At 32.0% G+C, this 72,089-nt stretch overlaps 1 protein-coding gene and 1 long non-coding RNA gene across 2 annotated transcripts; both read left to right on the plus strand.

Annotated features, from left to right (window-relative positions):
* Positions 1-14,252: 14,252 nt before the first annotated feature.
* On the plus strand, positions 14,253-18,213 carry LOC134695411 (uncharacterized). Its single transcript, XR_010102757.1, has 3 exons — positions 14,253-14,334; positions 15,768-15,836; positions 18,141-18,213. It is a non-coding gene; the product is annotated as an uncharacterized LOC134695411 (long non-coding RNA).
* Positions 18,214-23,902: 5,689 nt separating this feature from the next.
* On the plus strand, positions 23,903-29,328 carry LOC134694134 (ankyrin-1-like). Its single transcript, XM_063555129.1, has 2 exons — positions 23,903-23,942; positions 26,120-29,328. The coding sequence occupies exons 1-2, from the start codon at positions 23,903-23,905 to the stop codon at positions 29,326-29,328; spliced, it is 3,249 nt and encodes a 1,082-aa protein (XP_063411199.1).
* Positions 29,329-72,089: the final 42,761 nt, after the last annotated feature.

Consider the following 72,089-nt stretch of genomic DNA (forward strand, 5'->3'; position numbering starts at 1 on the left):
TGTGTTTTCCATTTAATCGACTTATGAGTTCGATGCTTCTGACTTTTGGCTGAAAATCTCTCTAAAAAAGATCAGAAGTTATCACAGGGATCTTTAAACTCACAAGCTGAAAACAATATGACAATGCAATTTCAAATGACTAAAAAAGACCCAACCAACTGATAAACAACACTACGGAAAAAAACCCATAAAACTGAAGACTGATTAACACAAACCCCACTAGAGCACGGAAGAAATCTTCAGTGCTCCAGTAGAGAAAAGTAGGAACTACAGACCCTGCTAAATTAAATAAGTCACTTGTCTGTTTACAAAACCCCTTTGAACTCTTGGTTTAAAAGCTTCCTTGAAGGCGGCAACTCTAACAAAGGTAATATCAGTTCGAATATGCAAATTAAAATATGTTTCATCAATGTTTCTTTAAGTCTGACATCTCTCCCCTCTGCAATGTCTGGCTAATGACATCCTTATCATTAATTAAGATGATATGAATAATTTGAAAAGCAACATCATGTAACTCTAAGTCGTATTTGGCATACTATTTTAGAATTTTGGGACCTGAATGCTTATCAGCTTTATACTTGTCTGGCTTTCTAAATATAATGAGCTGAGCGTCACTGATGAGTCTTAGGTAGACGAAACGCGCGTAGTATGGCCTATAAAATATATAAGCCTGTTACTTTTGATTAATATCCACACGAATGTGACCTACCGAATTATAGTTAGACTATCGTCCCCGAGAGTAAACCAAACCCAGTAGTCAGCACTTCGGTGTTCACATGAATATCAATTATATGTCATTTTTATAAATTTACTGTTTGCAAAAGTATGATTTTTTCGAAATACGACGGACTTTCGTATCCCAGGCATATATTACCTAAGCCATATTTGGCACAACTTATTTGAATGTTTGGTTTTGAATGAACTTCAACTTTATACATGTTCGGTTTTCTTTTCTAAATAATTTGATTTGAGGGTCACAGATGGGTCTTATATAGACGAAACGCGCGACTGGCGTATCAAATAATAAGCAAGGTGCATTTGATAACTATAAGCAATGTTGGGGACCAAATTATGTGATTTTTTTTTTGGTTCTTGTTTTAACAATAATTCACATGTTGATTCTATCATTATCTGGTATATAAATACATAAGTAGCCGAGGTCGCATGTTGACGGACCCGTGTATTTTAACAACCTCATTTGATCAGGGAAAAATCAAATGAGTTGATAAAAACTCATAGTTTTACACAATTAAAATGATTAATTAATTGTGTACGTTTTCTTTTTTTTCTGTTAAAAGAAAGCCGATGTACACTTTTTTTTGTGATAAAACTCAATTTTACCAAAATTATTACATAAAACATGGTTGACTTGTTAGTTTGATTTGAAGTATAGAATGATTGTAAAGTTTAATAGATTGATTTTCCATCGGAATACTTTTTTTGGGGGTATGTTTTACCATAATCTCTTTCATCGGAATTGCTGATTTTTCAAAACCAAAGTTCAAGTTATTGATACTGAAAAAGTAAAAGGAAGTAGCCTGTATGCTAAGTATTTTATTTATTATTTTCTGGTAATATTTTCACCTTGTGCATGGTGTGTAAGAGAATCATCTACAAAAGAGACATGAATTGAAATTAAAATGAATATAATACATAAATAAAAATAATTGATATCATTCATTCGTGATATTACAAAAAGGCATTAACATTAACAAATATTTTCAAGGCGTTTAATAAATTAAAATCATTCATAAACAATAAATTAATAAAAATTAGAAAATCAGATTGTGTAGCCCTCAAATTTATTATTTTGATACTTTTATACAATGTCTACATACCGTCTTCTAAAAAAAACATTTTAATCACTTTAGGCTTTTTAAATAATTGCTAGAAATTTAAAATGAAGTATGTTATATCTTGCACTTGAACATGTTGTAATTAAGAAATTAAAGAGAAGCGACATTCATACTCATAACTTAAACTCAAATGAAAAGAACTAAATTGTACATCTTCCAATTGGTAATTAATGATGCCAACTTTTCAACACTATAAATGCATCCAGTATAATATAGTTACGTAAATACTGCACAAAAATCCAAATTTATGATGGTAAATCTTCAAACAAAGCAACACAACGGGTGGTACACTTTGATCAGGATCTGCTTACCTCTCCGGAGCACCTGTGATTACTCCCAGGTTTGGTGGGGTATGAGTCATTAGTTTTTTATTTTGTGTTTCGTGTACTATTGTTTGACTGTTGTTTTTTTGTTTGTGTTAGCCATGGCGTTATCAGTTTAATTCCGACTTATGATTTAGATTGTCCCTCTAGTGTCTTTCGCCTCTCTTTTATTATATTAACAATATGATTATCATTTTACGTTTATCCATGTGGTAAGTATAAAAGAAAAAGATACATTATTAAATGGAAGGGCCGTGTAGCTCTTGTTGAATACCTTTTAATTCAATTTTTACTTCTTAATTTTATACGATATTCGATTTGTAGGCACCATCAGGACGATTGGTCCTTCTAAAGCCAATGAATTCCCTAGCATGCCTATTTTTTTTTCTGGTTCGTTTTGCTAAGTCTGCTTCTGAGTTTCATATAACTATTGTATTTGAACTTGTACAGCATTCATTTGATAGGATAAGCTGTCACTTACTGGAATGTTTTACAACTGACACTGAACACAGTTTCGCGTATAGATCCATCGGAAAAGAAATGAATTAACATCTTATTGGAAGTGGAATTAAATTCTATTCCTTCAGTAAGTCCATCTGTCAAAGTACCTAGTAATGCTTCGGCTGTTACCCCACCATCATATACCTACTCAAAATAATTTATAACGATGTTTCAGTGTTTCATCATACCGACATGTTCATTGAACAAACTATTAATGTAAAACAGAATATTGACATTAATTTTAACTGAAATAAATATGTTGTATACAATGAGCTACATATTATCCACTGGACGATAAATTAATGTACAACAGAACATAGATAAACGTTTTTCATTACAGTATTTATGATGCATAAAAATGAAGTACATATTGTCAACTTAGCTGGTTCGTGGCTGACTACTACACTTTGTTCATAGACATCCGACACTGGCACTTGTCTCAGATTTTTCCCTTAATACCTTCATATAACACAAGGTACTTAACATCATTCAAGATCATTCGTATTAGGCTTCAGAAGCATGTCAACGTTATTTTTTTGTAAACCGACCAAGGATCTGAAACACTGAGTTAGCAGCGAATATTTAAATAAGATAAACCAGTTTTTCAATGGTCAATCATCTGGCTAAAAATTAATGTGGGAAATTTTTGTCAATGTATAACTCAACATTTGTGGCGACATGTCTTACGTTGTGTACACGTTTGTTTCATATCAAAATGAATGTCAAACAGCTTACAGCACTGAATGAGAAAAACAATGGCTTTTGCTTCTGGACAAAAGTGGAACGGAGAGATCCATTTGGTCTGTAAAATAGAACAAGAACTAAAAAAGAGTGAAAAACGGTCGTAGTTACAGAAACAACGGAAGTGCCTTTCTTGAATATAGGTAGGATTACAGTCCATTTCTAATCAGGGATAGCAGATGGTCATTTTATCTTACGACAAACTCTTACAAAAATTCAGCATAAAGCAAACATATGTCTTGATATTAGATGAAATATCAATGTTTTAAGCTAAAATGTTTAACCAGATTGAATATATATATATATGAAGAAAAAACAGAAATAGTGATCTTTATTTTGGAGGTATACAATACAATCTAAGTAATTGGGCATGGATATTTATTTCAGCCCCCCTCCCCATGTTCCTTATTTATTTAAACAAGACCCCGGAGAATTTTGTTTTAAGTCTGATGTTTTTAAAAATGTATTGAGACTAATCAAAAGGATATTCAAATGTTATTAGAAATATACACACCATGAACAAATAGAATTATTAGCTTAATTCACATTTTCTTTCAGTCCCATAATCAACTTCAAAATTTTCCGCAACTTTTTGAGTAATCCTAATTTCTAATGTAAAGTCAAGAGATAGCCTGATTGATGTCAATACAATGGGAAAATCTGAGTTCTTAAAATAAAAACTCCTTACACATAAGACAAGCCTCAAATATCACTAATTTGCGTTTGTATCACTTAATCTTTAAATAATTTGAAATAAAGATAATTCATATTCAGAGGGAAGCTGACAGTTTTTTTTAAATAGTTTTTTCATATAAAATCACTTACTGCGGACTCAGGTTTCACAATCCTTTTTCGGTATACAACACAAAATCACGTTAACCTGCTTCTGATGCCTGCTACGAATGAACCCGACAACAATTATAGTCGTGTCATACACCATTGTGTAGATAAATCAATTTAGATTTTCGGCATAATGATTTTAAGTAGTTTTGACAACCGAGAAATCGAAATATAACGGAAATTCGGGATTGGGTGACATTTTTTAAAACAATTAGGTACTTATCTTGTGTTATATTAAGGTATACAGGAATATCTTTTTTCTGAGACAAGTGCCTGTGACATCCGGTGAGATGCGATCTATCGTAGATTCTGATTTGTCGTCCAATCAAATTACGTGAATAATACCGAACTTCACATTGTAAACATGAAGTTAAAATGCTACAATCCATGATATGTTATCGCAAATCGGAAGAATTACATTTTTCTTTCTTCCAGCAATTTTATGGAACACTTATTTTCTAGATGGTAACATATATTGTCGCAACCATAGCCTTCAGTTCATCAGTTTCCTTTTTGTGTCACGTCACGTTTATGTGCAAAAAACATTCATGAAGATTAGCGGATTTGTTTTTAAGTAAGATTGATACCTTTTTCGATATTTTTTCCTTTATGTTATGCAATGAATTATTGAGATTTAATATAGGATTTTTTTACGCATTTATTAATGCCTTTCTATGCATCAGGAAACACATTGTGTTGTCTGTTTACATGTTCGGATATAGTACGTATCTAATGTAACAAAGTAACGTCAAATTTCGTTAAAATCTCCGTGTCAAAATGTTATCCTACAAAATTGGGCCGTACCATTTGTTTAAGTGTAGCGTAATACAAGCGGATTCCAGTTTAATAGTCGACTTGCTGTTGCATTGACTATCGCGACTGGTACCACTAAATGCACAAAACCTGCTTTAAATCCTTTTAACTGCAATTGAGATCAACCTATGATTTATAATGGTGCAGGCTTTTTATTTTTTGTTGTATGCGTAAGGTGTTGTAATTCTGCTTCAGATGATGATCTCGACTACAATAATTTTGATTTTTTTTTCTTTTTGATTGTTCTGCCTTTATTTGTATAAAACAAATGGAAATGAAAATACAATTAAGACATAAAGAAATAAAACATGTGTTGGCAAAACAAGTTTTCAATCAAACTTAAGAATCCCCCCAAAAACATATAAAACAATAATATTGCTAGCAAGGCATGCGCTAGATATTGAATAATTTGAATATGTTTATACCGTAACGATGTCTGCATCTTCCTCAATATTAAAGTATGTAAAGTTTAGCTTAACTTTTGAACCTTCCTCAACTGTTATATCGTAATAACAATTGTGGTAATTGCAGTATTTTGATAGGTAATATGGTGACGTAAAACTTCCAACTGTTCCACCAAATATTCCACCACATGCAGCTGGCATAGTGATTAAATAGTAGAATTCTATTATCAACGTAAATGGCTGGTTTTCCAACCATTATCGACTTTTTGTCATATAAGTAAAGCATGTGAACCAATTGGGTAATCTATCCATTTTTATGGAAAACATTTGACATATTTCTCATTCTTTTTAATTTCAATAATGAGAATAAATCAAAGGGATAGGAAGAATTTTATTTCTGTGTTTAGAAATATTGTCAATGGCGTGACAACAATTTTTTTACTGATATTCATCGAATTGTTTTAAAGAGTACAACATCTTTGTATTTTGTTTTAAAGATTCTTGTTTTTTTTTTTCATTGATTTCGAAAAAAATACTATTTTTTACTTTCCTTTTTCCTTTTTCTATAATATTTGTATGTTAATGTTGATCTTAAGTGGGGTATTCCCCTTCAAAAAACATTTTTACTTAATAGTGTTTTGCATACATACTCTATGATAAACCACCCTAAATTTTAAACAAGATAACAATTGTCAATGAACACAACCTTACCATGAGAATTACATTTTAGACAAAATCAACATATACAATAATATATTGTAAAAATTTACTTGGTGTTGATAATTTAAAATGTTACGCGTATTTACAACATCTTTGTATCTAAATAGCTATAAATTTAAACACATATGTAACAAAAAAAGCATAACATAGCATACAGGCAAAGCATATTGGCAAACATTAAAGTCAAGAATACACAAATTTACAATAATATAATAACACATTCAATGAATGTATAAGCACGTCATAAAGAAGAGATTCTCGTGTGCTAGATAATCTATGTTAATAAATCTGGACATTCACCAAACAAGACTGTATCTGCATTTATTATTGTTTTTTTTAATTATTGCATTAAATTAACACATATATTTAAATTAATTGATTCAAATAGATTGATTCTAGCCTTATTAAAATGTAGCATTAATTCTTTTGGTTTGTTTTTGTTGTTTAAGGAGGTGAAACAATTATACAGCTTTTTTCCTAGACGAAAAGTTATAATTCGAAAGAACCCTAGACTTTAGCAATGAACCTGTAAAAAAAGTCACAGCATCAGTATTCATTGCAACAAGGACCAAATTTTGTGTTTTCTAAAATTGCTCTATCAATTTTATCGTTTGTTTAAAAAAAAAAAGGTACCAATTTCGTGCATGTTAAGTTGACCTGCGGCCAATTTTGCTCCTGTTTTATATCTTTTCTTTATGACCTATAGCATTCATTTTCTATGTATGTATACGTTTGTGGCTTTCGGATGGTTAAATCTACTGTTCATAAGACAACTAAATTAATCTCAAGTAGGTACCATGTGTAAATGTTTCCCTGGTGATTCTATTTGCTGGAGTGCATGTTTCAGCTTTAAACTGTGGATATTCATGCTATCTAAATATTTATGTTTCATCCAATCAGTTTATAACCGGACAGATCAGGTTCAAGCATATCGATATAATAGAAAAAACAAAGGGAATCCATCCATGACACAAAGACAAAAAGAAAAAAATGTTAGCGCTTTTATTGCTGCTCTTCATCCCAGGGCTACTTCGATATTGTAAGGTTATTGCTAGAATATAAAGCTGACTCTTATGTCATTTGTGATTCGGACAATGTTAGTTTATTGATTTTACCATCTCGTAAGGGTTATACAAGTATAGTGAAAAGGCTTTTATTGTACAGAGGTGATCCTAATAGAACTTCCTGTGATGCGTCTAAAACTACTCCATTGTATGAAGCTTCATCGGAGGGTCATACTGACATAATAAAATTACTATTAAACCACAATGCTGATCACAAAAGGAGGTGTACTTGGAAGGAAGACACTGCCATGGATAGGGCAGTGTGCAATAATCGTATAGGTGTAGTTGAAGAACTATTAAAGCACAAGGTTGATTGTACTATATCAAACAGAGAAACAAAAATACCACTGTTTGTGGCTGTAGAAAACAATTATAAGGAAATCATAATTTGATGTTAAATTTAAGTTCAGATGTTCACATTCGAGATAAATTCATCACAATGCGCCTATATTTAGCATCAAAAAGCGGTGACTTAAGAACAGTTCAAGAACTTTTGAACCAAAACGTTGACCCTGGACATGAATACAATATATCGTCCTTGTATATCGCTTCCTATGAAGGTCATTTGGATATTGTTAGGTTAGTATTAGACAAAAACATTGATACCAATATTGTAAATAAGGAAAATGAATCCGTCCTTTATGCAGCCGTAAGTAAAGGTCATACTGATATTGTAACAATTTTGTTAGAACACGACTGTAATCCTAATATTTGCAATATTAACAATGAAACACCGCTACATATAGCGACACGTTTGGGATGTAAGAGAATTGTTAAATTATTGTTAATTCACAAAGGAGATCTAAATGTGTATAGCAACGAACACCACACACCACTTATCATTGTGACAACACTCGGTCGCGTTTGAATTGCAAATTTATTATTAGAATACAACTGTGATGTAAATATTAGTAACAATGAAAATGAAACCCCACTTTATATAGCATCTTGTAGAGGAGACATAGCCATTGCAAAAATATTATTGAATAACAATTGCGACCCATTGATCAGTAACAAGGACAATGAATCTCCTCTAGTAAAAGCAAAAAAGTTAAGGTCATCTTGAAATTGCTCAGATGTTGTCCGAAAAACTCAATGTTAATAACATCTTTTACAAAACTTAATAATTTAATTTTGGATGTAAATCGTCTTCTGATTGGCTGACGTTATTTTTTATGAGCCCATAGCCATAATTTAGTCATGTTACCGTGACGTCATCATGGTTTTCTACGGTTTAAAAAGGAGTTTAGAATTAAATTGTAAGAAATGACTGTAATATTATTTCTGTCTATTCGAAATAACAAAAACAAAAAATGTTGTGCACACTGTTAAATAACCCGCTACGCCCGTTATTCAGCGTGCACCAATTTTTTTATGTTATTTCGTCATAGACAGAAAAAACTATTACAGTCCTTCCTCAAATATCTTTTAAATAATTGTAAATATTTCTTTTAATAGATTTCAATATATGTAGAAAAGTGTATGTGATAAGGTGTACGTTTGTCGAATTAAAATATACATTTGAGATCCTTGTTTGTTCGTGAATTATGTTTTAGAGATTATTTACTGAAATAAAAACAAAACTACAATAAAACAATACCAAGCTCAAAGAAAAATTTAAATTTGAAGTCCCTTATCAAATGACAAAATCAAACAATTGAATGGAAAACAACTGTTATATTCCTGCCTTGGTACAAGCACTTCCTTATGTAGAAAATGGTGCATTCATGAAATAAGTTGCTTTAATTTATGATTTACAAGACTAGTGAATATGTAATTATAGGACCCTAACTATATTCCTCACAGGTTCGACGGAATTTTTTATGGTTGTTGTTTCACATAATATATAAACAAATAAATGTCTCAAAAAGGATCTCCGTAACCTATCAAAAGTTTTAGCTGATTTGTTCCTTTACTAATGCTCTTTTGACTTAAACTATCAGTTTTAGATTCTTGATTTTTTTCAATTTCACCTAGGTACATCCTAAAACATTTGTTAATCTTTTGTTTCTCACAGCGGAGTTTATTTTCCTTTTGACTCAGACATAAGAGTTTCCACGCTCAGACAAGAAAACCAATCTTGATATGTTAAAAAGAAGATGTGGTATGAGTGCCAATGAGACAACTCTCAATGTCAGTTTATATTATCACTATTTTTATTGTGATAAAATATTCAACTATGTTGTAATGTAAATTTATCTTCATATCTATATATATATGTGTTTGTGTAACACCGTACACCAGGCACTATTTATGTATTTAAGTCATAAGTTCTGTTATCATACAGGGTATCGAGTGATTAATCCCTCCGTATCTTTCGCCTCACTTTGATATGTAACATTTCAGTGGTAAAGAAGGAATACAAGTGAGTTGTCTTTTTAATCATATTATTCATATTATTATTTTCAATAAAAGGCATAATGAAGATAATTATATATAAATATAATAAATAAATCAATGATTTGGAAAATACGTTGAAGGTATAAAAAGTCAAGAATTTCTGAATGCAATTAGGTTCTATCTGGGCACTCTGGTTCTAAACATTGGTTCCATCTGTTTTTTTTTGGTTCTAAACCTTGGTTCTTTGGTTCGAAACCATGGTAACTGGTTCAACATCCGGGTTGTTTGGTTAAATCAACCCAACTTCTTGGTTCCTTCTGGGTTCTATTCTAGATCATTCTAATGTTCTCATTGAACTTGGAGAAGATAACCGCAAGTATCCGAATAAAAAGAAAAAGAAGGTCAAAGACGCTAAAATTGTTTTATAACATTAAACATTTCATCATCGGCGGTAAAGGAAGCTGTGAGGTATTTATCTTCTCTTTTAATAATTTTCGTTTAATTTTTTTTTAAATGTTAACTGTATCCCAACCCTACCCCTAATGTGGCATGAGTGCCAATGAGAACTCTCCACAAGAGATCAGAAGACAAAGGAATTAACAACTATTGGTCACAATACGGTCTTCAACAATGAGCAAATGTCATACCTCATAGTCACGTATTAAAGGCACCGAAATGACAATGTAAAACAATTCAAACGAGAATAGAAACGGACAAATTTATGAACAAAAATGAACGAAAAACAAATATGTAACACATAAACAAACGAAAAACACTGAATTACGCCTGTTTTAATTCTTTTGATGCTAAATAATTGTCGGAATTTTTTTTCTAATAGCAAAGAAATGGACAAGATTAGTATTTCAACCCCGGTACGACGGCAAAAATCAGGCCCATATTTTTTTGTCTCATAATTATATGCTGAGACCCCAGCCCTTGAAAATCAAAAGGGACGTATTTAGATTTTTTTTATCTATCTATAATTTGCTGACTGGTGAAAATTATTTTCAGCAATATTATTAATGGGCTGCAGCGTTTCTGTAGGTTATAAATGTAATAGCTGTGGAACGTTTTTATTATATAATTGTAAGAGAGTATTGCCTTCTGCTGAGTGGAATTGTGGAATAGAGGAGTCAAGACGTTCTTATCCATCCTTCTAGCTTTGATGGCGTCATGCCTGTCATCCTCATTCGCAATAATGTGTTACTGTAATTATAATTTTCAAATGACTGAATGACGTTGATTTCGACTTATTGGTCAACTCTACGGTATTGAATCACGTCGACTTTGACATAGTCAATAATATAAATGATACGAGCGAATAACATCTTTATAAGTAACGAATCGTCGCAAAAATATTCGAAAGTCAACGTTATCTAAGCTGATTTATCATTTGGCAGTCGTGTTTAAAAAAAAAGTGCAAGTTAAAGAGGGGAGTTCGCCATCTAAGCTCCTTCTTGATCTGCCAACAGCATACCCCGCTTTGAAATTTTTAGCAAGAAAAATGCGTGCATTTCTGTATTTCGGTTGCAGGAAATTAAGGGACTAATTTAAGACTATCAAATATTCGCTAAATATAGTCAGGGAGTTAAAGGGAATTATCAGTCAATATAGAAAATGATACTCATTTAACTTTAAGTTTAGATATGGTCCATATTACAATTTAATTACGAGGACCTCAATACCGCCCAAAAAAGAGTATAAGCAAGTTTTGTAAAAAGGGCTGAAATATCGTATTCCATCTAAATTAGATAGGAAACAGTGTCTTCAGGTCATAAAAGAAGCTTTTTCATAATTTTGTAAAAAATGGTGCAAACGGGAAAAATATTATAAAAAATCTGTTGTTTCTTATTTAAATAAATGAAGTAATGTTGTGGATATTCTAATATAAAATTTTGAAAATAATTCAGACAGTAATAAAAGAGTGCATATATACATGTGATAAAATTGAGGATGGAAATGGGGAATGTGTTAAATGTGACAACAACCCGACCACAGAGCAGACAACAGCCAACGGCCACCATTGGCTCTTCAATGCAGCGTTAAAATCCAGTACCCGAACTGGAGGAGGCGTCCTTCAGTTGGCCCTAAACAAATATGTCTACTAGTTCAGTGCTAATTAACGTCATACTAACATCCGAAATATATAAAAGAAAAGAAAAAAAAATCATACAAAAGTAACGAAGGGCAAAGACTTCTGACTTGAGACTGACGCAAAAACGCGCTGTTGTTTTGATATCTCAACCCTCCCATTTACCTCTAGTTAATGTAGAAAAAAACCACACACAACACTACGCACAGTAAAACTCAATTAAGAGTGGTCCGAGTCCGATGTCAAAATAGGTAGCAAATGGAACTAAACAAAATGACAATAATACATAGATAACATCAGACTACTATAGGAATTACTGACATGCCAGCTCCAGACCTCAATTAAACTGATCGAAAGATTATGACTTTATCATATGAATATCAAGCACAATCCCTCTCGTTAGGGGTTTAGCATTATACCATCATAACATATATGAGAAGAACATAACCCGTATCATGCATGCCAACAACTGGTTTTAGAATAAATGTGTTTAATACTATACAAAGACCCTATAAGTGAATCAATATTAAAGCCAAATATACAATCCCCAATGACCCGACACAGTATCGTAGCTATATCCCTTCTTATAAGTCAGCTGTTAAAAGGTTTTGTTAGCTTTTGAAGTAAATAGCAGGCTAAGGTTGCATTATCTACATAAAATAATAATAAAAAACAGGTTCTATAATATTTTGTTTTGTTTGAAATAGCCAAACAAAACATTAAATTAAAGTGAGCCTTTGTATATCATTCTACGGACCAGGGTAAGGGTCAATTCGACTGTGATTACTAGACTTATCGTGACATCCACGGCGTACATTCATAACACTTTGATTTGAGATATAAGTGTCATGGATAGTTTACTTTCAGCCTTTTATTTGACATCGCACTGAAGATTGTAAATTTGTAGAAAGTGAAACCCTGATATTACGGAAAACTATATACATCATACGAAGTGTCTCATGGATTTTTTGTAAATTTGAACTAAACATACGAAAACAGAATGCGAATAAATTTTCTGTCGTAATATATAACACTCTTTTGATTAAGAATTAATGAATTTTTCGTCATGGAACAAACGTTGAAATTTTTTCACATTTTTATAATTCCCATTAGAATTGTGTTACACAACGCCGATGGAAGTTTTAAACGCCCTTGAATGGCTACACAGCCCTTGCACGGTCGGCCCTAGCTCGCACTGGTTTTTGGGCATTTAAATAATTTATTATATTCATAGTCGGTTCCCCTTTTCTTAGCTTGCTGTTTCGTGTATGCCTAGGCCACGTTTGACCTTTCAGAATTGTTTACTTTTTACACATAATGAGACCTCGATGGATAGTTCAACTTGTCTCATTTATTGTCCACTAGTCTACCATGTCTACCACATCTCTTTATTTCTATTGAACCAGTATTAATGATTATAAAGGTCTACCGTATAGATTGCTTATGACTCATAAATGGGATTTTCTATATTTGTTTGTGAAGTAAATACCTTGGTTTTTCTGAAATGAATTATATATTTTAGGTACGGCATGCCCCACCAACGTAAATAATTGGTACGGCGGCTGTCGTACCTGCCGTACCGGCCTCTACGCCCCTGCAACAATGCGCAAAGCCCATGTCGCATAGTCAGCTATAAAAGGCCCCGATAAGACCATGTGAAACAATTCAAACGAGAAAACTTACGTCCTTATTTATGTAAAAAAATGAACGGGACAGTCAATGTACGCTTGCGTTAAATAATTGAAATTAACACTGTATATTTATATACACGATCAATCTTGTAATATAATAATAAAAAAACGATATTGTATCAATTAAACAGTGAAAATGATTCTGTGTAATGATAAAGTAATTCTAGTTTTGGATATCATAAAAAAAAATAATAGAAAGGAAAGAATGTTTTTAATAAGAACGGTTCAATTTGCTTTTAAAATGAACACCCTGTAATGTAAGGTCGGCAATAGCAATTTCTTTTAACAAATGTTATTGATTAACCACTTTGCAACGCACATGTTTGAAGCAAACTTTTGACCTCTGAACTTTTTTTATTTACAATGGTCCATAAAAGAAAACTATCGTTATGAAGAAATCTATATAACCGAAATAAATTCTCTATGTAATGACTATTCCTTAAATAAGGGATCAACTTCAAGTGATAAAAAAAAGTTTTGTTGTAAAAAACACTTCTTAGTACTTACTCAAGAGCAGATAAACAAAAATGAACCCCCTTTTTTTTTTAGAAAACTTGTTCCATGCAAATATGATGATTCTCCCCTTTAAAGTTAGTAAGTTTAAGAAAATAATCAAGAGTTTCTACGCTCTGACAAGAAAACCAACCTTGATATGTTAAACATATATATGGAGGATGTGGTATGAATGCCAATGAGACAACTCTCAATGTCAGTTTATGTTATCACTATTTGTATTGTGATAAAAGATTCTATTATGATGTAATGTAAATTTTATCTTCATATCTATTTATATGTGCTTGTGTAACACCGTACACCGGCACTATTTATGTATTTAAGTCATAATTATATATAAGTTATGTTATCATACAGGGTATCGAGTGATTAATACCTCTGGTATCTTTCGCCTCACTTTGATATGTAACATTTCAGTGGTAAAGAAGGAATACAAGTGAGTTGTCCTATTAATTAAATTATTGTCGGGTTATTAACAGATTCCTTACTGAAATTGAATTTCACATTACGTTTAGCTTTCAGTCATTTACAAAAAGGCATAATGAAAATAATGATCTAAAAATCAAAAATGATATTGTATCAATAAAACAGTGATAATTAATCTGTGTTATGATGAAGTCATTCTAGTTTTGATATTATAAAAAAAGTCATAGAAAAGAAAGAATGTATTTAATAAGAACGTTTATTTTTGCTTTTGAAATAAACTTTCTTTAATGTAAGGTCGGCAATGGATTTTTTTTTCAAATGTTATTGATTCACAGTTGGTGTATTTAACCTTATTAAAGAAAATTTTACTTATTTTTCTATTCATTATTAAACTGCTATTCGTTTGGGAGGCTTAAATGTGTAGTTTCTGTTTCAATTGCCCTACCGTTGTCAAATTTGAAATATCATACCACCTTGGTTCGGTTAGGGCATTTTTTTTTTTTATTTGTGGACTGCTCTCCATGCAGTTGTCGTAAAAGCTTATCTGCCACACTTTTTTAAATTTAGAGTTGTGTCAGTTCACATCGCAAATAACTACTTTTTTGGCATATCTTTGTAATCTTTGCGCCGTGTTTTGAACTTTTAAAATTGTGCCAGCGTCTGTAATGTTCGCTTAAATTGTATAAATTTCAAGATTTTGATAGGGTCTCAGTTTGAATATATTGACATGATTCATTTGACATCGTGCTATTACCTATAAGGAGGATATCTGCAATCTGAAATATCAAATATTTGTTCATTTTATAGTTATTTATGGCGATGTTGTACCCTTTTGACTTGTTAAATATTTTGAAGTGTTTTGTATCATTACATGATCCATCGCCCTGTAAGATTAATCGTTGACTATTTAATCAGTCATTTTATATACTATTTCAATCTGTCCTTAAACTCAAAAAGCTTGAATGTATGACGTTGCAAATATCGCAAACAAAACTATTCAATGTAAGAACAAGGTATGATTGTCAATGAGACTATTATATACATGTTCTAATTGGGTATTTGGCAACTACAGTGGATAACTGAGCAGCCTTCAATAGTGAACAAAGTCATTATCGAATATTCAGCTATAAAATACCTAAATAGAATATGAAACTGTTCAACGCGCAGACAAACAGTCTCATTTCCATAAAACAAGGACCGAAAGAATATACAACAGACAGTACCAATGTAATCAACCTAATCACAGGTTCATGTGTTAGAACATGCACATGTATAATCTGGTATGGTTAAACATGTTTATGAGCGCTCAACCATTCCCTCACCTTAATGATTAGTGTTACAGCACATTATTAGAAGACATTTTATAAGTCAGTCGAAGTTATGATGATCAGCGTTGGGTGTTATGTTTTATGTTTTCTATTCTGTTGTTTTATTTGTTTTAAGGCCCGACACACTAAACTCCTAAACAAACAATTGACAAATTAAGGAATTCAATCTAGGCAGCCACCTGCGGTAAGTCACATAGAAGACATATTGTGCACCACTTATAAATAATCAGATTTAGCATACATGTAAAGGTAAAGATAAAAAGAAACTTTAAACATGTTTATTTCTAGTGCTGTTTTCTGAAGTAGCGTTCATGTGATGTCCCTATGGTAAAAATAGTTGAACTTTATACCCAATTATCTCTGTTGATAGTGAACCACATTGCATCCGGGTTATTTTGTTATCAATTTTGAATCTATCATTTCGACCTTTTAGATAAGAATCACGTGTTGTTTTGATATATCTTGCTTAGCTTTTAATCTGCATGTGCTATCTATGCATTGATATATATATGTGCTGTATGTCTGCATGTTTGTGTTGTGTGTGTATCTGCTGTTATTACATGTAAGTTTTGTTTATTTTAAATATCAGTCGGTTAAAGAGCTCTTAAGAGCTCATGTTATTTGTTATTATGTATATATGCAACCCGACTTTAAATAAAGATTACTTTACTTTACTTTACTTTACTTTACATTACTTTACTTTACTTGTTATATGTGTTTTAATACCTCTTTACATATGACTTTAAACTTTAAGAGAACCCATGAAATGACTATAGTCCCCGCGTTTTATTAACTAAGTATAGAAACAAACAAAAATACAGTGTAAATACTACAAACCATAGATGTTAAAAAAAAATAATATCATGAATCTACCGAATCATAAACCATGTTTCAAATACTGTTCTCAATCAAGTTATTTTAAATGTTTCTCGGTATGATATCATTTTTGTATGATCTGAGAAAATGGTATGCTATTGGCATTGCCTTATTTGATAAAATAGTTGAAGTAACTACGCTTTTTTTATATCGGGAAGCTGACGAGATGGCTACATGTAGAGAATTGATATTCTTCATTCAAGTCGATATTGATTTTTTGTCTAGGAAAAAACGTTAATTTCTATAAATTTGTATTTCAGAAATTACGAATATAATATTAATTTTTCATTTGATTGTAAAGTTTACTACAAGCTTCCTTATTATTATTCGCCAATCAGTGTATGAAATGTGATCTGAACGTCGCTTTGAAGAAAACTTCTTATGATTTCAAAATTTGTATTCAATTGTTAAACGCAGTTTCATACTCCCTCTACAAATGCTCTACCAAAAAAACATATAAAAAGACCGAAAAAAAGTTTTTTGTGTTTGTTTTGATATTTGTTCTTATGGTCCGAAATGGTTATGTTTTATGTTTCAAAACATTTAGTCTCTAATGTACTACACGCTTTACCTATAATTCACATCTATCTAGACACAATGTTTTTGAATTTTACAAAGTAAATTTTCTCAGGAAACACTTAAAACAATGTATAATAAATCAATTATTGTTAAATATTTGCTTTACCATAACAATAACTTTAATATATTTTATATATAGATATTATATACTAGCCTCTCCTTCTAACGGTTGCATTTCTGTAAACATTGACAATGCAATTTCCCATAGGAACTCCTATTACGGCTAAAACTGTACCACTTTTACTATGAAGTTTTGAAAAAAATCTTATCCTAGAATTGAAAGTTCATATGCCCCACAATTTTTTTCAAAGATCAAAATATAGGGCTGTGCGGCATATTTTCAACGTTTATATGCCCTGAACGTCTCAGAGTTTAAACTAACACTAATTTTCTTAACTACCCCTACCTCGAATGAAAGGTTACCACATATTTCAATGTAAACAATATGCACGTGTTTATTTACTGGTAACATTCCCAAGTTCTGTCTCTGCGATATGGAACACAGAGAGCATAACTTGGAACCAGTATGTAAACAAAATGAATTTTCTATGAATATTCAATTACTCCCCAAAAGAGGCGTGTTTTGAGCAACAGCTGTATTTACAAAGTGCAACCTATACATGTGATGAATAACCTATAAATGTTTCCTGCGCTAGTATATCTTTACTAAGTGTGTAAAATCTACAATGTAACAATTTTTTAAAACTACATAATATGCAAAATATTGATCGGCAATTTAATTTAAGAAAATTAAGACTAAGAAATTGTATTTTGATTGCAAGCGATGTAGACTATAGAAGTTTTTCTGAAAGATTCAAAGCATCATCAATTATTCTCGAGGAAGCTCACAATAAACGGATATGTTTACTTACCAAAGTAATGACTACTTCTCACTTCCGTAAGATTAATTATCTCTTTAAGTTTTGTGTATGTCATCTTCTGCACCTTTGATTTTATAGGTTTTCATTTTATTGTTAACATTTTGGTTTTATGAATAAATGTGTTTTCTAAAGATCTGTATTCCTTCACGCAGAACAACAATGGCTGGTGTGTCTACTAAGTGTGGAGAACAAGCTTCAGATATTTCATCTGAAGAAGAAAATTATCTTCGTATTGCTCACCTGTTAATCAGAGTTGCGCCCCCTGCTGTCCGGGCAAGATTTAATTATGAATTTCATCCTATAAGATTAAAGACAGTGTTGAATCGAGCAAGAGCCTCAACATTAGTAGCCCTAAAAAAAAGAGGAGTTATTAACCAAGTTCAGTGGGATTTATTATTTCCATTGTCAGGTAAGCAGACCAAGTTACTTACTTTGTAAAAATGGATTTTATTTAAAAAAAAAAAAAAAGTTTTTCTTATTTAAAACTAAACAAAATAATTGGTATGAAGTCAACATAATACAGAAGCTTCTAAACAAAATCGAAATCACCTAGCAGTATTAGTTGAATTCAGGTTCGACTATAAAAATAATGTCCTCTCAATCAATTATTCTTATTTTCGTGAAAATGTTGATCAGCTGCACTGTAAATAAAGTAAACCACATATACAGTTGATATAAAGATAAATAGCTGTGACACAGTGGTTTTAGTGCCAAAATCTCGATTATTTAAATGACAAATATAGGTCACAGAACTGCCTTCACCCATGAAAACAGCTAATGATAAACTCATCGTAAAAACCAAGATTCAAATGTATAGGTTTATTCCACTATTTTCTTCGGAAAATGGATGTTACAAGTCGGGATTTTAGTGATTGTTTTTCACTTGTTTCGTTAATTGATAAGTTGGTGTTGTCTGTTGTATGGGTTTCACTACGTTTATGAATTTGTCGTTTTATTCAGTACGGTTGGTGTTCAACTGTTAAAGAAGCCAGACTTGTGTGTCCTCATTTAAACTACGTGAAGGAAGTCTAAGTACCATCGGCGACGTTCGAGTCAAAAGTTAAAAATGCCAAACAGAATATGAAGTTTTCGAGCATTGAAAAATCGAAATTCCAAACGGTTAGACCAAACGTCTTTATATACATTGTAACTTAAAGTCAGCTATGAAAGGTTTCGCCATGATATTGTGAATCAATTCAAACTAGAAAATTTAATTTGAATTTATAAGTGTTTATGTAAACTCTAGATGGCTTATTGAAATAAGAGGTATTAAAACAAGAGGCATTGTAAATTTATTTTTGATTTAGTTTTGTGTTCCTTTGGTTGTGTCTCTCCTTCACATCTACGTATATTTAAAGACTTACAGAATGGCAAATTAAATGTAGATCCACAACAGGATTTTTATATCTTGACCACGCATCTCTGTGTTTCCTTCGGTTTTAGTTTGTAACCCGGATTTACTTTCTCTCAATCGATTTAAGACCCTTTAAAAATCGGTATGCTACTCTTCACCCCCTGCAAATAAACCTAGAAGTTATTACTCAAATACCCTGAAAGGAACTAAAATAATATAATGACTAAGTAAGAGAAATAGTGTTTCGCTCTATCTCGTTTGAATCAATTTGGTCCAAAGTGAAATTGAAAAATTTAACAGAAATTGAAATCAATGGTTATGTACTAATATTGCAGACAAGCGTAACTTTAGTTATTCAAATAGAAGAAAAAGGAGTAAGTATCCGTCGGATTCTTATTGGCCTCAATATTTCATGAATTTTAACTAATGTAAAAAGAGGAATTACAGATTCATATAAAACAGGCGACATAGTTAAAAGCTAGTAACAATAAACTAATTTTCAAATTACACACTTTTTACCTCGGATTATATAGTTTTTCGACAAGTCTCATTCTATATGGTTAGACATCCTAGTACTCGGTCAAATAAGAGGAACAAAACAATGTAAACTCAAATATATAATCGATGCTTTTTGTGAAGGTTTGCTGTTTTCTAAATATTACTGTGTATAGAAAACAAAAAAACGCAGGCAATTCTCCGCTGATTGTGCCGTTTGTACGCTTGATTTCAGTTTTACTTAAGTGCATATCAGGATGTCCAACCACAGAAAAAGTAACATGTGGAAAAAGTATAAACTACGGGGTCAATTGTCGGTAACATAAAATAAGATTGTTATGAAGCTGTGTTTATAATGTTAAAACGAACAGCAAACATTAAATATCTGAGCGTCACTGATGAGTCTTTTGTAGAATTAAGGCGCGTCTGGCATATTAATTTATAATTGATATTTAACCTTTGATAACTATTCAGGACTTTGTAATCATAAACCGTTTCCAAGTCAAAGTGGCAAAGTATCATTTCACCACCAAACAGACGTCTGTAGAAACTTTGTTAAAATCAAAGCCCAAATATATGTTTCCTCTTTAATGTGGTATGGGAGTCTAAAATAAAAATGATAGAATTTGTTCATACTTTGCCAAAATGTAGTATCTATTGATACATGTTAAAACATATTATAAAAATGATAGGTCACCATGTATTTTTTCAAGCTACGGGTCGTGACAAAATGACACATTTTGTATGGATTATACAGGAAAAAACACCATTTTGTGAATAGAAACTAAACGAAATGATAGAATTGTAAAATAAATTAGGAAAATATAGCTTTCAAACAATGCTTTGATAATATCAAAAGAAAAGATAGGGTCACCGTGCGTTTTTTCCAGCTAAAATACAAAGTAGGAAAATTCCATGAACAATCCAACAGAAAATGCACTGTTTTAGAGTTACCTCCCCTTAAAATGACAATTTCAAAATATTTAAAAACAACCAAAGATAATCTACACTTGTACATATATTTATATTTATAAGTTATATTCTTATAAATTGGATCTTTTAAATGTAAAAACACATGAAATATCTGCATTCTTGCATCAAATTTTGCTAATTTGAAAGAAAATATGGACCTTAGATTCTCTGTTTTTTACAATCCAAGATGGCGAAAGACACCCATACCACCTTAACAAAACATTCTTTACCCTAAACATTTGTTATAATTAGGGGCCCTTAGTGGACGAGTGTTCTCAGTAGTTACGACTGTAATCACTAGCCAGTCTACACTGTCGTTGTGAGTGCGAACCCCGCTCATGCGGGTGCACTCGACTCCAATCATAATTGACTAGAATTGTCAGTTTTTTTATCGAAGGTTGGTGTTTTTTTCCGGACAACCCGTCTTCCTCCTTTAATTAAAATTAATTCCCACGAAATAGTCAAAATGCGGTGCTTAAAAGTAGCGTTTAAACACCGAAAAAAACAATCATAACTAGGCTATATTTGTGTAAGCGAAATATGTCACATAGGATCATCTTTTTTGGGGGGATGGGATGTGTGTTGCTTAGTTTTTGTTTAATTTGTAGAGATGTGTGTGCTGTTTCTTGTCTTTTTGTCTTTTTTTTGGCCATAGCATTGTCCGTTTAATTGCGACCTATGAGTTTGCATTGACCCTTTGGTATCCTTCGTTTTTCGTTTCAACTCATGTGCCTCTAAGCATCTATATTTTATAATTGAGTTAGACTCATAGAAATACCAATCAACATGAAAACATTCACAAGAATATCAGGTATTATCTCGTAAATCTTAGGTGAAATTTTCACATGAATTTCTAGTGAAATCCATGTGAAATTGATATGTGAAAAATATGCCTGTGGATATGAACTTATCATCGAAAATGAAATTAGACAAAAACGAAACTAAGCACAGCAATTATGTTATTTTAGGTACAGCATCTTCAGAGACATTTGATCTGACCTTAATGATATGTCTGATAAGAAATTTAACCAAAATTCAAATTGAAGACGAACTACCATTCACGGGCAAGGATGTTGTTGGAGCAGCCCTTACAACAATTAAATACTATAGAAACAAAATAATGCACAGTAGTGATGGAATTTTAAAAGATGTAATTTTCAATAAATGGTGGGACGAAACTTCTTATGTAAGTATAAATTAAATTTATATTAGGCTATCATTTATTTTCAAAAGTCAACCGAAAAGTTTGCATAACAAAACTCAAATCAAGAGTAACACAAATACATATATTTTATGTTTTTTACCAAATTATATTTTCATGTGAAACATGAGTTCGAGATATTTTTGCGCTTTACTTGTGTCGCTTCACATACACATGCAAAATTTGCTCACGTGAATTTCACATGAATCTCACATGAAATTCACGTGAAAAATTTCATGTGAAATTCACCTCAAATGAGCTTATACATGAAACTCACTTGAAACTCTTCATGTGAATTTCACGTGAATTGAGATTCACGTGATTCTCACGTAAAAAATTTCACATGAATTTCATATGAACTTTTCAAAAAAAAATATTGGTAGTTTTCATGATTTTTCTTGAATTTAAAAAGTTAGATGTTTTATGAAATACTATATTTTAAAAATTCATGTGAATTTTACGTGAACAAATTCATGTAATTTTCATGTGAATTTTACGTGAACAAATTCATGTAATTTTCATGTGAAGTTCACGTGAATTTCACATGAGATTCATGTGAAACTCACATAAACTGATTTCACGTGAGTTTCACGTATAAGCTCGTTTGAGGTGAAATTCACGTGAATTTCATGTGAGATTCACATGAATTTATATTCATGTGAAATTGATGTGAATGAAAATTGCCTGTGTACTTCAGTCGAGTTCTGGAGGTTTTTTTTGGCACCACAAACGCAATTAAAATCCCTTCAGTCATGTCCGATGTAAAATATTTGACATCACAATCACTGCAGTCGTATCAATCTGCGACCTACATAAAGCAGATTATTAAGCACAACACCTAATACGATGCCAACATTGCCTCATTTATATAGTAATTGTTATCCTGCAAGTGGGTGTCTTAACATAAATATACAACCACACAGGTATCGCTATGCTGTATCTGTATCTGTATACTATACATATATTGGTTTCAAGCTCAGCACACTGCCGGACTACGTTTGTGAATTGCTGTTGGCGAGTGTTGTATGAACCTGTGTGACCTCAGAATGTGTATTGTATTTCAATGAGAGTATTGTTGACCTTATGCGAACTATGTATGAGATAAGTTGATATGTTAGAATAGATAATTAATTTTTTTAAGCGATTTTTTATTGATGACCATTCGAGATTCTTTTCTGCGAACCCGTCTTAAACTGTATATGTGATTAGGATATTACTACGTGGACCTCAAGGGATTCTTAATCGAAAATAAATGTGATTTTTTTTCAGCCTTTCAATCAAAGCACAAACAATCTACAGAATTTACTACAGGATAAATACAATAATTGTTTAGTGTCTTTAAATATCAGCTGATATTTAAAGATACTAAACAGTTATTGTCTATTTATTTAGTAATAGTTTATCCAGAAGCTTTTTTTCGCTACATGATGTATTTTAGACAAATGTTGATAAGAACTATAAATTATGTAGAATCATATTGCCTCTTATTATGATCATTATACATCTCCCTTTAAAAACAATATCAGTTTATTTAGTCTAGTTTAGAAATATTTAACTTCTGAGCCGATAATATTCAAGAAGACTTCAAGAGACAGAATAAGTGGTAGAAATATTTTTCTTAGTAGCTATAAAAATGTCCCACTTCTTAATTAATAAAAACCTTCGCATGAGTAAAGTACCACTAGTTTTATCTTAGTTTCTAAAATATTTTGTAATAAATCACCTTCATAAAGGAATAAGAGTTTATGTTACACTAAATTGATCCCTTATTTACCTTAAATTTTAAGGCAATCATACAACTTGGTGGAATTAGTTTTATAGAGTCCTGCAGTCTCGCAAAAACTCGCAGACTTGATAGAAATGACAGGGAAATTTGCAATGAAATCAGAAACATGATTGGAACGTTCGACTCAGTTCCCAAAGGAGTACGAGGTATGTTAGATATCGATCAATGGAGTTATTTTTAAATAGATTGAATGGTTGAATTGATTCATATTGGATGTATTATACTTTTATGTCCCGAATGTTACAAACGAATCATAACACATATTCTCACTATGCATGAGTGATACTCAATAAAGACAAAAGTAGTATACTGCTGTCCGAAACTCATAAATCTATTGAGAAAAAAACAAATTCGGGTAACAAACTAAAACCGAGGGAAACACATCAAATAGTGAAATCAAGAGGAGAACAACGAAACCCTACATTAAAATGTAACACACTCAGAAACGAACTGAAATATAACAATAACCATTTCCTGACTTTGAATTGTACAGGACATTTAAAGAAAACAATGGTTTTGTGGCATGCCAAACCTCCTGCATAATTAACTCGTGCATGTGCATTACTCCCACATCGCAGTGACAGTACAATCAAAACACAAACTTTAAAAGAATCGTGATGATGTATGTACACATTTAGTTCACATATTGACATTTTAACTTGAGTTAAAATGTGTAATTGTCTTTAATTTTTACGATTGGGATTAAAATCAATCAAATGTTGCTAATAAAATAGATCGTAAAGTAAGGACAAAAAATACAATCATAAAAATATCGAAAACCCAGGAAAATTCAAACGAGAAGTCCCTTATTAGATGGCAAATACAAAAGCTCAAACACATCAAATGAATTGGTAAAAACTGTCATATTCTAACTTGGTACAGACATTTTCTTATGTTGAAAATGGTTGAATAAACCTGGTTTTAAAGCTAGCTCAACCTTTCACTTGTGTGATAGTCGCATCAAATTGCATTATATTCACAATGATGTTTAAACAAAACAAACAGACATGATATGCACACATGTCAAAATAGGGGTAAAACAGTCAGCATTGTATTATAAGTTTAATTACTATCATACAAACAAATATGTAACAAAGAAACACAAAATGGCATATGGAAAACGCACATAAAAGATACAATCCGTAAATAAAATAGTATTTAAAAAGACAAATAAAAGACTATAACACGTTATTAAAATGACCAACAACCTCAATACCAAGATCAATACATCAAAACCATCAAATATTATTTGTGCGGTGCTAAGAGACTATTTATCATCAAGGTCTAGTAATGCTGGCGAAATTTGTATATTGCTACTAAAGTGGGAGAAATTGATAATTTCAAAATTAAAATCGTCTCTTAAGGACCAAACATTATGTAATTTGATTAAATTTGCAATACATGGCCAAAAGTTTTACACTGTCGTAAGGTATAGTAAAGCCTTCGTGGACTAGCTAGAACCCATCGTATTCTTGATAAGATGTCGTGTAACCATCGTGAAGGAATCATATGGCCTGCAGCTAAATATTTGAATGACATATACTTCTTTGAGTTACTGCTGTATGTGGTAACAAAAATGCTTCGCCTGTTGATTTATTGTTAGACAAGTTCTGCACCATCTTTCCACGAAATCAAAGTCCATATTCGGAATTGTTTAAACCTCATTGGAGTTATGTATAAAACGTAATATCGCTTTTCAAAACTATGTATATATATTCCATAAATAGACGGATTTTTTATATTAAAAAATAAGATACTGAAGAGTTATGGATATTGAAAATTTGTAGGATGTTGTGATTTTATATTATTCAAGTTCAAAAGTTAAAAAAAATGTGACCCTATCAGACAATTGTTTTAAACTGTAAAAGAACTGTGTCACTATTTCTTTAAAACCTAATGGGAAATCTGTATATCCCTTGTACTTATTATAAGGAAATGGATTATGTGAATATATTTAATAGCTTTTAAGTCTTTTAAATAATATAAGGAGTCATACATGTAACACCCTAAAGTCCGTGGCAAGAAATGATGTATGTGACCTTTTATTTTTCCTAAACTGATACTGTCCCACTTTAAGAATTTATAAAATCACCGCAATAATTTCTAAATTCATTTTTATTATCTTTGATAATGCTAATGATTGTTATTAGATTCGATTCTAATAATCTTTAATTCTAATTAGTTTTGGTATTGCTTAATCGATTTATACCTTTTGAACAGCGGTATACTACTGATGCCTTCATCTATAGGACTATATTGATTTTGCAAATTGTTGAATCTTTAAAGACCAATTATGTCTGCATAATCTAATTTTGCATTGTAGATGTATGGGACAGAAGTATACTTGAATGGAAAAAAGAAAATGTGGCACAAACAAGAGCAATGCAACGATTAACAGAATTGGTTGAACTAAATAATGTTGCATTAGCTGTCGGTCCATCTGGTTGCGGAAAATCTACTGCAATACATTATATTGCCTTGCAGTTTGCTCAAACAAAAAAATACAATATAATTATTGTAGAAAATCTTGAAGAGATCAAATTCTTTTACGATCCTGACCGTAAAAATATTGTTGTAATGGAAAATGTTTTTGGCAACGCAACATTTGATAAACATAAAGCCACAAAATGGTTTGAAAAGAAGAAAGATATCAAAGCTATGCTAGACAATAATTGTTTTAAAATATTAGCGTCATGCAAAACTCACTTTTTCCAACACGAAATAGTAAAAACAATTGAATTCTTATCAGAAGCCAGTTGCGACTTTTTAGCAAGAGACTATTGCTTAACAGATGATGAAAGGCTAGAAATTGCAAATTTCTATTTAACAGAAGATGAAATTCAACTTCTTAAATCATCAAACGTTTTGTCAGAATTTGACTTTTTCCCTCTACTTTGTCAACATTATTCTCTCCAGAAGTCTAGTAGCGTAGTTGAGTTTTTTGCAGATCCAACTGATGCTGTATGCAATGATTTATCGCGTTTAAAACTTTTTGACCAAACCGCATTGGCGACATTATTTCTATTTGTTGTCTATAATAACAATATGGCAGAAAGTCTATTTACTATGAAAATCAAAATCAAGCCAATCCTTAAAAACATTGCTGATTATTTTGATTTGAAATCAATTCTTTCAATTCAAGTTGTAAAAAATGAAATCGAAAGACTAAACAACTCATATATTAGAAAATTAAACACACAATACTCAATGCACGAAAAAATATTTGAAATTTATGTTTTCTTTTTTGGTAGTCATATGATTGACCTAACGATCGATTTTGCGCACCGAGATATAATACGTGATCGTTTTGTTATCAAAGGTTTATCAGGAGATGTTGTCAAGAATGAAATTGTTGTCGAACTTCCGTTGGAAAAAGAAAAGAAATATTTTGACAGATTAAAAAAAGACATAGACCAAGGTTTTATAAAACATGTTTTTGCAAACCGAAACTTAAAAGATTCATCTTTCCGTTCTGACTTCATAACGCAGATAATTGGGAAGGATACTATTGATTCGTTATCAGATAAAATGTTATTTTCATTGGTGTTGACTATGTTGGATCAACATTTCTATGACATTGTAGCTATTCTCCTGAGAAAAGAAATACAATTAGATCGATTATATTGGGATGGTGAGACAGCTCTATTTAAAGCTGCTAAAGCAGGATGCTCTGAAGTCGTACAAGCACTGCTGAAACAAAATACAGATCCAAATTATCATGCTTGTTTTAATTCGCTTAACAGTTTTGAAAAAGCATATCCTAATCTTACAGTTAAGAGCATTTTTCGTAATATTGACACCTCTCGGGAAAATTATGTTCCTCGTGTCAATTTAATGTTTTTTCCCTATAAAACAATTTTTCCATTTAGTTCCGAACCATACAGTAAAATAAATTCAAGCTTTGATATTGTTCAATCGTTCCTTGACGATATGTACTGCAACACACAGTCTCAGATTAACCGAATCGAACCGTACAGAATATCGCCACTTCATATCGCTGCTCAGAGAGGAAATACAGATATAGTAAACTTACTATTAATCCATAATGCTTTACCTGATTATGAAAATGACTGTCCAAAAATAGCATCACCCTTGTTGACAGCTTCAAGTAAAGGCTTCACTGATATTGTACAGTTATTATTAATTAAGAATACATCTAATTCTGATGTAACTGAATTAAGAAAAACGAAACCCTACCTAATTGAAATTAGTCGGTTAAATTTAGAGAGTTGTTTGTTTGTAGCCGTTGAGAAAGGTTATCATAAAGTTGTTAAGTTATTGCTGAAATATAAAACGGATTTTTTTAAATGCCATGATCATTCATTAATACAAACGCCATATTCTCAATTTGAAAAGCATTTGGTTTGGAATATGGTTGCTATTGCTATTGTTCGAGGTCACGATAATATTGTGCTGTTGCTTTTAGAAAATGATGATTATTCAAATCTTAGCGACGTTAAAGATGTATCGATTTTAAATAAAGCTATATGTGACGGTAAGACTAAAATAGTAAAGTTGTTATTAGAACATAATTTTAATCCTAATATGCATGATAACTTGGAATCACCTTTGGGTAGGGCGGTAAGCCTTGGTAAAGTTAAGATCGTAAAATTATTGTTAGAACATAAAAGTAATCCAAATAGGTGTGATTATATGGGAAAGTCACCACTGTACAAAGCTTCATGGGGAGGTCATACGGAAATTGTCAAGTTACTTCTAGAACACAACAGCGATGTGAATTTTACTGATAGGGCCGGTACATCTCTTTTGCATGTTGCTGCATATCAAGGTCATTTTGGGATTGTAAAATTGTTGTTACAACATAAAATTGATACAAATATATGTAATTATGACCATAAATCACCCCTGTTTATTGCCACAGAGTATGGTCAGAAAGAAATTGTAGCATTATTGTTAATGAATAAATGTAATCCAAACATATGTGATGATAGCAGTATATCTCCTTTACTTATGGCAACAATGAAAGGCAACAATGAGCTGGTGAAATTATTATTAGAGTATAAAAGTGATCCTAATATATGTGATGATATGAACACATCCCCTTTACTTACGGCAACAATGAAAGGTAATAGTGACCTCGTTAAATTATTATTAGAGTATAAAAGTGATCCTAACATATGTCATAAAAAAAAAGAATTGTCTGCTATGGAAGAATTCATAAAGAAATTGTTAGAACGAAATTGTGACCCAAATGGAATTATCAAAGACAATGAATCGCCACTGTTGGCAGCGTCATCTAAGGGTCATACTGACATCGTAAAACTATTATTAGACTATAATAGTGATTGTAATGCATGTAACCAAGACAATGAATCACCTGTGTATGTTGCATCACGACAAGGGTATATTGAAATTGTCAAGTTATTGTTAGATCATAGTGTTGATCCTTTTTTATGTAACAAAGATAAGGAGTCGCCTCTCCAAGTAGCTTCGCGTAGAAATCATATAGAAATTGTTTATTTATTAAAGAATTACGAAAGTGTATATATTCGTCATCATGACTCTACTTAGTCGTTTCAACTCACGAAAGAAAAACATTGTAAAATATGAATCATGGTACATGTAGCACTCAAATTTTGAACAGGATAGTATCATTTGTGTGGTGTTTAATGTGTATGTTTTTTATTTCAATAAATGTTAAAACTATATTTCAATTTGTTTATCTTTTTCAAGTTTCGTGAACGTTTGATAATACATTTCCCTTTGATTATTGTGATTTGTATCACATAACGCAAAGATTTACAGTGCTTTGGAGAAAACAAAAAAACAATGGATGTGAAGTTAGCGGCCGGTTCGTTGATCAATATTCGATATTCAACCGGCTGTTAACAGTCGGTTCAATATTCGTGTTTAGTTGAAAATTTAAAAAAAAGAAATATATTTGATAACATAAAAAGCATGATTTTTATAGCCGAAAGAAGTGAAAAGATAGTAAGGAATCGTTTTATGACCCCCATAAGTTATCTTAAACTCTCGTTGTCCTCGAATGTAACCTCTTAATAATGCTTATGTAAGTTGTATATTACTCTTAATGTTATATAGATTTTATCATTAAACGACATTAAAACCTAAACAAAAAACGATCACTCTAGAAACATTTAAGATATAAATATAAATATATATGAAGAGCCCCCCCCCCCTCTCCCCCCAAAAAAGAGAATATATAGTGAAAACCTACCTGAGACCGCTGAAATGACGTTGATGCACCCCTGTTCTTTCACTGTCTTTACAATTAGACGAAATGATAGACTCTGTAATAAAAACATTTTATTACAGGGTTTCCTTGAATAATGTCATCTTTGATATCTACGCAGGGCTAATATTGTCATATTTCTGCAACAAATTGTCAAAATTCCTGGACAAAGGGCACAGGGCAATGATGAGAGCATTATTAATTATATAATACGATTTCCTACGTATCTTATCAGTCCTCTTTACTATGAAAATCCTGTTTTTAATGTTATAAAGTTTTTAACATTTTTTTTTATTTTCAACAAAACATTTTGAATATCGAACCGACTGCTAGAAGCCGTTTGGATATTTACTATCTAATATTGAATAACGAACCGTTTGCTAACTACACATACATAAAACAAACTGAAGAAAAAAAATAAGATTCGAAGTTTTACATGTCAATGAAAACACCTATACAATATAAAATTACACAAATTATAAAAAAAGTAGAAGTTTTGTATACGTCATCCCTGCTGCACACACACAAAAAGCCAGACAAAGATAAAAGGTCAACAAACAGGCTACTACAATCTTTAAAATCATATTTTACTTTTAAAATGCGGATGGCATCAAATGTACATTCAAACTAATCAGTCGAAGATTAACTAGTAATGACATGGCAAAAAAAGAAAAACCACAAAATGACATCCAAAAATTTACAAAACTCTATAAAAAAAACTGAATACTGAGCACAAAAACCTCAAACAAACCAGGACTATCTCAGATTTATCATTTTTTCTATAATCTCCAAATTACACAACATTTTAAGATACGTTTGACAAAATACACCAACCGATTACATTTTATTCAATCGAATTAACTTCATACACCATCAGCCAAGATAAAAGTCACCACAAAACAAAAGTCACAAATTGTTTCGACCAGTAATTACAAAAATATATGCATGAGTAGTATGTCTACTGATGTATTGTTCTCATGTTCATGAAATTAAACGCTAAATTGAATATTGATACTTTTTGTTTTCGTAGAATAATGTGTTGTTTAAAATTGAGTATATGCTAAGATTTAAGACAAAATAAGCGATCGGAAAAAGCCAAGGTTGAATGCAAAGTTCACTGTTCGAATAAGAATTTGATTACTTTAAACAGTTTCAGAGGCTACAAATTACATAATAGATATGATCTATTATGTGTTCGTATTGCTATACTAGCTGCAAGATTTTTTTAAATCAAATTCATAACAATCTCAAGCTACCATTTACTTTTCATATAATATAGGATGTGGTAAGAGTGTTAATGTGAGAACTATCCACCAAATGGAATTCAATTTAGCTACTTTTGGTAAACGTGAGAAATTATGCAAAGAGAAACCTCAACCCGTCCAGTTAGTTTTTAAGGGTCTGTCTCGATATGACAAACGTGAAACAATTCAAACAAAATACTACGTGCCCGTTATAACATAACATAATAGCATACAACGGCAACTACTGCATTTCAGGATTCTGATTTGGGATCGGCGCGTATAGATTATGGCAGACTTAAACTTCTCCGTCCATAGACAGAAGTGTAAAAGGGGGACGAAAGATACCAAATGGACAGTTCAACTCATCGTTTGAAAACTGACAACGCCATTTCTAAACAAAGACAAACAGACAAATAATAGTACAGAATACACACCATAGAAAGTATAAGACTAAGCAACACGAACCCCAACAAACACTGAGGGTGATCTCAAGTGCTCCGGAAGGGTAAGCTGATCCTGCTCCACATGTGGCACCCGTCGTGTTGCTTATGTTATCAAAAATCTGGTACGTAGTCTTATTTGGTAGGTCAAATTCGTGAAAAGGGAAGGGTATTGTAGTTACGACATAAGAAACATATCCGATATCATCTGTGGAACGGTTATTCCAAAACGGTCAACCAACTCGTGATGACTTCTAAGTAATGATTTCAAATTCACAATTTGGAACACTTAGTTTAATAGCTTCCCTGTGAGCACCAATCCTCTATCAAGAAAATCATAATAGGAAACACAAACCCGGGAATATCGAATCAATTTGGTGTGTCTGCGCTGCTTGAACTTTGCTACATAGAAAGTTCACAATCGGGAAGCTGAAATCATTAGTTTTTTTAGTAAAGCTTTGTTTTAACCGACCCTCATTATCAATCTGTTGTATCCTTTATCTCTAGTTCGATGGGATATATTCATTTAACATAGTCACCAAGTGTTGTTCCTGTATGAAGTCAACCTTAAATAAACAAGTCGGTAAGAAGAGGAGTGCAATTGGTTCCCATCGGAATTCCGAAAATCTGTTGAAAAACATGTCCTCTTAACGTAACAAATATGTTGTCGATCAAGAAATCAATCATCTTGATAATGTTAGTTTCAGAGAAGTTTTTAGTCCGGCTTAGATTGTTGATAAAATAGATGTTAATAATTTAGAAAGAGGTTTCATGGAGCACTCACTACAAACCAGTAAAAGTCTGAAATAGTCTATCAATAAAGGCAACAGTAGTATACCGCTGTTCTAAACTCATAAATTGATTTGAAAAAAAATCCGGGTAAGAAACTAAAACTGAGGGAAACGCATTTAATATAAGAAGAGAACAGCGACACAACAGAAACACAATATTAATATGTAACACACACAGAAACGAACCATAATATAACAATCGCCATTTTCCTGACTTGGTACAGAATATTTTAAGAAAGAAATGGTGGGTTGAACCTGGTGTTGTGATATGCCAAACCTCCTGCTTTTATAGCAATGTTGAATATAAAATTAAAATGACAACATTACATGCAAGGACTACAATACAATTAAATGGGAGAACATATAGGACAGAGAAACACACGAATAATAGCTAACAAAAGGTATGGGGTTTAAAATTTAATATGTCAGACGTGTGTTTCATACACACAAGACTAACCAGTTACGCTCAGATGAAACAAGTTCGAAAGCCAAACAGTAGAAGAGCACTAAGGACCAAAAGTTCCAAAAAGTTGTGCCAAATGTCTTTACTCGATTGAACTGTTTTTTACTCGATCATTATGATTTGGTCTGAATTTTACTAGACATTATTTGACCCTAGTTTTAACAATGCTGGACTGTAGTGATGTGTACTTGACCCTTATCTTTATCATTGTAAAATAACTTTTACTCGACCAGTCTCAACCAGTCTTAACCCGTTCTCGACTTTTTTTCGTCAGTCTTAACCATACTTGACCAAAGGTCTGAACTATACTCGACCATTCTGACCATACTTATCCAACTAACCTCTACTTTGTTTTAATTTAAACTGTTAGAGCGGATTCCAATGAGTATGTAACCAAATGTTATGTCTTTGGTTAGCTTGCTTATTGGCTAAACCGCGAAGTCATGGTAAGGCTAGGTAATCTATCCCACTTCAAGAATAGACTAGTCCGACAGAAACTCAATCAATCTGTCTGTTCGATCTGTCTGTTGGACTATACTACTTCGAAACGAGGGTAGTCTACCTGACATAATAATGACTTCACGGTTAAGCTAACAAGCAAGCTTATCAACGACATTACCTTTCGCTACACACTCAATGGAATCAGCTGTAAAATATATTTCTTTTTAACTGAAATGACTGATATGACAACAGCTATAATAAGATAAAGCTGCATATAAAAACAGATTTGGATTTTCTTGCAGGATTTTTCAAATTTATCAAATAGAGATAGTTAAATCCTACTTTCTTATATACTAATCTTCTAATACTTATTTTAAAGTTTTAGAGATTTATTAAAAAATATATTTCTTTTATAAAAATCACATACTGGGGGTAACCAAATCTTATTAAAGTGCTTCTTGTTTCGTGAGTGTTCTTTTTAATCTAGATATTCCTAAATTCCTAAATAGAAACTAAATAGGTCAGTTTCATGGTTACATACACTTAATGTATAATTGTCTTTTAAAAAAGATAACAACAGTCGACAAAATCACTTATTTGTTTAATCTTATTTTAGAAATATAACTATTATTGTTAATTAGGATAAGTATATTATAATATTTAAAAACAAAAAATTAAAAAAAGAATAAAAAATTAATTAAAGTGATAGAATTGTTCTGATTAGTTGTGAAGTAAATATATGAGTGTATTTCTTTCTAACCTCAATGTTGTAAACGTTGTGTGGCGTTTGCTATTGTTTTCTATACGCTACAAAAGTAGAAACAAATACATCGTTTACCCTGTTTCAACTGTTAATAAAGCGTGCTCATGTTATTAATAAACAAACTTATTACGCAGTTTTAATTCAATGCGGTTCCTTGAATCAACATAGTAATAAAGAATTAACACCGTTTTTTTTCAATTTCAAATGTATAATAGTTTGTTGCTTAATACTTAAGATTATACAGTGTTTCGTGATTTGTTTATACTGTTAAAGCATGGGTCCCTTTTCCCAACTATTGCCTTGATTCAGCAAGTTATTCTTTTATACATGTTACGTTTATACGTTATGAAAGGCACAAATGCGAATAAGTTTACCGTTTCACAAATGATATCGGATATGTTCCTTACGTCGTAGCTACAATCCCCTTCCCTTTCATGAATTTGACCTACCGAATTATACTTTTTACCGGATTTGTAATCACATATTAAGCAACACGACGGGTGCTGCATGTGGAGCAGGATCTGCTTACCCTTCCGGAGCACCTGAGATCACCCCTAGTTTTTGGTTGTTTATTCTTTAGTTTTCTATGTTGTGTCATGTGTACTATTGTTTTTTCTGTTCGTCTTTTTCATTTTTAGCCATGGCGTTGTCAGTTTGTTTTAGATTTATGAGTTTGACTGTCCCTTTGGTATCTTTCGTCCCTCTTTCATTTGTCTTTTTGCGGAATGTTCAAATGTTTTCTTTTAATTTTACTGAAATTAAAGCTTGAAGTTAGAATAAATGTAACATTTGTATTCACAGACAATAAACGACAAACTTTAGAAGCATTTTTAACGAGTGTATACTTTGCAAACGTATGTAAGAAACCAATGATTATAACATGTTCGCGTTTTGCATCGTTTGTGTTAGAAAGAAATGCACTCTTAAACCTCCTGCTCGGGGCTAACTCATTAAACAAATCACACCTGGTAAGAGAGTATTAAATTCTAAATAACATTCATCCAAAATTGTTAAATTGAAATCACAAGGCCTTTTGAATTCACTAGATCAGTAAAACAGGAGTTCAAGAAAAACTCACTTGTACTGGTGTTATTAAACCGTATTTAACTGCTTCTTACGAAAGCCTTATCGGTTAACACAACAAATATATGTATCTTGTAGTTGCGAGAGAACTATCACGTAATTACGAGATAATTATCGCGTTATTACGAGTAAACTATCCCATAATTACGACATGATTATCGCGAAACTACAAAAAAACTATCGCGTAATTACAAGATAATTATCGCAAAATTACGAGTAAACTATCACGTAAAATTTACGAGATGAGATTGTTATCTCTTCATTACGATATTATCATCGCGTAATTATTAGAAAGTAATGTGTTATTACTAGTGATGTCAACGGTTAACCGGTTAACCGGTTAATCGGTCGAACGACCGAATACCGAATACCAAAAACGCTAACCGGTTAACCGGACTTTTTTCAATTTGATAGTTTTCATATAACTTTGCATGGAAATCATTAAAGAGTTATGTTTTATTTAAAAATTTCGTTGTGGTTTTTAATTTGACAGATCAATTGTCCAGTATATTGATTGCTATTGTTGATCCTAAATACATAAAATTAATTAGAGCTCGGGGTAGGACCTTAAAGAAACATTATTGGTAAACATGTGTTTTTAACAATAACTTTAAATCAGAGATGCGATTAAATTTTACTAATTAGTTCATTATTTCGTTTTTGATCTTATATTGTGTAAACTAACAACTAAATGTGTAACTTCCTGAGTGCAAGGTTAAGTCTTTCTTTAAACGAAATGCTAACTCAAAAGTTGTGAAATGCAAACCAATGTGAATGTTCTCAATGTATACGTGATAGTAACAGTAACATGCGTAAAGAAACAAGCAAACAAAGTAAAGAAACAGAAAATTAAACAATGATCGGTTTCAGGCAAATTCAATTGTACGAGATCAAGATGTTTTTTTTTATATCTGAAGTTGGTACAAATGCTATAGTTGATACGGTGTATTTGTTTATTAAAAGTCAAATTTCCCCAGGAATCCTCACAGACAAGCCTTATTACGCCAAAGGACAAACTTCAATTCTTTAGTAATATTATGACTTGGATGAAAATGTTGTCAAATTGACACTCATACCACATCTTATAACTATTTGTACATGTAGGGTACTATTGATAAGGCTTTCAAACGACAACTTAAACTACCGGTTAACCGGTTAATCGGTCGAACGATTATCTGAGTAACCGGTGACGCAAAAGTGTACGATTTGACAACACTAGTTATTACGAAATAAGACGTTTTTTATCTCGTCATTACGAGAAAACTACCGCGTAATTAAGAGATTAGTTTTTTAGATCATCACGGCATAATTACGAGAAAACCATCCCGTAATAACGCGATAATCATTATGTTATCTCGTAATTACGAGATAATTGTCGCGTAATAACGAGAAAATAATCTCGTTTTCACGAGAAAACTAACTCGTAATTACGAGATAAAAATGCATTCGGCCAAGTAGATTAAGAGCAGAAGAATTTGGTTGAATATTATCAAAATTTACGAAAAATAGCGAAAATTTACTTTTTTGCAGATCTGACTTAATGGGGAAGAACTACTAAAGGAGTTAATTAACAGTTTTTGTCATTTGACACGTTTGCAGATCTAAATTGGCTGACCATTTTTGCTGCTACAGTGTATATCTATCTATTATAGTATTCAAGATAATAACTAAAAATTGAAAAAAATCATCAAAATTACCAATTAAGAGGACGCATCCCAACCACAGGAAGACTTAAAATGTTTATTCTGTCAGTTTTAAATCCTTTAGTTTCAGAGATGTAAACCATTAACTGCACTTACCCCTCCCCCTGTTCTATTTTAGTCTTGATGGCCATCTTTGTTGATGAGCGGGGTCTTTGGATACATTTTTTAACTAGAAACCCTATGAAGGATTAAGACAAAGTTTGATTCAATTTGGCCAAGTGGTTTCAGAGGAGAATATTTTTGTAAAAGATAACAAACGACGACGAACGAATAACGTCATGTGATGAAAAAAGATCACTGGATCCTTCGGGTCAGGTGAGCTAATAAAAACGGGCGTTTCATCAGTTGCCCTGTAATCTTAACTCGTAATTATGCGTATAAAAAAAGATAAGGTCTAGGTTGGTTAAGTCTTGGTCTAGAATGGTTCAGACTAGGTCGAGTATGGTTAAGAATAGGTCGAATATGGTTCAGACTAGGTCAAGTATGGTTCAGACTATGTTGAGCATGGTCAGACACATTCAAAATGGTTAAGTACTGGTCTCGTACAAGTGCAGACTATTATTAAAGTATGGTTCAGACTACAGTTGAGTATTATAAAGTTAATTTCATACCAATTCAGACTGGTCGAGAAAAAATCAGTTCAGTCGATTACAGATATAGGCCATTTCAGACCTTGACTGGTTTGTTGTGATTTGTATACAATGTGCAATATACCGTTGTTTATAATGACACTTATGTAGGTAAGGTATACAATACTGCAATGGAAGATCCAGTTCTTCATCTTTTATTGAAATTCCAAAGGAACATAGAACAGACCTATTTTTATTCAGGATTTCCTCTTTGGTACGTGTCGTGAGGGCATATGTTGAGTTTCCAAAAGATTGTCAATACCTGATTAATTTTTTAGCAAGTTATATACTTATATTTATCAACAGAAACGATGTTGTTTGGGTATTTATCTGCGGGGACAACAACATATTTGTCATGGAGGCAGGACGACTGTTTTGCAACATTTGGGTTTTAAATAATTACCGCAGCGTGGGTGTTGACAGGACCATTTAGAAATTAAATTCGTATTTGTATCAACGACCTCACAGCCTTAGTACATTCGGAAATAGTATCTACATCTTCTTTCCAATGATTAGGTATTACCTGGCATAATTCTCGACTGAATGCATCAGTATTTATAAGTTGTATCTCCGATTGATGGATTTATGCTTATGCTATTTCGGAACTTTTGAAAAAAAACTTCGCAGGAAAGTGTTATTGACAATGTTAAGGTCTCCGGTAATAACGTGGCCAGCCGGAAAATTGGGAACTAACACAGGTGCAATCAGTAGGTTTAGAGTTGAAGTCGTCAATGTTAAGATCCTGCAAAACGTGTTTGTAATTGAAAATTTTTAGTTGCAATTGGTTTAAGAAATTATTGGTACAGACTTATCTTTAAAATAAGGAGGTATTTTCAACTCAACAAATTTATGATGAAGAATATTGCCTTAGTTGACGCCATCGAGACCTTTGTTGACAAAGGAAAGTTTAAGAAAAGATCTTTTCTCTTTTCGTCTGTTCCAATGCGAACTGGTTTGAAAAGTCTGTGACTTGCAATAACCGAAATGATAGCTGTAAGTTCGAATGAGTATTTGTAACAGTGGTTTCCAAACATATATTTAACAGAGATTGAAGTTTAGAAAGAGGTAATGAATAAAGTTTCGTGCGAATGTGATGAATACCTAACGGCGTTTGAATAAATGACGGCAAGTCATTAATAGAGGCATCGTGCTAAGTATACAATTTAGATGACGATGATCATGACTGCGTCTACGTCAAGAAGTAGAGTTGAAGCACATTCACCGAGCTACAGGAAGGACTAGATATAATACCTATACCATCAATTTTGTCATTGCAACCATATATTGTCGCAGTTCCAACTTGTCGAATCCAGAAGTCCTCCTTTTGTCTAAGCGGAGGCGTTGCAAGTTGAAGATTGTTCGTCTTGTTGTATATTTTTTCGATGATACGAACTGTCATAGAAACGATGGAATGATCAGGCTGATTCAAATGCCGGTGCAGAATGTCATTTGCATGGAGGTTGATATCTGATCTATGGCTGCACGTTTGTTTAGCTGCCTTTCGTTTCACCGACGTAAACGAACCAAAACAAAGGTTACACTCTAATCCGTAGGCGAAATTTATAGATTTACAATTCAGATCATCGTAATGTCTAGTATGAGACTTTTAAGTTAAATTCCTAGTGAATTGTGTAACAGTACTACATAAGAGCAAACTGTAAAAACTAGTTCAAAAGGGCAAGCATAATCAGATTGGCACAAGGCATAAAAGCAAGGAGAATAAAGGCTAAAGTTAAACAGTACCAATCTGAGAGTACATGCAGATTGTTGAAAATTGGGTTAAAAGAAAAATAACAGCTATAACATGATTAATGGCGTTCATGTCACAGAGAGTTTCATAAAATCTTACATAGGATCGTACTGGAATTGTTTTTATCGTACAACACCTTTGATGATGATTATTTTACCTTTATGCCAAAATAAGAATGTCCATTGTCAAAAGCTGTTTAGTAGAATATACAATAGTAATAAAATATACCAATATCATATAAGAATTTTAAAATGAGATGTACTTAAGAAAAAAAAGAACTCAGAGGAAACGATCCGTAACGTCCATACAATAATTATATCCTCTGAAGTCTCGATATAGAGAGAGTTAATCACACTTTAAACTAAATGGATGTGTACTGATTGATACTTTAGTCTTGGAGAACACGATTCATTAATGAGTTGTAATTGGCTAATTGGCTTTGAACTAGCTTTCTGTAACTGCAAGTACCCTTTTTTCGGTGGTTTGTTTCTTTTATTTTATGTTACTTGTTTTTGTGGCTCGTACCAGTATTTTGAGTCAAGCCGATTGCTACAGATTGTGACTGTGTATTCTAATGATGCGCTGTTACACCGTACCACTTTCCAGTTATGGGTAGTGATGAGCGCTCACAAATATGGTTAAAGTGCCACATTTTGTTAATGTCTATCCAAAGTCAGGAGCATGTAGTTCAGTCGTTGCCGTTGGTTTACTTGACTTAATCGACTTCGTCACAAAGAGGGCATATGGTAATTACAGACGCTTTCTATCTTTTCCCGTCCTAGGCTAGTTTTTTTGCTTCATCCATTTTTTTCCCAATTTTCTATAGATCAGATGTTAGATCTCTGTGCCATGTGGATTTTGGTCGCACTCATTTACGATTGCTCTGAAGATCCAATCTAAAGCCTGTCCAGTTAATTTGTGCTTTTTTGCATAACATGTGTCCTAGCCATTTCCATCTGCGTGTTGTTTCTATTGGTTCTTGTCTTGTCCTTTCCCTTACTTCTTTGTTGCTAATGGTGTTTAGCCACTTGATTTCAGTGATATTTCTTAGACACCTGTTCATAAAAACTTATAATGTTTTAGTGAAGGCAGCTGTTAGTCATCAAGTTTGGGACACATAGAGAAGTAAAGATTTCACATTTGAGTTGTAGATCCTAATTTTAGTGTTGGTTCAGAGTGATTGGCACCTTCAGACTGGTTAAAGGATAGCAAAGGCTTGTTGATCTTTTCTATTTCGTAATGGGATGTCTTCATATGTTCCTCCTGATGTACTATTGACACTTCCAAGACATGTAAACTATCGGACATCTTCAATTTCAGCATCTCTTACTATGGTTTTGTGAAGTTGGTTTGCGTTTACCTTCATAGCTTTTGTCTTTTGTTTTTCATTTGTGTACAGTCCTACTTGTTTTGAAGTTGTTTCAATGTTGGTTGCTTGGTTTTGTGATTCTTAATGGCGATTGGGGAGCTGACAGTTAGTGTTACAAAGTCAAGGTCTTCAAGACATGACTGTAATGTCCATTTAATACCCAGAGGAATGATTTCCGACACGAATATGATTTTTCAGATATTTAATCATATCTAAGGATGTTAGGGTATGTTGTCAATTCCTCCTGTTTTTTCATTGTTTTAGTTGTTTTATTGCAGCATTTATCTCTGTTTAAGTTATATCTCCTGTTTAAATATTCAGGACCTGACTCCCTTCGATGTTAAGTGGGTGTGTTGGACGGGGTCTGTTTATCACTTCTTCAAAATGATCTATCCATCGTTTAATTGTTCTTCAATTTTGGAAATAACATTGCCTTTCTTATCTTTTACTGGAGCATTTGAGTTGGAGCATCTGCCACTGAGTTGTTTTGTTGTGTTAAAGAGAGAATTCATGTCTCCTTTGCTACATGCTATTTCTGATTTTTGTGCTTGTTGTTCAACAAAGTCTCTTTTATCATGTTTACAGTTCTTTTCCACTTCTTTGTCTTTCTCTCTTTAAAACATAAAATCACAAAAATACTGAACTTAAAGGAAAAATCAATTCGGAAAGTCCATAATCACAAACACATTCATTTGTGTCTGACTCAGAAAATGTATACGTCACATATATGTGTCGTTTAATGTACATACAAGCATTGGCAATGTTAGCATGCAGGGTTACAAATCAAAAGTATGTAAGAATAAATTTCAGAAATAAGCAGAGGTTTAAAAAAGTCCAAGAGTTATTTAGAATTTATAAGCATCCACAAATAGTTAATTCCACTATGCGATTGAATGATTTTGACGTTTGTCGTTCAACGCATTATGTAATTCATAATAGAAATATATCATAATGACGGGATCTTTAAAAGTATAGAGGCACGTTATAAGAACCAAAGAAATACAAAAAGTCGCATATACAAAACACACCAACAAAAAAGGAAAGACAATACAAACACATTGACGGGATGTATAAGTATTGAGCCACGTTAAATGGATATCACATAAAACAATCCAACAGTAAAAGTAATATTAATGATAGAACAAAGACATATGAAAGAACAACAAAACACGTTGTTAAGTAGATAAACAACATCAGTACGCAGAATATAAAGGTCTTGTGTTAGTCTTTTTCTGTTGTCTTGTGGTGACATTTAAGACTTTTTAATTGGCTTTTCTCTTTTCTTCAACCTAAACCCATGTATTATCTGACATCCAGTTTTTGCGTTTATACTGCATGCATATCCATTCTCTGAGAAATAGTTATGTGGTCTATTTGGTTTTCTGCATTTCCTACTGATGACACCAAGGTTACCTTATGGCAACTCTTGTGTTTGAAGAGTGTTCCTCCTAGGACAAGGTTGTTGGTAGCACAGAAGTCTGCAAATAGTTCACCATTTTCGTTAATTTTTCCTGTAAAAAGAGGATAAAAAGAGACAATCGTTGTACGCTGGAATCATACATTAACCTTGTTATATATTTCTGATAGTTTTCCTGATCTGTTCACATATTCTCCAGCTTGAAAATGTTAGCTATTCCAGGTGCACATCCTATGACCTTGTATGTTGAAAGTGGACCCCGAGATAGAGATACATTGTAACAAAACCAATACGTGTTAGCGCTCTCTTTATGTATAGTCATGGTTTCTATGTGTTAACGTCATTGTATTCCAGCATTACATAATTTATTTTTATAGACGTCTTTTTCTCTTTTCATAACACAACGAAAACTACAATTATACAATCACGAGATTGGTACCGAGACCAGGATTAAAGATTGATTCGACAAGAATCAAGTCTATTCGAGTTTGAAATAGAGCCGCTGTCACGATATTCTTAAAGAAACTAAATGAGATGAACAGTTATTCGGAGATGGATATTGATATTGTCATATAATTGACACTATAATGTAAAAACAAAGTGTAATTCTCAAAGTGGATGAATAGATTTTGGAAAATGAAGATATGGAAGTTGAAATCACAGATGCAGATGAGTATAAGAAAATTAACGGTACCAGTTTTCTTGCAACGGATGCGCATTTCGACAATTCATGTCTCTTCAGTGATGCTCGTGGCCACAATATTTGAAATCCAAAGCTTATGTAAAAGATGAAAGGCTATTATTCAAAAGATCCAAAAAGTATAGCGAAATCCGTGAAAGGAATCAGAGCTTTGCATGAGGGAGATATATTTCTTAATTTACAATAATTTCCAAAATTTTGTAACAGCAAATTTTAATAACACAAAATAAATTATATCTTGAAACGCATTCACGCCGTTATTAGAAATTCGCACAAGCAGTTACACGTACATGTTCCAAATTATCTCACCAAAGTTTCCCAAACACACGTCCCGTGAGGGAATATGACAGTTGTTATCCATTCGTTTTATGTGTTTGGAATTTTGATTTTGCCTTTTGATTTTTGATTTTTCTTTTTGAATTTTCCTCGGAGCTTAGTTTTTTTGTGTTTTTACTTTTCATAAAAATGCATGAAGTCCATTCCGAAAACCGTTCTGTAATGAACACAGAATTCATCCAAAGATTTTCGTCACAAACTAGTTCCCTGTCTAGTCAAAATCACGGAAATCGAAGCTAATCCTACCTACTTTTTCTGGAGATATTCCCGAGTGGCAATACTTTTGGGAGTCGTTTGGAAACAAAATTCACAGCTATCAAACACTTACTGGTGTCCAGAAATTCACGTACCTACTGTCTCCTTCTTGATGCAGACGTTATGAATGTCATGAACGGTTTAATCTTGCACAGTACAAATTATCTCACGAAACCGTGGAGTTATTAGTAAATCCCTTTGGGAAAACACACAAAATTGTGAACGCTTATATGAAAGCTCTTTTTGATTTGCCACACCATCATGTACATTAGAAAGTGTCCGTAATTTTTCGGATCAGTCAGAGGTTTATATCCGCGAATTAGAATCTTTATGACAGTGCCAAGATACTATGGTTCCCTGTTAATCCAAGTCATGCTTGGTAAGCTCCCTATTGCCGTAAAAAGTGATATAACTAGAGAAAACGGAACCGACGATTGAACCCTAGAAAATCTTAGAAAGGCAATACAACGTGAAACATTGATTCAAGAAGCCAGCACTTATGGTAGTGAGGCTTATGATATACCTACCGCAAGTTTCCATGCCTAAATTGTTAAGAAAAATGGCAATTACGTAAATAAATCAAAATCTAAAAACTGTTTTCAAAGTAAAATGTGCATTTACTGCACATGATCAAAATTTCCCTGCAGAATGTAAAATGTAAACCGACAGCAAATCGAGAATGGAGATTGTTAAGAAGAGAAACCTATGTTTCAATTGTTTGGGTAGCCATGAAATATCAGAATGTAGGTCGAAAAACAATGCCGTCAATGTAAACGTAAACATCACTCTAGTTTATATAATGAATCTTCAATTCCAAAATCAAAGAGTCAGAATATTACAAAGTACAGAAATCAGCACGCCAATCATGCATACATCTGCTAAACAGGAAAACTCGATCGTCTTCTTGAAAACAGCAATAGCTTCCATATGGTCACATAATCAGTCCGCCGAAGCTAACACCCTTTTCGACGAAGGAGCGCAACGATTATTTATGACGCAGGAAATAGCCGACAAGTTAAACGTCAAGCCTGACGGTAAGGAAACCCTCAATATATCCGCCTTCAGAAATTCTGACAAGAATGTTCGTTACACGGATAAAGCCACAGTGTATTTAGAAGGAGATAAAATACCTTTACATGTATTAATTGTACCTACCATAGCAGCGCCGATCCAAATTAATTTTACTTTAACGGAACATACTATCATAAGAAAAAAGGAACAGCTATGTGTACTAAAATGGCGCCTTCATATGCCACTTTGGTACTTGGATATTTTGAACAATTATTATACGAAAAAAATATGTAAACCTCTAAACTAACATACCAGATTTAAGAAAAAAAAAGATCAATAAATTTGAAATGAATAAATGATATAATTGTTAAAAAGACTGCTCTTATTTCGCAAAAGTCAAAATAATTAATTCATTAAATTGACAAAAAAAGCTAAATTTATAATTCCAAGCAATAACAGGTGGCACCCTCCTCCACCCATTGTCGAGGTTACGGCAACCATTTTGAAAATTCCAAAGTCAAAGAAGAAATTTACATATGCCGATTTACATAATGGCAAAGTTTCATTGACCTTTTTAGAGTTTTTAAATGTTTGTTTTTTAAATTTTGTTGTTTCCATTGTAACATCCGGCATCTTAAATATACCATCCTTCCATGACAATGACAGCCATTTTGGAATTTTTTGATATTAAATGCACATCTAGGCATATCAGGGAATACTTTCATTCATTCGCTCGAGTCTTATAATAAAAGATTAAAATTAGATTTTTTTTTCGCATTTTATCAGTTTCCGTGTTAACGACCTTCTTCTTGAATATGCCATACCCCGATTGCAAATCTGCACTGGATTGATAACATTACTATACAGTCTCATGACCATTGATTCATACAATTCCAAGATATAAGTTGGACAAAAATAGTGAACGAAAAAGAAGCCCACTGAGTAGTCAAAGATGTTTGAAAATATATAACTCAAAATTATTCAAAACAAAAATCAGCAAAAACAAACCCACATTCTAATAAAAAATTATATAACAAAAATAACGAACTGCAAGAGATATTCAGTAAGGAAATTCCTTACTACAAATACAAAATTAAAACTCAACCACACCAAATAATAGGAAAACAACTGTCAAATTCATGGGTTACTACAAACATTTCCTATTTTAGGAAATGGAAATAAGACGTCATTTTATAGAAAATTTAATTTTAAATCAAATTTCAGGTGCGGTGTGAGAAATTCATGTCGTGTGATGCATTGTATCATTCAATTTTGATAAACTACCTGTGTACCGACGATCAATAATATTCTCATGTATATGTTCATGCATGAAATTAACGATGCATATTCTCAGGCATGACGAAATAATACCGTGCCATGAATTCGAATTATTCTTTTACAAATTACTGAACATTTATGGCTTTGACTCATCAGTGAGTAATATATGCCAGTCTATTACAATGTATTAAGTATATATGTTTATATTGTTGATAATGCAATAATTATGTTATTCTTTGTCCTTCAAGGCAATCGTAAGACTTGGTGAAATTAGTTTTGAAGAACGTTGCAATCAATTGAAATTCCGAAAATTTGAATGTACTGACAAAAACATGCTCAAGGAGATCAAGAATATAAGAAGAACGTGTGATCGAACTAATAAAGGTACAAGAAGTAAGTATCGATATGTAGTACAAAGGTATTATTATATGCAAACTATTGCGAAGCCAAGAGTCCTTCGTGAATATGAGTATACTGTATTAACATCTTTCTGAATGTTTACGTTTATAGTGTGCGAAAAATGATAGTAGGACTTTAGATAAAAATATGATAAGTCGAGACGACCTGACTTTGTATCTTTTTTTGTAAAGAATTTGATGAAATTTAGGTTTTCAGTACAAATATTTATTTTCTTTATTCATGCAAACGACAACAAGGGATGCATTTGTGATTTTCTAACTTTTTACCGTTTGTTATCGGTTTAGGGATATGTTTTTTTTTAAATTCCCATAATGAGTGTTTCATGTATAACAAAAAAAAGCAAATAATTGAATATAATACAGATATTTATAGAAGACATATTTACACTTTAAATATTGAAAACAAAAGACTGCGCAACACGAAACCCACCTAAATTTGGTTTAATCTCCGAAAGGGTATAAATCTTTTACACATGGGATCGGTAAATTTCCTACCAAATTCGTAAATCGGTTATGCCATTTTTTAAACGTAAAACTGAACAAATAAACTCAAACATGACAAGTAAAATTGAAGTTGAGAATGGAAATGGGGAATGTGTCAAAGAGACAACAACCCGACCAAATAAAAAAAAACAACAGCAGAAGGTCACCAACAGGTCTTCAATGTAGCGAGAAATTCCCGCACCCAGAGGCGTCCTTCAGCTGGCCCCTAAACAAATATATCATAATAATTTGCAAGGCATAGATCAAACTTTCATCAGTATAAACAATGAAGACAAAACAAAAACACCGAGAAAACACAAGAATCCTATTTCAATAAGGGATTATACTGTATAAAAATTGTTTAATCAACATTAAAGTTACCAGTGTAATTTGGAAAGGAAATACATGTAGGTTACTTTTGTATTTGTTTGAATTAAGAGTATTTGATTTAAATAAATATGACAGAAATGGAATAAAATTGAGAATGGAAATTCTAAATTAGTGAAAGAGACAAAAAGTCGACGTTAAAGTTAAACAACAACTTGAATAAAGAAATATAGCAAATTATCTTATTTCTTTTATAACACAAATTTAAAAGTAAAGTCTCGCAAGCTATTCTATTTGAAAAAAAACAATACAAGTAAACAGCACTAAAGCAAATCACACATTGTAGCACACACATCAGAAATTCACCGTATATTAGCCTATAAAAGTTTATTAATCTATCTATAGTGAACAAGGTGGGTGGCTGCATCGCCAAACTGTACTGTTGTATTTCTTGGTGGGGTATTAATGCTGCAAAGTGAATCATGGCCGAGGCTTAATTTCCTAATTTTTCAGTAGTTATATTTGCTTTAAATGTTTGGATGCGGGTGTTGGAATGTTGCGGCGACTAGTAGTCAGTAAAGGCAGTACTCTAATATGTTAGCTTTCAGAAACTGCATGACATTGTTCTCTCAGATATGTACAAAGTGATTTTTGGTATTGCTATGTACAAAGTGATTTTTGTTATTGCTATGTACAAGTAACCGGCCACTCCCACTTTTTGTTTATGTTAGATATATTTCTTTTTGTGTCTAGCTGATGAGTTAAGCCTTTTTCGACTGTTTTTTTTAGAGTTTGTTCTTATGATGTACTGTTTCACCACTTCCCATTTTAGGGGAAGGATTGGGATCCCGATTACATGTTTAACTCGCAATATTTTGTATGTGTGTGCATTTCCCAAGCCAGAAGCCTGTAAAACAGTGGTTGTTGTTTGTTGTGTTTCATTAAAAAAAAGTATTTGTTACATTGATTTGTTTGTTTGATTAACAAACTCAATGATTTTTTTAAAACATATATTACATCTATTCATCTGACATATTCTTCATTTAATGGTACGCTTTGAAGGAGAAAAAACTTTTTGCAAATAAACAGTGTGTCATATTTTTATTAAAATAATATATTTCAACAGTGTATCAAATATATTTTCTATCAAAAAATACAGGTTAATCTTAGTTGAATATTTAATTAACTTTGATCGTTATAAAGCAAATTATTTATCAAACCATATACTGTTATGTGAATGGTGGGAATATATAAATAGTGATTAAGTGATTGAAATGTGTGAATAGGAGGGAGGACGACACCTTTCAAATCTTCAAGACCTTGTAAATTAAAATTCCATATCAACTTCACAAATCATACACGATGGTTTTAAAGTATAGATTGTGCCTACTGACGTTGTTTATTTAATTTATTTAACGTGTTACAGTATTCTTTTATCTATCTTTATTAATATTTTGTTTAGTGTTAAGTCTTTTTTGTGATATCCATTTAACTTGACTCTGTACTTGTGTCTCCAGTCATACTTTGAGTGACAAAATTATTTTATTTCTACCTTTGTGACGTCAAACGCGCGATTCCACGTCAGGACTTGTTTTAAAAAAATCTTTCAATCCTGTATGGGTGGATTTTACATAGAATCGTCTAATAAAAAAGCAAAATGAGGATGTTATGTATGATGTATGTCTTTTGTGCCACTTTGTTACAAATCTTTATTGTGATTAAGATGATAACACAATATTGACTGCTGCACTCCTATTTTTGACATTTTCACCTTTTGTGTCTGTTTGTTTGGTTTACGCATCGTTGTCAATTTAATGGAATGTTATTCGACTGTCATACAAGTGAGAGATTTAGCTAGCTATAAAACCCGATTTAATCCACCATTGTCGACATAAGAAAATGCCTGTACCTCCTCAGGAGTACTGTCAGTTGATATCCATTCGTTTTATGTGTTTTGTCTTTTCATTTTGCCATTTGATTAGGGACTTTCCTTTTTGAATTTTCATCGGAGTTCAGTATTTTTGTGATTTTATTTCAGATTCTTGACTTAGTTGGTTTATTACACTTCAAATACCTACTCTTCAAAAATATATGCTATGTGTTTAAGATCTGTGAACGACTTCTCAATTCAGAAAATCGAAATAAAGCATAATATTCACAAATACCAGTTAAATAACGACAATAAAAGTTTTTTTCAACCTGGTACGACATATCTCAAATTCATCCAAAAGAACATTCAACTAGCCTCTTTAGATGATATAATATCACACCTGTGTCTGACAAACACTCACTAACAATATTACTTTTTCGACCATTGCAGAAATATTCGATGAAACAAAATATGCATGGGAAAAAGAAGAAGTTGTAGAAACAAAAGCAATAAGACGACTTAATGAGATGATTTCAACAGATAACGCAGCAGTCGCCGTTGGTCCTTCAGGATGTGGAAAATCTATTGCAATTCATTATATCGCTTTGCAGTTGGCTCGGAAAGAAAAGTTCGAAATAGTTATTATAATTGCGCCTAAAGAAATGAAAAAAATTATATGATCCGGACCGCAGGCAAGTTTTTGTTATAGATGATGTCCTTGGAATTGATACATTTATTGATAATTTGAAGAGAAAAAAGCTAAAAAATGGAAAGAAAAAACAAACATGATAAATGCAATTCTAAGTGATAATGTAAAATTGTTAGCTTCATGCAGGACAAATATTTTTCAGCATCGAATAGTTCAAACCCTTGGTGTTTTATCAAAATTTAGTTGCGACTTTTTATCAACCGACAATTGTTTAGATGATGATGAAAGGCAAAATATCGCACATATATGTTAAAGAAAAGATGAAATACGACTTCTAGAATCTGTGAATGCATTTTCGAAATTCGACTTCTTTCCACTTTTGTGTCGCTATTATTCTATTCAGAGGTCTGGTAATATAGTTGAATTTTTTTCAAATCCGATTAAAGCAGTTAGCGATGATTTGTATCCGTTGATGACAGCATTTGATCAAACAACTTTTGCAACGCTATTTTTATTTGTTGTTTACTATAACTATATCCCGAAAAGTTTATTCAATGAGAAATTGAAACTCAAAGCTATACTTGAGGATATTTCTGATCACTTTGTACAGAAGTGTAAGTTTTTCATTCAAGTTGTAAAGGATGAAATGGAAAGACTGAGAAATTCGTATATAAGAAGACAAAACAATGTTTACACAATCTTCAATGATAAAATATTCGACATTTTAGCTTATTTCTGTAGTTTGCATCAATGTGACTTGATGCTAGACAAAGCACATACAAAGGTATTACGTGATCGTTTCGTTTTCAAAAGTTCAATAGGGAAATTCCCCAAAAGTGAAAATCTAGTTGAAATCCCATCAGAAATGGAAACACATTATTTTGAAAGGTTAAAAAAGGACATAGAACAAGGTGCATCATACTATGAACCTTAAAAATATTGAAAAATCACATCTGCAAATTTCTATCTGCAATGTGAAGTATAGTTTTCACCATACAAATCGTATGAGATATCACCACTTCAGATAGCTGCAAGTAAAGGTTATACAGATATAGTAAAACTATTATTAGACCACAATGCTGAACATGATAATATTACTGAATATTACCAAATAGCATCCCCATTATTTATAGCTTCAAATCAAAATCATTTTGATATTGTAAATCTATTATTAGATAACAAACCTTCTGACGACAAGATAGTATTAAATATACCGGCCTGTAAAAATTTTGACAAACGGGAATCCAGTCGGTCAAGCTTACATCTTGCTTTACAAATCGCTGTTGAAAAAGGTCATAATGAAATTGTAAAGTTATTTCTAAAATGTACGAAAGATTCGTATAATTATCATAAACAATTATATCGGGATATGGCTCATATTGCTAAAGATAAAGGTCAGGAAAAAATTGTAGACCTGCTTTTAAACCAACCGTTATTCAAATCTCTATATGGTAGTGAAACTGAAACTGTCAAGTTGTTATTAGAACATAATACTGACCCTAATATATGTTATAACAAATCTGATACTCCTGTATATACGGCGAGATCGCTGGGTCACATTCAGATTGTGCATCTTTTGTTAGACTATCAGAGTGATCCGAATATATGTAATTTAGATAATGAATCGCCACTGTTTGTCGCTTCAGCCAAGGGTTTTACTATGATTGTTAAGTTATTACTAGATCATAAAGGCAACCCCAATGCGTGCAATAAAGACAATGAATCCCCTCTATTTGCTTCTTCACAATTGGGTCATATAGATATTGTTAAATTATTGTTAAGTTATAACAGTGACGCAAATGAATGTAACAAGAACAATCAATCACCTTTGCAGACCGCTATACAGAATGGTGAAAAAGAAACTGTAAAGTTATTGTTACATCATTTTAAGAATAGGAATGTGAATCGCATGAAACGATCGAAATTACCAATACTTCTCCCACGCGTGCCATGTTCCATGCAGAAATATTCAATAAGTGAACGCAAACAGACAAAAGGTCCCACCACAAACTACATGTTAGGATATAAAACGCAACGTTCAATAAAACGAAAAGAATTAAAAAATCATAATATCAAAAAGAGCAAAATACCGGTTAAAACCAACTTAAAGCTGAAATGAAAATCCATGGTAACAGTTAAATTGTTCACATATGGTTTCAGTAATTCAATAGGGAATATCATATAGCTTTATCAAAAACCCATGCGTATCAACCCGAGGACTAATATAATTCTCAGAGCTTTGCTCGAGGGATTATATTGGTTGAGGGTTGATACGATGTGTGATAATGAAAAAGCTATATCATACACACTTTTATATACATCACTCAAATGTTTTATGGTGTGACATAACGTCATAAAGATGAGGGGTTTTAATAAAGCCTTTACAATATTGCCTGACATCGATGACGTGACGTCATACATCTTATGGTGTGATAAAACCTTTCAAACCGTGACTGATATCGACTTCATAACTCATTTTTAATACAGCACAATTGCCGTTGACTGTTTTACACATACAATGTATCTGTATTAACTACTAAGTATATAACTAATAAATGTATTGTTCACTGTGTGTTTTTTTTTATTAATTCACAAAAACGGCTGTTCATTTACACTAGACGGTTTCCGTTTGACTGGTTTTACACTAGTAATTTCGGGGCCCTTTATAGCTTGTTGTTCGGTGTGAGCCAAGGCTCCGTGTTGAAGGCCGTACTTTAACCTATAATGGTTTACTTTTAAATTGTTATTTGGATCGAGATTTGTCTCATTGGCACTCACACCACATCTTCCTATATCTTCTTAAGACTTTGTTCTTACAATAGTTTTTCAGAAAATTATGAGTTGTTATTTTAAATTCATTGAGATGGATATTTTTTTTTATTTTTTTGTTAGAATTATAAATGTTGTATAAAATGTGTATTACTAAAATGTGAACACTTAGTTTTCGTGTTTTGATTAGCAAGTTAAATGAAAGAAAAACCGAAATGGCACTGGGTATTCATCCATGACAGGAAATCAGTACATGCACAGGAAAAAAAAGTCAAAGAAACAACCCTTGTATTAATGTTCTTCATCTCAAAGTCACAATGATGCCTTCAACACGGAGCAAAACTCTTGCATAATTTCAAGTTTAAAACTGCCATTTGCACTGGTTTGAGCGTGATTACAAACTGAAGATCAAGCCCATTAGTAAATAAAATTACACAGCTAAAATTGAAAGTTAATTGTTCATGATCAATTGAAAGGTCATACCTTTTTCCTTCAGCATCAGAATCCTTTAAAGCACCGAAACCATTTAAATAGGGTCAAAACACAAAGTTTTGAAAATGTCGTATCTTCTATTTATAGCCGTAAAAATTAAGTGAATAAGGGGTTACTTAGGACCTATATTTTGTTGCAAGGAAGAGAATATCATTTCCAGTATTACAAATTTCATATTCATATTTTTCACTTCCTTTTAAGTTAAAAAGAATGGTTGATATTGAAAGAGGCAAAACCCTACCAATGAGTCCTTGAATGTTTTCGATATAAATGTAACGAAGAACTAGGGTCTGTTCGTGAACAAATTCTACCCTTGTTTTTTTTTCTTCTTCCTATAATGGTTACAAAGTTAGGGGAGATAACCGCTAAAAGAGAAATGTTACCGATAGCTTTTTGTCTACCGATATCATTTTAACATGTCGCATACTTTTTGGAGAAATGTTGTTTAAGTTTGTCGGAGAGAATTATAAAAATAATTTTAAGTCAATTATTCATAAACAACTGAAAGGTCTTTTCTTCTTCCTTTTTGTTAAAGTTACACTTATTCAGAATGCTAAAATACAACAAAATCATTTAAATAGAGTCAAAAAGTATTAATGATGTCATATCTTCTATTCATAGTCCTACAGGTTGCTAAGGTCGTAGGACTTATATGTCGTTGTTAGGGACAAAAAGGTCATTTCCAGTATAAAAAAATTCATATTTTTATTGTTCGCTGCCTTCTAGGTTCAAAAATATATGGTTAATAAGGGTTTTTATGTCGCTGCTAGGGATCTAAACCTCTGACATCAACCTACTTTTGTAAATCATATTATGCTTAATATATTTGCATTCAAAGTGTTTTCCTATCTCCAACCTCTTTTGCGTTATAAGCAAAAAAAACTTCATTTCGGACCCCGAAAAACAGTTTGGGTGCCCTAGGTCTAACATCTTTGATAGCCGGCTATCTAGGATGTATGTCTATACAGTTATCAAAGGTACCGGATTATAATTTAATACAACAGACGCGCGTTTCGTCTACATAAAACTCATCAGTGACGCTCAGATAAAAATAGTTCAAAAAAGCCAAACAAGTCCAAAGTTGAAGAGCATTGAGGACCTAAATTTACAAAAAGTTGTGCCGAATACGACTAAGGTAATCTTTTCCTGGGATAAGAAAATCCTTAGCTTTTCGAAAAATTTAAAGTTTTGTAAACAGGAAATTTATACAAAAAAAATGACCATATAGTTGATTTTTATGTCAACACCGAAATGTTACTGCTGGGCTGTTGATATCCTTAAAGACGAAACGTTCACCAGCATGCGCAGTGGCATCGAATAGTTGTTCCATTAATTTTTGATTCAACTTAACAAATGTAGATCTCGACAAGACACACAGTTTTTCCATTACATATTGTACGTAATCTTTTACTGTTATTGAGGAAATCCGATAACAGCTAAGGTCAAAATCTATGTCATTACCTTGACATTTGACCTTAAAGCATTTTCATGGTCACATGCTATATTGTGGTTATGCCAACTAGCTATGATAGAACTGTATGATACATGCTGTGCGCTTATGAATATGGGTCAAACACCGAAAACCTTGTTATCATTCTAACTCCGTAACCATAATAGGTAGAAAAAAAAGAATAGTGAAATTTGTTCAAGACCAAACCCTGGTTCTTTATAACATTTGGATTGAAAATATTCAATAACTCATTGCATTAGGTTTAAGCCCCTTTGAAAATTAACCGATGTTGCTTGACCACTAAAACTCAGAAACCGTCAGTTGTCCAGTTGTAGTATTGCAATCTTTCAGCATCAATTCCGTCGTCTGTTGAAACCTTTCAGATTTATCCACACCAACGTGTGTCTTTTTTATAAAGGGAATTTCCATCTATTTTGTTTTTAAACCCCATATAGTAACTAACCCTATATGATAACTAACCATATATTTTTAAATACAGCTATATCAAGTATATATAGTGACCGCGAGTAGTCCTTTAACAAATCATATCCTTGTGTGAAGCTATAGAAGGTAATATAACAGAAATGACGGGTAAACGCTCAAAATCTAAGGTTTGTTTGTCTAAATATGATTAGCCATTTTCGGAAACATTAACGTCTGGTGTATAATCATTTTTAACCTGGCAGCTTTTGATGGCTATTATTCGTTTGTTTCTTTGTCCTATATCTTTTCTCATTTATTTATTGTAGCTCTGTCGTGTAATGATGTCATGTTGATGTTATAATTAACATTGTAATTAAAGCGGGAGGTTTGGCATGCCACAAAACCAGGTAAATCCCACAATTTTTTCATAATATGCTCTGTACCAAGTCAGTAAAATGGCAATTAATACATTATAGTTCGTTTCTGTGTGTGTTACATTTTGGTGTTGTGTTTCTGTTGTGTCGCAGTTCTCTTTTATTTGATACGTTTCCCTCAGTTTAAGTTTGTAACCCGGATTTGTTTTTTCTCTATCGATTTATGAATTTTAAACAGCAGCATACTACTGTTGCCTTTATTCATTCGTTTAACATGTTTAAATAGACCTAAAGCAAATAAGTTTGAGACAGACATTAAACAGATGATTTAATAATATCATACATATACAAATACATATTTAGATGGTCCGAAGATAGTCTATCTAAATTAAAAACCAATTGTTCAAAGAACAATTGAAGGTCTTTCCACTAGTAAAGATCTATTTTATTATCAAAATATTAAAAATCAATCTAAAATGTCAGTTCCTATGACTTTATAATGTATAAATATGAATTTAAAGCAAAGGTCAAAATCTAGAACGTCCTATTAACCTTTGACCTTGACCTCAATTTCAAGGTCACCAACCAAGGACCTCAAATAAAAAGACCCTAGGTTTGTAATATGTATGGTTAATGAGTTATATCACTTTAGGCATGATTTTAAATATAAGATGGGCGAAAACTCTCATTTATTGTTTACGCACTCTTCCAACCAAAATTTATAAGTTACAACATGTTGCATCTCACAATTGAGTAAAAATAATTTGTCAATATCTTTCACGGTTGTTGAAAATAAGAGAAAATAAGCTAAAATCAAAATTTAGAATATGACCTTGACCTTTGACCTTGACCTTTTTTTCAATTTTTTGGACCAAGGAACTTAAATCCAAAGACCCTAGGCCTATATCACTGATGGTTTACCAGTTAGAAACGCATATCACTTATATCAAATGCATAAGGGGAAATAACTCTCATATGGAGTCTCCGGATAGCTTCGGTTCAAAGGAATATCCTAATCCTGAAGAAGTAACGAGCAAATTGGTAAAATAAATTTGTCGTAATCTTTTATAGTTGCGAAGGAGTAGTGGCCACAAGAAAAACAGTGTTTGGGGAGATAACTCTTACAACGGAAAGTATTTTGTTACCCAGTTGTAAATTTTTAAAGCGTATAAACTATACGACATCATATTCCAAATATCTAAGCGACATCTTTTGAAACATCAATACTACGCAAGAAAAAAATGTAGGCGGAAGAAAAAAAAAAAAAATAATAATAATAATAATTAAAAACCAATTGTTCAGAGAACAATTGAAGGTCTTTCCACTAGTAAAGATCTATTTTGATATTGAAATATGAAAAATCAGTTTAAAATGTTTGTTCCTATGGCTTTATGATGTATTTATATGAATTAAAAGCAAAGGTCAAAATCTAGAACGTCATATTAACCTATGACCTTGACCTCAATTTCAAGTTCACAAACCAAGGACCTTAAATCAAAAGACCCTAGGTCTTTAATATGTTTAATATCACTTTACGCGTAATTCTAAATGTAAGATTGGCAAAAACTCCCATTTATTGTCTGCGCACCCTTTCAACCAAAATATACAAGTAAGGACATGTCGCAACTAACAATTTATGAAAAATTATTTGTCGATATGTCATAAGGTATTTGAAAATAAATGAAAATAAGCCAAAATCTAGAAGAAGAAAAAAAAAAAAAAAAATAATAATAATAATAATCAGAACAAATTCAATAGGTCTTTCCACGGAAAGGTGGAAAGACCTAATAATTAAAAACCAATTGTTCAGAGAACAATTGAAGGTCTTTCCATCAAAATATATTGATATTTTGATATGAAAAGTTGTGAAACTAAGTTTAAAATGTCATTTCAATTGTCAAATGATAGCTCCTAGTAAGCTGATTCCAAAAATGTAATGTTTCCATACATTTTTTTTAAATAAGGGAGATAATTTGTTACTTCCGGTTTGAAAAATGTTACTTCCGATTATATTTAAATATTTACTTGAAACCGATTCCAAAAATATCTGGTTCTATATACTTTTATATTAATAAAGTACAAAAAATAGCTACTTCCGGTTTACAAAAGGTCACTTCCGGTTGTGTTTTTTCAAGGTTAAATGATTTGATACCTTTTTCTAAAAGTTGTATATCTTTATCATGTATACATATAGAATAAAAGCAAAGGTCAAAATCTAGAACGTCAAATTAAGCTATGACCTTGAGATCAATTTCAAGGTCATAAACCAAGGACCTCAAATCAAAAGACCATAGGTCTTAATTATATTTAGTTAATGAGTTATATCACCAAACGCGTATTTTTTAATACAAGAGGGGAGAAAACTCCCTTTTACATTCAACGTACGCTAGCAATTAAAATTTAAATCTTACGACATGTCGCAACTAACAATTTAGTAAAAATAATTTGTTGATATCTTATACAGTCTTTGGATATAAGTGAAAATAAGCCAAATTCAAATATTAAAATATGACCTTGACCTTTGACCTTAACCTAATTTTCATTTTTTGGGACCAAGGACCTCAAATCAAAAGATCCTAGGTCTCTATCACTTATGGTTTATAAGATAGAATTTCATATCACTTATATCAGATGCATAAGGGGAAATAACTCTCATATGGAGCGGTCATATCGCTTCGGTCAAAATAGGACAAATCATGCGAAGGATATAACGAGCAATTTTGTAAAATAAATTTGTCATAATCTTTTACGGTTGCGAAGGAGATGCGCTAACAAGGAAAACAGTGTTTGGGGAGATAACTCCTACAAAGAAAAGTATTTGTTTACGCAGGGTAAATTTCAAAAGCGCATAAACTGTTCGATATCATATACAAAATATCTAAGCGACATATTGCGAAACAAATGTTTATCGCAAGAACAAAATTAGGCGGAAGAAAAAAAAAAAAAAAAAAAAAATAATCAGAAGAAAAACAATAGGTCTTTCCACAGAAAAGTGGAAAGACCTAATAATCAGAACAAATTCAATAGGTCTTTCCACGGAAAGGTGGAAAGACCTAATAAATAAAAGCTTTAGTAGTATACCTATGCTCAAATGATAAAATATTCAAGAATGTATGTCAAAACGAATATGTACACATTATATTATTCCCCTTTGTACAGCGCAGTTCATACCTATCAATTTTGTGTACATGGACTTAATATGTGCAAATCGTATAACACTTGTTGATAAAAATGATAAAAAAAATCCTGCTCTTTACATCCAAATTATTGGCGTTGACATAGTTACATGATATATATGTATATTCGACATTTTGATTTTTTTTTAATTTAAACAAAATTCCTTCGAGTGTGCCTTCCTTCGTTTCGTATGTTTTTTTCCATCTTTATGTTATTCTTTTGTTAATTATCGTATGATACGGCTGTTTTTGATAACTAAAACAAAAAAGAATACTGGGATTGGCAAAAATGTAAATATTTGTTAATTGTCGCGATGGCCTAATATATATTTTTATCATATACTTTTATAAAATATTACTAACATTTTACAGTTCAATAACATTTGAAAATATCAAAAGACTATGAAAGGATTACTAGATTTATTGACCAGATTCCTTGGAATTTCAATAGCGGGCTGATAAAGGTACCTTTATTGCCTGCTTCCGGTATGTTATCACATGCCTTTCCGTTAATTTCCGTGACGTTTATCACATGCAACTTCGTGCATTTCCGGAAATTTGTTTAAAAACGATAACAGAACGCGGAAAACGGCAAGTGATAAGACTTTTCCTCAAATGGTTGAGGAGCAAAAATTAATTAAGTTAAATTTGTTTTGAAAGACATAAATAAATTGACAATATTAATGAAGAACATGATAATTTTTGAAAAAAGATAAATAAATAGCATGCAATAAAAAACAATTAAAGTTAAGATTTTTTTTGGTTGTCTGTAAATATTATCTGAAAATGCAAATGCAAACAAAATTAAATTTAAATAGTTCTTGTCTGTATTTCTTTTGCTGAAGTATAAGATAAAAAGATAATTACATGTCATTTTCATATCAGACCCTATATCGGCCTTCGTTCAGGATATTAGCACTCGAGCGTGCGGCTCTTTGGCTAATATCATAACCTTGGGCCGATAAAGGGTCTGACATGAAAAATGCCTGGTAATAATCTATACTTATCATAAGTTTAGTAGTAAATACGGTAATTTTGAATATTTGATAAATAGACTTGTTGTTAAACCAATATAGCGCAACTTTGATTCGCATCCTTTATCATGTTTATCGAATACCCTTTATCACACACCTACTTTTTTTTATATAAAGTCAGATTTTATTGATGTAAGCTCAAGAAATATTTTTCCTCAAAAAAGGTCCAATAGAACGGTCATTCGAACGTGACGCAATTTATTCAATGACGTCATTGTTTTCATATTTTTTGGCACACTAAATACAACTATAAAAAATACAAAACGCACAAAAAAAAACCAAAATAAACAAAATATTTAAAAAAAAACATCACGCAAATTGCAATGTAATCCAGGTGCTTCGGATAAAAATTGAGCAGTTCTTTTAAGGCTTATAAAACAAGACAAAAAAATAGAACTAAAGGTAACCCACTGCTATGGATCAGAAAACAGTTCATATTATATAGTAATTGAATCTCAGTTTACCCAAAACCAAACTTTTTGAACGCTGTTGAATGATGTTTTTGAAGTTATGATAATCATTTTTTTGTGATTAATATTAAACACAAAAGATTTAGAACATGCTTTTAACCTTCATAGGCTGTTTTTTTTAAACAAAAATGTCTTTTTTCTGACAGACAAATAGAACGAGTGAATTTTTCTTTTTCTAAAATTAACTGTTACGATGATGCTTCCGAGAAAAATCTACAAAAATATATACATTATTATAATTAATACCAGATACAACGTTTTGTACTGTGATTCACTGTAACTACTCTGTTTGCCATGTTTGTTTGGATTATTTGATTTTATGTATTTTGTATATGTGTGCTGATGAGTTTCACTTAATTTTAGTTTCTTGGTCTCAATATTTGTGACGAAAACTGACAATGTATGTTTGTATTGCACAAAAAATTTGGTGAATCAAGATTTAAGGTAGCACAATACAAAGATTTTATAACTCCATCTCCCAAGTTTGAAAATGCAGTAACTTTCTTACTTTCTTAATAATGCCTGGAAATTTATAAAAGCGGTAGTTATGGATAGCTAACAGATTACTCTTATTAGTTATGACTAACATCAGATAAATCAGAGTATGAAAGAATGGAATCGCATGAATAAATCGCATATATGCATGCATATTGAGTCTATGGTTGTCGACAGAATAAGCAGTTGATTTTGAACAGATTATACTACTAATCAAACAATTTCATTTTTCTACACACGTCATGTGAATGTTTTTAATAAAGTTGCGCATACGCTAGTTTCTATTATATAAACAGTGATACGTGAGTGTGCGTCCGCATAGTGTGTATCTATTGGTTTTTCTGCTAAATAGAATGTGTTTTAGATATATGATTTTTTTGGTGGGTCAATTGCGTAAATATTTTGAGTTTTATATTTGATATGTAAATAGCACGGGATTATCAAAGCGCGAATAGTTTTCTTGTTTAAGTAAGTTAAGCAATATCGTCATTCAGGACTCGTATACAGTACAGTACAGTGCAGTTAAGTTTATGTGACACTGCCCTTTTCCTCCTAATTTCTGTTTTTTTCTAAAATGTTGTTACACATAGATAGATAAATATGTATACTTCCAGTATGACATTGTATTGTTGATCATTAAGCCCTCTGTATGTATATACGAATTCTCATTTTGATTTTCTATTTTGTAGGCTGTAGTGTACTACACAGCGGTGTTGCCATTTTCATGATGACATCGGGACTCAAATTTAATTTTGCTTTATGAATTATCACAGTAACCTGCACATGATATCGAGCTATTCCTATGAAAAAAGTATTATAAATACTTTATGTTCGTTTGAGGTAGCGAATTAGAATAAAATAAGTTAGTAAGACAAAACCACCGCTTAACTAGTTAAATTAACTTTTGGCATACGCATTTGTAAGTTATCCATGACAGCATTTCAAACTTGAGTTAAACACAGAAAAACTTAAATATTCATCTCATGACGCAAACTGATGATCTTCTTGAGGGATAATGTGATACTATACGAGTTTTTGAATTGAAAGGTCAAATAAAAAAAATACTTAAAGGAAATAAGTTAACCTTGCCTTTAAAAGAGAAAAGCAATTATCCTAACTACTTAAATGCTTAAATAGTACAACTGTAGTTCAAAATAAAATGTTCCTTCTGGTTTATTTTCTACTATGACACTGTAGGCAAATCCCGTAAAACTGATTGTTGGTAGCAGTTTTGAGTATATATTTTAAGTCCAAGAAACATATCTGCAGGTGCAGTATTTAGGTGAGGTTTCTGGTTCCTGGTTATAATTTTTATAGTGTCCATAATTGAGACACCAAACCAGTTGTATGGTATAATTGCTTGTGAAAGTTCGAATAGATCAATGTTAATAGCGGTCTAATTTTAAAGGACCAGATGCGCATTTCGATTGTTGACAATTCGTCAGTGGTGCGTGATACAATTTATTTTATTAAATGCAGTACCAAATACCAACTTTGAAGAGCTGATTTAACAAAATACCACTGTATTATATTTTGATAGCTGTGGTCATGTTAATATTTACTTGAATAACATTTCAAATTGATATAGACATCAGCTCGATACCAATTAATATATTTCTTTCTTGATAACATGTTTTGCCCGGAATATGCATTGAATATAAACAACTGAATGTTTATGCAGCTATTTGTAATCAATTAGGTACATGTAAACATGTTAAATCCCTGAGTCAAAAAATCTTAATTGTTTTATCGAATATCAAAATAGAATGAACGTTCCATTTTGTTTTCATTTGTTTGTTAATTTAAGATTTTGTTTAGGTAGTGGCTGTTACAATTTCATTCATTATAAATGTATTAAATGCACCTTATATACATTAGATAAAAATATTGTACTCAGAGTCGGATCTTTTTGATCAATTTATTGTCAGATTAAAAACTAGTCAACATCTAATATTTCTAGTAATGTATTTGTTTCAATTTTACCTTATCTCATAACTATTATCATTATCAATCAGAGTTTATTGGGCTTGTAATGTGGATGCAATATAATGTTTCCATATTTGATCATAAGATATCTGATCTTCACTGTCATGGTCAGTAACATGAACTTCACAATATTTACATCTTTTTTCTTTTTTGTTGTGTCATTAACAACCAAATAACCCCTCCCCCGCCCACAATATTTTCTATTTCGCTTTACCTATTGCGCTTTCATAACATACTATATCAGGTAGCATACGAATGACTGAATTTAGTTTATAGCTATATAATTTGTTTTGTTAATTACCGAGGTATCAGATAAACTTACAATTTCAAATTACTTCTCACGCCCTATAAGGTAGCAAATTTACCTGACGATATCGGGATATAGGTATTAAGTCGGATCTTAACATGTGATTTGTTAAAACCGGTTTTGATATAAAAAAAACACGAAAAAATGTCGAAATGTTCCGGACTTAATTGAATCTGTATTTAGGTAAGATGATGCAAGTATACGATTTTTATTGCGTCTTACACTTTGAGAAGCGAATAATCTTTAACTACTTTATCAAAATATTGTATAAAAACGTTAATTATGAGCTATGAAAGTCTAGCTCGAGCATTTTTCTGAGGAAATTAAAAAAAAATTGCAAAGAAATCTTTTTCACAGTAGGTTAGCTTTCATTAGTCTTCACTATCTATAGATTAACAACTGTTGGTTATATTTAGAATAAGAATCATCATTTAAGGTGGAGCACGAATGCACTGTTAACTATTTATATTGATGTGTCATTTGCATACAACAGTGACATTCCTTTGTATTATGTGCCAATTCGAAAAAGTTATGCGAGTATCATGAGTATTGTCTCCCTTAACAGGTTAATTATTTTATAAGTTTATGTTTGTGATATAATTTTGAATAATCACAAACTGTATCAATTCAATATATTTCAGTTTTTTTATTGGTGTATCAAAAACATTAATGTACGAATATAATTTCATAAATTTGAAACGTTTAGAATGATTACATAAAGAACTGTTCATCATTTTTGAAAAGGACTATAAATGTAAATCGATTAATTTATCTCCCCTTCATGATATATTGATTGGGAAATTAACCAGAGTTATAGGGACTAGCAAGCAATTTTTAATTGTAGCTAATTTACGGTCAAAACAATTGTCCTCTGTAAACGAATGTTACTTTATACAAATATAAGGACTTTGTTAGCTAAATCTAAAAAAATTATTAGATATTATGATTTTTTATTACAATAGATTAATATGCTATATAAGGGAACTATAATAAAGCATTGACCTTTTAACACGTTGTCTTTTAAATCTGAAATGTTTTGTTAAAATTTTTAATTTGTAAATATGTTTTACCCCACCTAGCTTCTATTTTTTCAGTTTTTCCGATTGAGCACCAATGTTTTAGATATAATGAATACATTTTTACTCTAAAATCTTTTATTTGTTCTTAATATTAGACGAGACATGTGTATCTTTGAGTTAAATAGTAATTCAACTCAGGTGAATATTTGTCTTTAATTCTGTAATAACAAATGATAGAAATCTAAAAAAAGATTTTAAATGTGTTACTGTAACGTATATTAAAAAAAGTATATTGCAAACGTAAGGTTCCTGAAGGAAAGATCACCAACCATGGAAAAAACAAAGAAGTAACTTATTCAAAATTTAAAGACTACTCCTTTTACTCGGTACTATGGTAATCTTTGTTATTCAGTTACTTCGCAAACATATAATACTTTATGTTGTCTTCAGTTAACTGCTAGTAGTCCGTTGTTATCTATCATGGTTATGTATTATTGTCATTTTGTTTATTTTCATGTCTAACATCTTCTAACATCGGATTCGGACTTCTCCTGATCTAAAAATTATTAGATATTATGAATTTTTATTACAATAGATTAATATGCTATATAAGGGAACTATAATAAAGCATTGACCTTTTAACACGTTGTCTTTTAAATCTGAAATGTTTTGTTAAAATTTTTAATTTGTAAATATGTTTTACCCCACCTAGCTTCTATTTTTTCAGTTTTTCCGATTGAGCACCAATGTTTTAGATATAATGAATACATTTTTACTCTAAAATCTTTTATTTGTTCTTAATATAAGACGAGACATGTGTATCTTTAAGTTAAATAGTAATTCAACTCAGGTGAATATTTGTCTTTAATTCTGTAATAACAAATGATAGAAATCTAAAAAAAGATTTTAAATGTGTTACTGTAACGTATATTAAAAAAAGTATATTGCAAACGTAAGGTTCCTGAAGGAAAGATCACCAACCATGGAAAAAACAAAGAAGTAACTTATTCAAAATTTAAAGACTACTCCTTTTACTCGGTACTATGGTAATCTTTGTTATTCAGTTACCTCGCAAACATATAATACTTTATGTTGTCTTCAGTTAACTGCTAGTAGTCCGTTGTTATCTATCATGGTTATGTATTATTGTCATTTTGTTTATTTTCATGTCTAACATCTTCTAACATCGGATTCGGACTTCTCCTGATCTGAATGTTGATGTGCGTATTGTTTTGCGTTTAATTTTCTACATTGGCTAGAGGTATAGGCGAGGGTTGAGATCTCATTAAACTGTTTAACCCCGTTCGCATTTTTGCGCCTGTCCCTACTCAGGAACCTCTGACCTTTGTTAGTCTTGTATTATCTTTAATTTTAGTTTCTTGTGTTTAATTTGGAGTTAAGTATGATTATAATACCAATATGTACATGACACAAAATAGAAATAAAAGGATTTTTCGATTTTACGTCACATCTTAATAAAAAAAAAAGTTTTATATCACGGATCAAAAAATTCTCTGCCTTATTTTGCATTCCCTCAACTCAAAAACAGACATATATAGATATTTTAAAATAGTCTGAATGTATATAACTTATTCGGAAATCGTCATTGCTTTTCTTTTAAAACTAATTGATTAGTATTGCTGGAATATTATTCGTGACATAGTGTGATAATGAACTAATACAATATATGGCGACGGTAATCCCCACAGGAAATTTATTGATTCCATATATATGGTATTAGGTCACTAACCCTCTATTTAATAATATATCTTACGGACTATCACGAGATGTGATATTTAGACCAGTGACCTATCATAGTGATCAAGTTGGTATGTGTCTATACAAAAACAAATACCAACAATAACGACTTGTATTTCTTTAAATATGTAGATTTAATTCAATTGTTTATCATCAATTTCTGCGTCTGTTGAAATCTTTAGTGTGTATTTTCAACACCTTTTAAAGGGACGTAACACCACTACTGACAGTGTATTGTAATAAGCTCCATTTTCTTATTCAATATGGTACCCTACAAACCAAAGATGGAATATACATTGTTTCTACGTTCCTTGAATTGTATAAAGGGTAACATAAAAGTATGTGGATAAGCATAATGCATTACAAACATATTATACCAAGTATGTATCGTGAAGTAAGAATAACTTACTGAGAAAGCTACATAATAAATTCATTATTGAACTATAATTGATAGTTTAATCTATTTTTCAGTACAAAATGACAGAGTTGTTTTCTACAAGTGACAGACAAGCTACGGCGATACCAGAAGAAGAGGAAAATTATCTACGTATTGCTAACTTATTAATAAGAGTTGCACCCTCAGCTGTCCGGATACAATTTAACTACGAATTTTATCCTGGTGGATTAAAATCAGTTTTAAATAAAAACAGATTGAACATCTTAGAACCCCTGAAAAGAAAGAGAATAATCAACCTAGCACAATGGGATTTGTTATTTCCAGTGACAGGTAAGCAGAGAAATTTTTTATTTTATAGTGAATATCAAAAAGGAAAACCAAATTTTACTAGACTCATATACTTAAAGAATAGAGCTTGATTGTGAGTGTTATTTAAAAGATAACGCAAGGTTGATTGTAAGAAGGAATTTAGCTTATATCTTTTTGGCACAACCTTTTGAAATTTTTGGACCTCAATGCTCTTCAACTTTGTACTTGTTTGTTGTTTTAAGTGTTTTGATCTGAGCGTCACTGATGAGTCTTATGTAGACGAAACGCGCGTCTGGCGTATGATAACTATTATCATTCCGGCAAAAAAAGTAAGCACAAAGCTGCTTATGATATACAACTATACATCTAATTTAAAAAAAACATCGTATAAACTGAAATAATACAAACATCGACAACACTATCATTAAAGGAGTAGGTCCGGTAAGGGCCAATTTTGGTATCAAATTTCAGGTTCATCTCACTTTTTAAACACTAAAGTGTATATTTCAATTGTTCCATTAGCTTATGTGAAAGATTTTAACGGAATTAGTCATTAAAAACACCCCCATTCAAGCTTAAACATGAAAAATCTATCAAATATGCCATACACATCACTTTTCAGATGTTTTGGTCAAAAATGAAAGAGGCCTCATCCGTGTTCATCCTTAACCTTTATATATGTAATGTATTATCATCAAAAACAACTCACATTTCAATATTATGAATAAACTCAAATGCAGCCACTTTCATTTAAGACGGAAACCGTTTAAAATTTAACGTAAAAGCTAAAATTGTGATGATCTCAGTAATTTACCGTGAATTAATGGTGCAGTGTATTGTCAAAAGCAGCCCATATTTATGTAGCAGAAGCATTCTACTTTCCATTAAATAGCTAAACGATTACATTTTCACATTTTTTGTAACACTGCTATATTTAGGGACCAAAAAGGGGTCTTACTGAACCTACTCCTTTGCCTATTTTACACATGAAAATAAATATGAAATAAATATATATGTCTTTTAAAGACATACTACAGTTTATTGAAATAATTTTAACTTTAAACAAGAGTACACACGCTGAAATGTCTCGCCTTCTTTACTAATCATGGATATTATGTTGATAGTCCTAAATATAAAGGACGAAAGATACCAAAGGGACAGTTAAACTCATAAATCGAAAATAAACTGACAACGCCATGTCTAAAAATGAAAAAGACAACAAGACAAACAAAAGTACACATGACACAACATAAAAAACTAAAGAATTAACAACATGAACCCCCCCCCCCCCCAAAAAAAAAAAGTGGTGATCTCAGGTGCTCCGGAAGGGTAAGCAGATCCTGCTCCACATGTGGCAGTCGTCGTGTTGCTTATGTGATAACAAATCCGGTAAATAGTCTAATTCGGTAGGTCACATTCATGAAAAGGATTTTAGTTACGACGTAAGGAACATATCCGATATCATTTGTGAAACGGTTATTCCATAACGTTCAACCAACTCGTGATATCGTCCGTTAAGTTTACGAAAGGATGATTTCAACTTCACCATTTAGAACTCTTGGTTTAATAGCAGCAACCCTCTATCAAGAAAATCATGATAGGAAATGCAAGCACGGGAATATCGTATCAATTGAGAGATATATACCCCGTATGCAGGTGCTGCTGGAATGTTGCTATTTAGAAATGGAAAGTTCACAATTGGAAAGCTGAAATCATCTCTTTTGTCGTAAAGTTTTGTTTTCAACCGACCCTCATTGTCAATTTCTAGACGTAAGTCAAGATATGAGGCCGACTTAACTGTATCTGTAGTATCCTTAATCTTTAGTTCAATGGAATAGATGCGTTCCACATAGTCCCCAAATTTTGAATTATTTATTGAAAGAACATCATCTATATAGCGGAAAGTAGAGTTAGGATATTGCTAACTTCACAACTGTCTCATAAACTTCACATTAACCAAGATAACTTAACATTGACCAATGAACCCTGAAGATGAGGTCATGGTCAAATGAACCATGCCAGGCAGACAATCAACAATTCTTCCATACAACAAATATAGTCCACCTATTGCTTACAGTTTAAGAAAAACAGACCTAACAACAAAAACTTAGCACTGAGCAATGAACCGTAAAATGAGGTCAAGGTCAAATCAAACCTACGTGACTGACATATAGATCATAAAACATTTCCAGTTACCAAATATAGTTGACCTATGGCACAGTGTATTAGAAAAACAGACCAAAACACAAATATTTTACTATAACCACTTAACCATGAAAGTAAGGTCAAGATCAGATGACATCTGTCAGTTATACATTTTGAGATATGGACCATCAAAACTTAACCTTGTTCACTGATCCATGAAATGAGGTCGAGGTCAAGTGAAAAATGTCTGACGGGCATGATGAACTTGCAAGGTACGCACCTACCAAATATAGTTATCCTTTTGCTTAAAATGAGAGAGAATTTAACATTACAAAAAATCTGAACTTTTTTTTCATGTGGTCACTGAACCATGAAAATGAGGTCAAGGACATTGGACATTGGACTGACGGAAATTTCGTAGCCTCATGCATCTTTTTACAAAGTATGAAGCATCCAAGTCTTCCACCTTCTAAAATAGAAAGCTTTTGAGAAGTTAGCTAACGCCGCCGCCGGATCACTATCCCTATGTCAAGTTTTCTGCAACAAAAATTGCAGGCTCGACAAGAAAATTATAGTAAAAGTCAAGGATGACAGCAAACTCAAATCTGGCATGTTAAAACATATGCAACAATAAACAACAGTTCCACATGAACAGAGCGAGAACTACTATTGAAAGCTTACTTACACTAAATTGGACTCTACTAAAACTACTTTATAGTTTCATTGTTCAGGTGGCTAAATGAAATTAATATTCTTTAATGTCCATATATATTGGAAAGGATCAATAATTTTAGGCAATACTTCATCAGAGTCATATGATCTGACATTAATGATATGTCTATTAAAACACTTAACCGACTTAGAAGTAAGTGATATTCTACCTTTACCTGGAAATCAAAGCAACGGAGCTGATCTATCACGGCTCAGATACTACAGAAACCAAATCATGCACAGTGATGATGGTACTTTGTCATATTCAATTTTCAATGATTGGTGGACAGAAATAACTCAGGTAATGAAATATTGTAATATGATATATAATTATTTACATTATTTGTAACGTTCGGCGGACGAATATTTCATCAAGGAATATCAAATTGGATGACTTGCATGTCATGTATGCATTATGTATTCATTTCGATAAAATGTCATATTACAGGTCTTTAAATAATGAATACTAGTACATATTTCTTTTTCGTTCATTTTTTGTATGTAAAGTTTTCTCGTTTGAATTGTTTTACATATAAAAAAAAGATGTGGTATGATTATCAATGAGACAACTCTTTACGAGAGACCAAAATGACACAAAATATAACAATTATAGGTAACCGTACGGCCTTAAACAATGAGCAAAGCCCATACTGCATAGTCAGCTATAAAATGCCCCTTAATGACAACGTAAAACAAATCAAACGAGAAAACTAACGGCCTTATTTATATAAAAAAAATCAACGAAAAACAAATATGTAACACATAAACAAACGACTACCACTGAATTACAGGCTCCTGACTTAGGACAAGGATATACATACATAATATGGCGGGGTTGAACATGTTAGCGGGATCCCAATCGTCCCCTAACATGGGACAGTGGTATAACAGTACAGTATAAGAACGAATTATAAATATCTGTTGAAAAAGGCTTTAATTATCAAATGGACAAAACTAAAAGTGGACGTGTCCGGGTACTTGTACATCTCAATAACAAAAAGACACTAGGAACAGATATGAAAGCTTTGCTCATTGTTGAAGGCCGTACAGTTACGTATAGTTCACTTAAGTGTTTAAAAAGTGTTCAAAATCTTTCGTCAGATGAACTGTGTGTGTCATTTAGTGTCTAGTGGAAAGTTGTCTAATTGGCAATCATACCACACCTTCTTCTTTATATTAAAAAGTCGAATCACAAAAATACTGAAGTTAGAGGAAAATCTAATCGGAAAGTCCATAATCACATGGCAACTTCAAACAACAAATCACATCAAAAACGAATGGACAAGAACTGTCATATTCCTGACTTGGTACAGGCATTTTCAAATGTAGAAAATGGTGGATTAAACCTGGTTTTATACCGCAAACCCTCTACCTATTGATGACAGTCTCATCAAATTTCGTTATATTTACAATGATGCATGAACTTAACAGACATAATAAGTAAAATAGTTACAATATGGGTACAGCAGTCATCATCGTGTAACAATTTTAAAAGGAACAATTTAACAGAACACAAAAACATCTATCTACAAACGCATGCATTCATACCTTCTATATAAATGTAAACATTACACATGTTATGTTACATGTAAGTCAGCCAATTTCATTTATTATTATTCAATTTGTGTATATTGCATACCATTAAATATAGGGCAAACCCGTAACACTCTTTGTGAAAAGGCACTTGTCAGCAAAGAACAAATAAAACATCCACAATATCGAAAATTCAAATAAATTGATATTTGGATCGATGTGCAGAAGGAAACTTTTAAATACTACCTTGCTATAAGTGCATAAGAACAGGGGATTCATTCCGGGAAGCCATTGAAGATTGTTTCAATAAAACATAAAAACAAAAGTAAAACATCAAAAACGGGAATGTAGCATTATATTGTGTCGAGTTTTGTGATTGGATAACAATTAAAAGATGTCATAATATATGCATGAAACTGTCATGGTATATACGATACGACTTTTTTTTTACCCCAAATAAGAACAAAAACAACGTCATCACAACATCTGGTATTTTGTGAGTTAGTCTAAAGCTATACGGTACACTTAAAGAATGCTCTAACGGGATTAGAACTATGTTATGAGAAAGAACGACTGAAATCGACACTACAATTTTTTTACGGCCAGCAAATTGACTGACAAAAGAACTTAAGTCTGCGTGTTTTCGCACAGGATAAAAGCTTTTTCCAGTCCTTTTTAAAAACCATAATAGCTGTAAATTCGTTAATTTTCAGATGATGTCCCAAGATTGTTGCATTTTTACTGAGTTTTGATTCGCATGTTGGGTTATACATACATTGTTATAGATAAAGGCAACAGTAGTATACCGCTGTTCAAAACTCATAAATCCGTGGACAAAAAACAAAATCGGGGTAACAAACCAAAACCTAGCGAAACGCATTAAATATAAGAGGAGAACAACGACACAACACCGAAACGCAACACACACAGAAACTGACCAATCATCAGACAAAACACCACGAGAATAACAAATATAACATGAAAACCAAATACATGAATTTGGGATAGACAAGTACCGTGCAACGTCTTATCTCAATATCTCAAAAATAAGAGAAAACACAAACGACTCAACGTTAAAATGCAACACACAGAGAAACGAACAATAATATAACAATGACTCTTATCCTGCACTTGCATCTTGTCTCGCTACTGTATCAGGTCCCACAGTTATTTTTTGCTTCAATGGTATAGTGATTTTCGATTAAACATTGATAAACTACTATTTTCGTTATCTATAAATCGGAAATATAAAATTGAGAATGGAAATGGGGAATGTGTCAAAGAGACAACAACCCGACCATTGAGCAATGAACATCGCTCGGGCAAACAATCCAGAATCAAGTATATATTAGAAGATAATATACCTAAAGCACGGGCAGGCACTCTACTGTCTCTACACGGCACTAAAGACAAACTCTGTAAAGAATAAAAGAGGGACGAAAGATACCAAAGGGACAGTCAAGCTCATAGACATAAAACAAACTGACAACGTTCAAAGACGTTATGGCTAAAAATTAAAAAGACAAACAGAAAAACAATAGTACACATGACACAACATAGAAAACTAAAGAATTAACAACACGAACCCCACCAAAAACTAGGGGTGATCTAAGGTGCTCCAGAAGGGTAAGCAGATCCTGCGACACATGTGGCACCCGTCGTGTTGCTTATGTGATTACAAATCCGGTAAATAGTCTAATTCGGTAGGTCACATTCATGAAAGGGAAGGGGATTGTAGTTACGACGTAAGGAACATATCCGATATCATTTGTAATACGGTTATTCCATAACGGTCAGCCAACTCGTGATG

This window comes from Mytilus trossulus, chromosome 13 (assembly GCF_036588685.1).
Source record: "Mytilus trossulus isolate FHL-02 chromosome 13, PNRI_Mtr1.1.1.hap1, whole genome shotgun sequence".
NCBI classification, from domain to species: domain Eukaryota; kingdom Metazoa; phylum Mollusca; class Bivalvia; order Mytilida; family Mytilidae; genus Mytilus; species Mytilus trossulus.

What these genes read in the sequence shown, in the direction of transcription:
- LOC134694134 (XM_063555129.1), top strand. Translation starts at nt 23,903, where the DNA reads ATGATTGGAACGTTCGACTCAGTTCCCAAAGGAGTACGAG. An exon ending in AGTTCCCAAAGGAGTACGAG is followed by an intron (nt 23,943 to 26,119) that starts GTATGTTAGATA and finishes TTTGCATTGTAG; the next exon opens with ATGTATGGGACAGAAGTATA.